The 54,064-nt window shown below is 51.7% G+C and overlaps 4 protein-coding genes across 10 annotated transcripts; 1 reads left to right on the forward strand and 3 right to left on the reverse strand.

Annotated features, from left to right (window-relative positions):
* Window positions 1–4,885: 4,885 nt before the first annotated feature.
* On the reverse strand, window positions 4,886–11,166 carry EFNB3 (ephrin B3). Its single transcript, XM_055257764.2, has 5 exons — window positions 10,542–11,166; window positions 8,015–8,307; window positions 7,736–7,828; window positions 7,523–7,627; window positions 4,886–7,095 (listed from the first exon to the last, which is right to left on the reverse strand). Exons 1-5 carry the CDS (start codon window positions 10,661–10,663, stop codon window positions 6,686–6,688), a joined length of 1,023 nt encoding a protein of 340 aa, XP_055113739.1. The 5' UTR covers window positions 10,664–11,166; the 3' UTR covers window positions 4,886–6,685.
* A 1,592-nt stretch (window positions 11,167–12,758) lies between these two features.
* On the reverse strand, window positions 12,759–28,570 carry WRAP53 (WD repeat containing antisense to TP53). 3 transcript variants are annotated; one of them, XM_055256593.2, is made up of 11 exons: window positions 28,483–28,570; window positions 27,962–28,396; window positions 27,719–27,817; window positions 27,023–27,134; window positions 15,425–15,513; window positions 14,695–14,785; window positions 14,455–14,587; window positions 13,692–13,900; window positions 13,410–13,513; window positions 13,129–13,263; window positions 12,759–13,018 (listed from the first exon to the last, which is right to left on the reverse strand). In XM_055256593.2, exons 2-11 carry the CDS (start codon window positions 28,393–28,395, stop codon window positions 12,775–12,777), a joined length of 1,650 nt encoding a protein of 549 aa, XP_055112568.1. In that variant the 5' UTR covers window position 28,396; window positions 28,483–28,570; the 3' UTR covers window positions 12,759–12,774. The 3 variants fall into 3 exon arrangements, with proteins under 3 accessions (XP_055112568.1, XP_063485596.1, XP_055112570.1); XM_063629526.1 differs by lacking the exon at window positions 15,425–15,513 and having other exon boundaries at window positions 14,695–14,817; window positions 28,483–28,561; XM_055256595.1 differs by lacking the exons at window positions 13,129–13,263; window positions 28,483–28,570.
* Window positions 28,571–29,408: 838 nt separating this feature from the next.
* TP53 (tumor protein p53) lies at window positions 29,409–49,151 on the forward strand. 5 transcript variants are annotated; one of them, XM_055256597.2, is made up of 12 exons: window positions 29,511–29,668; window positions 40,634–40,735; window positions 40,853–40,874; window positions 40,968–41,046; window positions 41,107–41,246; window positions 42,019–42,202; window positions 42,284–42,396; window positions 42,965–43,074; window positions 43,417–43,553; window positions 43,646–43,719; window positions 46,570–46,676; window positions 47,896–49,151. In XM_055256597.2, the coding sequence occupies exons 2-12, from the start codon at window positions 40,662–40,664 to the stop codon at window positions 47,975–47,977; spliced, it is 1,122 nt and encodes a 373-aa protein (XP_055112572.1). In that variant the 5' UTR covers window positions 29,511–29,668; window positions 40,634–40,661; the 3' UTR covers window positions 47,978–49,151. The 5 variants fall into 5 exon arrangements, with proteins under 5 accessions (XP_055112571.1, XP_063485597.1, XP_063485599.1 ...); XM_055256596.2 differs by having other exon boundaries at window positions 29,409–29,668; window positions 40,968–41,246; XM_063629527.1 differs by lacking the exon at window positions 46,570–46,676 and having other exon boundaries at window positions 29,500–29,668; window positions 40,968–41,246.
* A 3,645-nt stretch (window positions 49,152–52,796) lies between these two features.
* On the reverse strand, window positions 52,797–53,757 carry LOC134735169 (small ribosomal subunit protein uS5-like). Its single transcript, XM_063628353.1, has one exon. It carries the CDS (start codon window positions 53,732–53,734, stop codon window positions 52,853–52,855), a length of 882 nt encoding a protein of 293 aa, XP_063484423.1. The 5' UTR covers window positions 53,735–53,757; the 3' UTR covers window positions 52,797–52,852.
* Between the last annotated feature and the right edge of the window lie 307 nt (window positions 53,758–54,064).

The raw sequence follows: 54,064 nt of genomic DNA on the forward strand, positions 1-54,064 counted from the left end.
CATGGGTCCCTCGGGGAAAGGAACTTTGCACAGACCCCATTTCTTTTCTTAAACTCCCCTCCCCAACTGTGGCCATGCCTACGGATCCCAGCCCCCCACATTATGCTAAATAGGTAATCAAACATCTCGCTTTGCTAATTACTGCTCAATCCGATTAAACGCTGCTGAAGCTCATCAACAGAGGTGGAGGTAGGGGGAAGGGACGAAGGCGGGGCAACCACAGCTAGCTATGATGGGGGTCTTGTTCCCAGGGGCTCTTAGGGGATAGAGAAACACCCAGGGTTGCAAGACTGTGTACATCCCAAAGGAAAGGACAGAAGAGTTGTGACCTCGAGCCTCAGCCTTGCTGCACCTCCCAGCCACGGGCCTTTTCCTCCTCCCAGAACCTTCATTACCCTCCGAACCCAGGCATCCGGCCATTCCCACAGCTCCCCACACACATCCCTGTCCCAGATTTAATAAGTTCTGTTCCCTCATTGTCAATATTTGATTTCTCAGAGCCATCTCCACGGAGAGGGGGGTGGGGGGGGTTTTCCTTGCCTCCCCCCACCTTGGCCCTCTTTTGCCCACCCCCAGTCTCTTTGTGCCCCCAACCTTCTCTGAACTTGCTGACTTAATGAAATGATATTAAAGTCTTAAGCAACTCCAAAAGAATGGTTGTTATGGTGAAGGGAGTGGGCAGGACGCCTGGGTCCCGGAGGGGAGCAAAGACTGAGGAGGGGGAAAGAGAGGCAGAGGCTAAGGTCTAGAGACCCCAGTCCCTAGTGGGGAACAGCAGATTTGGGGTGAGCTGGGGGCCAGACCTCTGGATCTTGGCTGGAAGCAGGGGATGAGGACTGGGGCGTAGGAGAAGGTGGAAAGAGAGGTCCATTCCAGGGGTCAGGGTCTCGGCCTGCTGTCCGGATCATCCATCAGGGACAGAGGCCAGGGGAGACAGGGCCTCTATGCCAGCAGCCTCCCTGCCGGCTGTGCCCTGGGCTAGTCCCGTGAGAACCAGAGTAGATTCCTCTACAGCCTGACTCATACTTCTCCTCCAGCAGCCCCCCACAGGTGATTTGTAGCTGATGCCCCCACGATGGTAGGGGCCAGGATAGTCATTCCACGACGTGAAGAACTGAGAGCTTCCAGGACAGAAGAGAACAGAGGCCAAGGGAAGGGAAGCCAAGCACCCCCCTTCGCCTCCCCCCACCCCATCTCCCCTGGGGACCCTGGCCCAGCCCCAGTCCCCTTGGGGTGGTGGGAATGCAAGGACATTTGGCTGGGGCTGATTGATGAGGGAGGAGGCAGCCACCGGGCACTGAGGCTGCTGTTTGCTGAGCATACAGATTCCTCCCCACTCACCAGCTGCCGCCCCCTGAGGCAGCTCAGTCTCCCCCCGACATCACCCCACCAGCCACTGGGGTTGCGGTGCCTGAGTTTCTGATGGCAACTGGAGGAAGAGGGAGAACCAGGAAACTGAACACTTCGATTCCCTGTGGGAATTGGGGGTACCTGGGGCCTGGTCCCCTCAGAACCCCCTTCAGAACTCCACTTGCCCTGCTACCTTTCAAGTAGCTCTCTGGCTGCCCAGTTGTCATTCCCATTCATTCTGTGTCCTTTTTCCTTCCCCCACCCAACTCTGAGCCTATGCCAGCCAGCCTCCTGCCTCCAAGCCACCCTGTCACATTTCTCCCAAGTCTCAAAACTCTCCCAAGCCCCATGTCCACAGTGGCCCATATAGCCCCTTAGGAAGCGCCATTTCTCATTCTAATTAAAATTCCAGATGTGATGTCAACCATTCCCCATTAGAAGTTCCCACAGCAAGGCCAGTCACAGTGGCTCACACCTGTAATCCCAGCACTTTGGGAAGCCGAGGTGGGTGGATCACCTGAGGTCGGGAGTTCCAGACCAGCCTGGCCAATGTAGTGAAACCCCATCTCTACTAAAAATACAAAAAATTAGCCGGGCGTGGTGGCACATGCCTGTAGTCCCAGCTACTCGGGAGGCTGAGGCACCAGAATTGCTAGATCGCACCGCTGCACTCCAGCCTGGGCCACAGAGCGAGACTCTGTCTCAAAAAAAAAAAAAAAAAAAAACAGAAATTCCCACTGCCACTCCTTGCCCCATTCCCCTTTCCCTAAAAACCCCCAACACACACACACACACACACACACCTCGGGCTGAATAGTATCCCTCAGCTGCCATTATTTGGAAGGAGGGCAAAGCCTGAGCTTCACTCTACAGCTCAGCCCCAGGACAGCCTCAATCCAATGCGGTCTGGGGATGGCAGGGGGACAGCTCTAGCTTCTGTGGTCCCAGCCCTCTCAGTTCCTTTACTTCCGCTCTGCCTGCCTGCTGTGGACTCTGCCAGCAGCTGTGCCACAGCCCCCAAAAAAGCTCAGAGCATCATCCTTGCCCTCCCAGAGCTTAAAATTTAGACGAGGAAAACATAAGTCACAGACACACAAGAAACAAAAGGCAGGGAGATGGAAGACTGAGTGAGATCAACTTCCTTAATGTGGATTCCAGACCCTAAGTGACTTACTCCCCTCCAGGCCGAGGCTAGGGAAGAACAGGACACATCCGAAACATGCATGTGGTGGTGACGTCCTTCTTACTGTTCCCAAACACACCACGATCTCACCTCTGTGCCCGTGCACTCGCTGTTCCTCTGTCTAGCATGCCCTTCCCCAGCGTGCATGGCTTACTCTTGTCTCATGACTTAAGGTCCTGATCAAGGACATCTCTTTCAAAGGGACCTTCCTGACCTCCTCATCTAAAGCAGCTCCAGGCCGCGTGTGGTGGCTCATGCCTGTCATCCCAGCACTTTGGGAGGCCAAGGTGGGCGGATCACCTAAGATCGGGAGTTCGAGACCAGCCTGGCCAACATGGTGAAACCCCGACCCTACTAAAAATACAAAAATTAGCTGGGCGAGGTGGTGGGCACCTGTTAATCCCAGCTACTTGGGAGGCTGAGGCAGGAGAATCATCGCTTGAGCCCAGGAGGTGGAGGTTGCAGTGAGCCGAGATGGCACCACTGCACTCCAGCCTGGGCAACAGAGCGAGATTCCATCTCAAAAATAAATAAATAAATAAATAAAGCAGCTCCTTGTTACTCTCCACCCTCCTCATCCTGTCATTCTGTTTTGTTTATATCCCTTTTCACACCTGAAATTGTATTATTTCATTCCCTACCTAAATGTGGACTTTGTGAAAGCCAGGACCTGGCCTTACTCACCCCGTCCTCCCAGCACCTGAACCGGTGCCTGAAACAAAGTAGCATTTAACATGCTGCTGAGCCAGTGAATGAACAAACCAATGAACAAACGAATGTCTTCCTGTGCCTGTAGTCGTTTTGTTGTAGTTGTTTTGTTGTAGTTGCTACTCTAGGAATATGTGTGTGTATTTGTCCCCACAAAGCAAATAGGACGGCATGCGTTATTCTGCGTGGAAGTCACCAGCATTTTCAAATAGCTCCAGACACCCAAGTCACTACACATGTGAAAGGCTGTTGGTCTTGTGCTATTCGAGCGGGGCTGCGGGGAGTCTCTGGATGCCAGCGCTCTGAGGGGGCGTGTCCCAGGCGCTGTGCAGTCTGTGCTGTTCCTCTCCCCGGCTGTGCATCTGTCCCCAGGTGTCTTCCTGTCTCTCAGCATGTTACGATGTCTTGGCTGCTTTGGCGAGGTGCTTGTCTGTCACGGAGACTATTTATCCCCTCTCGTCTCTCCACCTGTGCCTCTAGATGTAGGTGGAGGGAGAGTCTCCCTGAGCTCCCTTGCCCCCCACACACTGCCCTGCCCCAGTCTTGGACCCCTCCCTTTCACAGTGGGCCCTGTTGCTGGGCTCTGGGTTGCCATAGTGACGGTTGCCAAGTCCCTGAGGCTGATAGCCAGCGATGGGGCTGTCGGCTCCATCCACGCGGGAGACTGAGGGGGGCTTCCCATTGTGTAGAGAAGGGGATGTTGCCATGACAACCAACCCCCACTAAGGGGCAAGGACCAGCCTTTCCACCCCCCACGAGCCTCCCCACTTCGGGCAGCTCTAGTGTGGGCTCAGAAGGCAAGAGTAAATTCCAGACAGCCCAGCACCTGGCCTCCCAGCTTTCAACTCCCCTCCTGCGGTGCCTGCACCTCTCAAGACCCAGGCATCTTGCTCAGACGGGGAGGGGGAGGAGCGGGGGTCCCACTGGACAGAAGAGAGGAAGAGGGACCCCTTGACCTCCAGGCAGATGGGAGACAGCGGGAGGGGACCTAAAGTCAGGGGAGGGGCAGGGAGGGCAGAGGTTGTGACCCCTGCTGACTCGCTCCAGTGATGCTCCTGACGGCTGCTTTTGTCGTTGGAGAATGGGGCTAAGTCTAGGGGGCTGGGCACCTGGGCTTTTTGGGGGAGAAGAGCCTTGGTTATAGGTATACAGGGAGCCAGGGCACACGCAGCTTGATGCCTGGGTCCCTCCCTGAGTCCTTCCTACTTCCTTCTGATCAGCCACATCCCTTCTCCCCACGAGTCCCCAACAGCAAAACTTCTCAAGTGCCTTGGGTAGGGATGGTAGGGAATAGACTTTAATACGTTAACATGTTTTTACTGCTTTGATCCTAATTTCGACTTGCCCTGTCTCTGGTGCTTTGGCTTAGCAAGACACTCAGACTGTCCCCATGGACGAATTGGCAACCCCACTCCTGCCTGCATTACTATCTCCCTCCCCTAGAGGTGACACCTTCCTCCACCTTCTCACCCAGCCCATTTTCACCTCCCCAAGCACTGCCAACCTCACCACTCCAAACTAGCCCTAGGGACTAGGGACCCTAGGGACCCACCCCCCTTGGTTGGTTTCATGCAATCCAACCCTCAGCTGAAAGCCATTCTAACCAAGCCTTTGTCCCAATTCAAGTCCAGTCATTCTCCAGCCTTCTTGTTAACTTTTGAAGTTTTTTATTTTTTATTTTTTATTTGGTTTTTGTTGTTCAAATTTCCCTTTTACAGTAAAACTATTGAGGTGACGGCATACCCCGCCACCATGGCAATATCAACTTCCTGTTCCACAGAAGGAGCGATTAGAAAAATCAGGAAGGAGCTGGGAACTACAGCACCAGAGAGGTGACTTGACCTCTGGTGGACAAAGCAACCGTCTTGGCTGGTGATTGAGGTGGCCAACCTGGTGCCCAACAGCAGCTTTGATCTAATAAAACTGAGCTGGGAGGAAATTGAGGCAACACCCAATTGCACACTAGAGGGCAGGAAGAGGTATCAGCTGGTCACTATGGAAACAGTGGCCTTTGCTAAGTACCACTGTCAGCTAGACCAGCCAGTAGGCCACCATTTTGGTCACTAAGAAGGGAACTGTGTTGAGTCTGAAAGGAGTCAGAAATGGAGGATGGAATGAACAAGACAGCCATCTGGGTTACTCTGGAGAACACATGGGTTCTTGGGGTAGTCCTGTTGATTAACAGAGATTATACTGGGATATGGAAAGGAAAGAACAAGACAAATTGGGCCTGCCACAGAACATGGCAGTCATCTTAGCTGTCCTAAAATCAGCACAGAGCACAAGGGAAGGGAGATCTTGGGAAGTGCCACTGAAGACTGGGAAAAGTCCTTCTCGGTCCACCTCTATCCTCTTACAGTCAGTAAGTTCCAGCTTCCTCCTGAAAGGAAGTTCTTCCTGCCCTTCTTCTCCACAGAGTAAGAACCATCCACCTCCCACCCCCTGATTCCCCCGGACTAAGCCACTTGGAGTTCCAGCCAGACCACTTCGTGTTTCAGAAGTGCTACTTCCTGTCCTGGATGAAGGCACTTCCAGTTCCTGCTGCACTGCTTCTGCTACTTCCCAGGCCATTTCTGTCCGGGCCTGGTCACCTCTTGTCTGGAGCAAGTCACTTCCGGTCCCAAGTGGCCCATTCAGCATCAGACCAAGTCCATACATGTCCCGACCGGTTCATATCTTGCTATTGGCCACTGGACAAAACAGGACACTTCTTCTCATGGTAGCTGTCATGACCCAACCACCCCAAATGGCTGGAGTAAGTATGTACAGGCCTGGGCCAGGGCAGAGAAGGGAGCCCTGCTGCCCATGGCCTGAGCTAGGGTGGAGTGTCAGAGCCTTCCCCATAAGGCCCCCATTTTTGGCAGACTGAAGGGAGTGGTTGGTATGAGAGGTCAGAAGGGGGGCTGAAAGCTAAGGGGAGAAATGCTTTGATGCCCCCACCCAGGAGATGGGAGAGCCACAGGATAAGAAGCCAAGAGGGTGAAAGGAGATGTGGGGAGGAGGATACTAGGGAAGAAGAACAGAACTAGAGATGGAAGAGAGGGAAAGAATAAGAGATAGAGAGAAGAGAAAAACAGTGAGAGGCAGAAAGAAGGCGGTGCCAACCAAAAGGTGGGCTGTTCCCGCCCCTAGTTCTGGATGGGTGAGGGGGACAAGGATGCCTGGGTCATGGTCAGAGAGGAGGCTGAGCCTGTGCCCCTCCCCAAGGAAATAGGATCCAGGGACACTGAGACAGAGCGGGGCACCCATGGCCAAATGGGAGGGCAGGAAGTGGAGCAGTGGGAATCCTAAAAGTGGAGACGAGGACAGCAGCCGGGAGGAGTGAAGGGGCTGGGGGGGCACAGGGAGCCGAGGAGATGTTAGAGGTATCCCTCAAACCAGGAATTAAACTGGAGGAGCACCCCAAGAAGGGCTGGATTCAGGATAGCCACGTGAGAGGAGCCCTCATACCTTGTAGTAGATGTTTGGAGGACTCTGGGGGGGCCCATCCTGCACGATATACACAGGATGCCCATAGTCACCACTCACCTTCTCATAGTGGGGGCAGAAGGGGGGATCTGCAGCCCCGCCGCCCCGCAGAGCTATCCCTAGCTCCCCAGGCTCAGCCTCCCGAGGTCCCATCCCACCTCCACCCCCCAGGCCCAGAGACCCTCCCCTCCCGAAGGAGCCAGGACCAGGGTGGCGACTCTCCGAAGGCTTGGCCCGCCGTCTCCGCCAACACATGGCACCCCCAGCCCCTGCCACGCCCAGCAAGAGCAGCGCCAGCCCCCCTGCTGCCCCAGCCACTGCAGGCATGCTGGGAGGGGGCAGGGGGCCTTCAGCACCCCGGGAGGTTGCATTGCTGGTGGGGTCACCTGGCAGGGAAGGGGTGAAGGAGGAAAGAGGGGGAGGGACTGAAGGAGCCACCTGGGCATCTCGACACCCAACCCTGGGGGTCCCCATGGGCTTCCCTTGTAGGGCCCAGGCCCCTTGGGGACCCCACCTCCCCTCCCCCGCCAAACTCTGCTCAGAATCCAGGTGTCCAGCCCTTCAGCTTCCTGCCACGGAGTCCTCCCCACTTCTCTGACAGCACTGATTGAAGCACTGACTTGGCTAATTAGTTCTAATTGAGTCTTTTCCTCATTTGGCTTCCATTCCCCTCCCACCCTCCCATCCTCTCCTCTCCTCTTTCCTGTGTCACCGCCCCCAAAACTGAAGAGGGAGGGAGGGTGATGGCAGGGCAGCTGGGGTCTGAGAGCAGAGGAAGCTGGGGAGGGCAGGGGCCTAGCCCCTGGTTCCTACCTGGCAGGTTCTCCTTCCCAGGCTCCAGGCTGTGGGCTGCCCCTCGGTCTCTTTCCATGGGCATTTCAGACACAGGTTTTCGGGGGGCAGCCCCTCCTCGGGGACCTGGAGATGACGAAGACCAAGAGAGGGGCTGAGACAACTGCCCCTGACCATGATCATACTGCCCCAACGTCCCTTTGCGCCCAGGAGGTGTCCCCCAGCCCCACTCACTTTGTCCCACTCGGAGAAGCACCTTCATGCCTCTGGTTAGGCACACACCTCCCTGCAGGCTCTCCAGGCCCTCCCGGGTCCCATCCGATGTGGCTGGGAGAGAAAAGCCAGAGGAAGAGGTTGGCACTCCAGAATCTGGCCCCGATTCTGGCCCCACGCCCTGGTGTGAACACTGCCTGAGGGCACTGGGATCTCCCTCTTGGCTGCAGGGGTCCCCCTCCCTCTCTGCTTAGTATCAGGAGCAGCCCCCACTCAATCGTGCCCTCTGCCCAGAAGTACCAATGATGTAGTAATCGTGGTGCGAGCGGAACTCGTGGCCCCAGAGATTAGGGCTATACTCCTGGAACTTGATGGTGAAGCGGAGATCCAGGTCTGGGCGATCACAAGTAAGAAGGAGGTTTGGGGCAGGGGGTGCCTCACAGCGCCGGCCCTGGGCACCCCCTACCAGGTACAGCTTGTAGAACTCATAATTAGGAGAGGAGTGAGGGCCAGGAGGCCGGGCCCGGGGGCAGAGCAGGTCTAGCCGGTCCCCGATCTGAGGGTACAGCACATAACCACCCTCTGCCTGGAACCTATGGGGAGGAGGGTAAGGTGGACAAGGAAGAGATGTCAGAGGCCTGGCCCCCAGAGCTTTCCTTCCCTCACCCCACAACCTTCCAGGACAGCAATTCTCTGCTCACGCCTGCCCGCCTTTGTCTGAGTGGAAAGTCTGTTCTTACAGAGCAGGCACCAAGGACTCTGTGTGTTCACACTGGAAGCAGCAGGAAGCCAGGCTCAGAGGTCTCCTGCCCCTTGGTGTGCCCAAATGCACTCTTCAGCCCGCCCTCACCACATGCACACTGCCATCTCCCGCTCCATCACCAGCCCCGTTGCCATGGCAACAGGATGCCAGTTACCAAGGAGCTGGCCTCTCTGGAACCACACAGCCCACCCCTCCCAGGTGATTTCACTATTCCATGGCAGCCAACCATGGGGGCAGAGCCTCCCCTCCTTCAGGCCACCACTGAATTTCAGGGATTTCAGGGCAAAGGGGAAGTTCAGGGAGGGGCTGTGTGGAGGGTGGTCCAGACCAGTGTCCTAAGTTAGCCAGCTAGTAGGACAGAAGGCAAATGCCTGGTTTGGCCATGACCATCAATGGGGCTGATGGGAACCAGGGTCTAGGGACCTGCCGCCTGAGTCATTCTCCCACTCGGAATCCCACACTGGGTCTTAGACTTCCGGGGCAAGTGCTCTATTGCTTTGGAAAGGAAAGGAGTTGACTTTTCTAACCACAACCAACACACTTCACCATCTCCTTGGCCAGTGCACCCAGGCATCCACTGTCCCAGCACAGCCACAACTTGCCAATCCCTGCAGCCCCTTCCTGGACATCAACAGCTGCTGAGACAGGTCTCAGGACTGGGTCCCAGGGGACTGCTACTTGATATCTTGCCAGACTCCCAAATGTCCCACTCCCACCCCACATCCGAAAGAGCCCCCAGGACACCCTAACTCCCTTTTCTCTACCCTGTGAAAACAAGCTTATGTTCTCAAGCTACACACCTGATACTCACATTGCAGCTAGGAGTTGGCGGGTGGGTGACTGAGTACAGAAAAGACATTGAGATTATACCCAAAGAGATCCAGGGAAAAGAGAGGGAGGGATGGCAGGGCAGAAAAGTGTGAGGGAGGCTGGGAAATAAAGAGAGGAACAATAATCCTAGCTCTCCTTTAATGAGCACGTAATGCATTCAAACGCCTTAACGCTAATCCTCATAATAGCTGTAAGGATTGAGGATACAAACTCAGAAAGGTTAAGTGACATGCCCAAGGCCACACAGCTGAAAGTGGCAGAGCTAGGATTAAGACCAAGGATTTGATGAGCTCCAAAGCCCACCCCCTTCCCATGGCCTCACACAGTCTCCCCAGGGAAGTAGGAATTTTTCAAAACACAGAACTCTTTTACCAGCGGGAAGTGGGATCCTCATGTAGGCAGGGGACCCAGATGACCTCCCGAAGGTTCTGTCCTACCCAGCGTGGCTTGAAGTTTCATCTGACCCCTGGCTTCTTTTCAGAGCAAAGCAGGCATGCCATGGAACAGAGGGTCTGATGGAAGAGTTTGCAGCAAAGATTGGGGGAGGGGGCAATGGAGTCCTCAGGACTCCAGATGCAAAAGGGAAGGAAGGAGGGTTCAGGGGGCTCCAAGCTTCTTCCAGCAAGATGCCCGAAAGCCAGGAAGGCAGGAATATGTTCTGGCTGGGAAATCGTTCAGCCAACAGTTCACTGACCCTCTGGCTGTGGGGAAGAGTTGAGAGATAGACTGTGAAGAGAGTCAAGGAGCCTTGGGGAAGTTGTCCCCAGAGCCCCCAAACGGAACCCCCTTGCCTCCCATCTCGACTGCCCAGTCCCTCTGGGGGAGGGAGGCACCCTGCCCTGCCTTCCCCTCAGCGACTCGCAGCACCTAATCTGCAGCTCTCTCCTGAGAGCTGACAGTAACCAGGCTCCCTCCAAGCCCAGCCCCCGACGCAGGCCTCCCACAGATCCAAATACCCACCTCACTGCCCTCCCGGCTACCCATGAACTTTCTTCTCCTTGCCCCTTTGGGGTCTCCAAACTCCTGACATCCATAGCACCACCCGCATCCAGCTCTGCGTGGGACCCGGAGTCTGGCTCCCAAGATCACCTGTCTAGTAACCCATCACACATCAGAGCACCAGGACCTTCCCTCCTGCCTCCTCCCTGCCCACAGAAGCCCGCCTCCAAGCCCCCAAAGCTTCCCTATCCACTGCCCTAGGGTCTGGGATCTCCCCAGCCGCAGGCCGCTCACCTCTTATTCGCCGAGTTCCAGTAGACAGGCTCCAGGCTGAGCCCAGACACCAGCCCCAAAACCCCCAGCAGCAGCAGGGCCCCGACTCGCACGCCCCCCGGCCCAGAATGGGGGGGCCCCATGACCCCGCCAAGGCCTGGGGGGCGGGGCACCAACTCCCCCAAAGTCGCTCACCCCCCGGGTTGGCTGCCTTGGCTGCCTGGCTCTTCAGCCCGGACCACCCCGGTAGCTGATGCCCCCAGCGCCCACGCGGACCTGCTTCCTGCTGTGCCCGCGCCCCCGCGGCAGAGCGCTCAGCCCCACCAGAGCCCTTCCAGGGGCCGTCTGCAGGCGCCCTACGCGCCCCCGGCCCACGCGCCAGCACCCCGGGATCTGTGAGCTCGCCTAAGTGGGGGACTGGGGGAGCCGGGGGCCGGGCGGGGGCGGCATGGGGCGCCGGACCAGGGAGCGAGGAAGGGGGCGCCAAGCCGGAGCCCCAGCCTCGCCGGGATTGAGGGCAGCGGGCTAAGGGAGGAAGCCAGTCCCGAGCCCAGGAGGGGGGAGTTAAAGGAGAGGCGGGGAGGGGCAGAGGATGGTGGAGGGAAAAACCGGAGCTGGAGCTCGAGGCGGAGCGGGCGGCAGCATCCCGCGGCCCACGCCCCCCACACCTCCGTCACCTCGCGCACCTCCCGCCCGCCGCCCCGCCTCAGCCCCCGGCGCGGGCTGTCACGCCCCCTTTGTCTCTCCGAGCCGCTAGCTCCGGCTGAGTTCTGCCCGGCTCCCCTCCTGCCCTCCGATCGCCCAAGCTGCTGGAATCTTCCTCTCTCGAATCCAGAAACGCTCTCGCCCTCTCCACCCCGAGGAACCCACCCCTTTCGCTCCCGCAGCCTCCTCCTCCATCCCAAAACAACACCGCTGCTCCCGGCAGGTTTGGAGAGAATAATAATAAGCTTGAAGGCTTGGCACTTTACAAAGTGCGGCGGAGCTGATCGTCACGACTACCTGTGTGAAGTGGGAGGGGCAGAGCTAACGATCCCATTGCAGAGATGAGGAAACTGAGGCTCAGGGAGGACCCGTGACTTGCCCAAGGTCACACGGGAAGTCTGGGATAAAGCTAGAAACCAAACCCAGCCTGCGCAACTCCCACTCTTGGGGTCTCTTTTGTCACCGCTCCATGGACCATGTGCTGTTGTTACCTGGGGGTTAGTGAAAAACAAGAGTTTAGGGGATACACTTGGGTCTTTCCTAGATGGCTAGGGGGAGAAGCAGGGCTGGGAGAAGGGGCGTACCTACAACCCCAAACCGGTGCTGCGCAGGAAGGGCTGTTTCCAATTATCCTGGGGGAAGGGAGGAGTTGCCTTTTCGGGTGTAAGAGCCCTGGCTTTCAGCACCTCTGGGCAGGGGTGACATTCCTCTCCCTCTCAAGCCTCCACAGGCCTTTCGTCCCTTCCCTTTGATTGTGAGGTCCAAAATCACATCCCCTGCTGGCAGTATTTCTTCAAAGTCCCCCAATTCTCAGTGTTTGGGAAGGTGTTGGGGGGAGGAGGGAGGAGGAGTCACTGCTTCAAATGACACACTCGTCCCCCCACCCCCAAAGACAGAGCAGACAAATGGAGAAACAAGCCCAGCGACAGCCGCTGAATGAATAAGACCCTCGCCGCGCCCCGCATGGAACAGCAATACCAAAGGTGACGACTGTATTTTTCAACACCTTTACTCTTTTATGTGTGTCCTTGACTCTGGCAACTGGGTTGTCTGCCTCCTGGGGAGCCCCGGGGAGGGGAGGGGGGTGCTCCTGCTCCCCTCACAGCTGAGTAATGGTCCCCATACTGCTGGAGAATGGCAAACAGTGTGGAGTGTGGGTGACAGGCGCCCTGTCACTGTCTGCACAGTCTCACACGGTCACACCCAACAGTCTGACCCAGCTCCTGCTCAGCCCCGCTCACCCTGACCCCTGCCGCCCCCACCTTGGGAGTGAGATTTCAAACAGGTTTCCCCCTTCAGTTTACCAAGTTGCCTAGCAACCAACTAGTCAATGGCATGAAGCCCCACCCCCACCCACTTGACTTCACACCAAGCTCAGCCGCCCCATTGGCTCCTGCCTGGTCCCACCTCTCAACCCCTGGTTTCAGGACCAATATGCCATATCCACTGCTGCTGGACCAGGGAGCCCGCCAGTCCCCCTGCCCGGTCCCCACCTCACTCATATGCCCCCGAAAACAGACACGAAGACTCTAGTATCATAAAAACCTTTTTATATAAGCTCACCCACACCTCCCTCCGTTCCTCCCTGCCCTTTCTCGCCCTGGTGATCATCAGGGATGCTGGAGTCTGGGCCCCCCCCACACCACCAGAGCTGAAGCCGACATTCAAGGTGGACATGGCGCGTAGAGAGCAGGGGAAGGCCCAGCTCCTCTCCTTCGTCCCCACTCTCTGTGGGCTCGGGAAACACACGCTGACCGGAGGCAGTGGCCAGGAGAGGCAGGCTAGGGTGCAGGCTGAGGGAGAGATGGGGAGGGTCTATCAGTGCCTTCAGTGAGGACACTTACTCCCTCTGGGATTCACCTCCCTCCCCAAGCCCCAACATCTCTGGAATTAAACTGAGGACCTCACGCCATTGGTGCAGTCCTTCTGGGGCAGAAAACTCAACACGGGCTCCGGCTTCCCATCATTGCCAGGACCGCCCGTGTCCCACACAGAGACGGCCCCACTCGTGCTGCCACTCACTAGGAACTGCCCGGTCCTGGAAGAGAGAGGAGAGATTTGCTGGCAGAGGCCTCACCCCTGGGGCAGGAACCCCTCACACCCAGGGGCTGGGACCCTACAGCTGGGCTCTGGCATTCCTAGGCTTATCAGGGCCCTGTGTAGGAAGGAGTCATGGCCACTCACGGGTCCAGATCGAAGTAGATGCGCTGATTGGTGGTCACCTCTCGACCCAGGGACCACAGTGGGTAACCAGGCTGCCGGAGATCCCAGCACAGGAGCTCAGCATCCTGGAGACACGGAACAGGACCTGGAGTCGCCCCCAAAGCCCTGGATGTCCCTGCCTCCCTCGGGGTCTCCAGGCACTCCTTCAGCTTGGGATTTTTTCCCCATCCCCATTCCTCTACACTGCAGACTACATCCCCACTCCTGCCCAGCTGCTTTGGGCTCTCGGGGTGTGACCCCTACCTTGCGGGCTCCTGAGAAGAAGCGGTTGCCATCAGGATGAAAGCAGAGGTGGGTGATGCCCCCTTGGTGCCCTCCCAGCAAGGCGAGAGGGGAGCCATCATCCCAGGCATACAGACCCAGGGAGCGGCCGTAGGAGCCACAGGCATAGAGGGGCTGGGCTGGGCTGAAGGCTATGCAGGAGATGATGCCGCTCTGGCCCTGCTTTTTTGCTAGAGAGGGAAGGAACAAAGTGAGGGAGGGGGCAATGGCTCCTGGCACTAACCAGGCTAAGCAGAGGTCTGTCTCCCATCCCAGCACCAACATGCTTGGACTCAACATCTCCCCCATGCTGTCTGTCACAGGCAGGACAAAGACCTCTGATGCTCCCCACATCTATCCTCCCAAAGGACCTAAATGCCCAAGCCCCACTTCATCCCTCTCAAATTCCAGTTTTTCCTCGGAGAGATGCAAGTTGAAGGCCTACAGGAAAACAGAATCAGCTTTATCAAAAATTTCCTAGAAAGATTTCAGAGACCAAAAGCTCCACAGCTGACAGGGTATGGGTTCAGGAAGGAAGCAGTCCTTTGACCAGCTGGTTGACCTTGGGAAGGTTTCCTACCTGCTCTGAGTCTGTTTGCTTCTCTGCCGACTGGGCTGCACCTGCTCCCGGGGCCGTACAGAGGACGGCATGAAACCCCACAGGTGGCCCCTGGCTCACAAAAGGCCCCTGTGCAGGTGGCAGTGCCCTTCCCTCTCCGCCTCCCTTGGAGGCACAGATGCTTACCAAATGTGGCTCGGACCTCGCAGTCTCGGCCAGGCCGGGCCGTGGAGAAAACACGCACAGTCCGGTTGAAGCCACAGAAGAGCTGGGTCCCATCCGGGGAGAAGCAGAGCGAATGGGCTGCCGTCAGCTCATCCTGGGGGAAGGAAAGGGCTGAAAACAGGTCTTGCAAAGCCTCAGCTGCCCTCAAGGAAGGAGAGCCGGGCCAGTACAAGTGCTGGGGCTGAGTGTGGTGGTCCCTACCAGGTGGTTGTAGGCGCGAAAGGAAGCCCGGAGCTCTCCAGTGAATGCGTCCCAGATATGAATCGGGTTCTCCCGGCTGCTGCTGGCCACGCTGAGAGAGACATGGACACTGAAACCCTGGTGCTGTCAAAGGAAGGGGAGGAATGGCCGGGCACGGTGGCTCACGCCTGTAATCCCAGCACTTTGAGAGGCTGAGGCAGGTGGATCACTTGAGGTCAGGAGTTCGAGACCAGCCTGGCCAACATGGTGAAACCCTGTCTCTACTAAAAATACAAAAATGAGGCTGGGTGTGGTGGCTCACACCTGTAATCCAAGCACTTCGGGAGGCCAAGGTGGGTGGATCACCTGAGGTCAGTTCGAGACCAGCCTGGCCAATGTGGTGAAACCCCATCTCTATGAAAAATACAAAATTAGCTGGGTGTGGTGGCAGGCACCTGTAATCCCAGCTACTCAGGAGGCTGAGGCAGGAGAATCACTTGAACCTGGGAGGCGGAGGTTGCAGTGAGCCGAGACTGCATCACTGCCCTCCAGCCTGGGTGACAGGGCGAGACTCAATCTATTAAAAAAAAAAAAAAAAAAAAGGAAGGGGAGGAAGCCAATTGAGCAGCCCCTCTGATAAGCATGCCGAGCCTTCCTCCTCTGAAGACCCCTGGCAGCCCCTGACTCTCCCAAGAGGCCCCGATTGAAACTGGGAGGTGGGGCGGCGAGCGGGGAGGCAAACATTACTTACTAGGAGGTGTCTGGCTGGGCTGAGGACATCAGAGAATACCAGCAGTAATCATAGATGGTATCACCTTCCACCATTCGAAGGACAGGGACCTATACAGAGATGTGGGAATGGCTGAGTCACTCGGAGGGAAAAGGAGTCTAAGGCGCGTGCCTCTAGCAGTGTTGTGGCAGATGGGGTGTATATATGGAGCAGAGACTGTGTCTCGATGTTCAAGGGTGAGCTCAGACTTTAATGTCAAATTTAGCCACCAAAAGCCATATAGATTCATACTTTTTTTATTATTATTTTATGAGACAGAGCATACACCACCATACCTGGCTAATTTATATATATATTTTTTTTTTTTTTGACAGAGTCTCACTCTGTAGCCCAGGCTGGCATGCAGCGGCGCAATCTTGGCTCACCGCAACCTCTGCCTCCCAGACTCAAGCAATTCTCTGCCTCAGCCTCCTGAGTAGCTACAATTATAGGCGCCTGCTATCACGCCCAGCTAATTTTTTTGTATTTTTAGTAGAGACGGGGTTTCACCATCTTGGCCAGACTGGTCTTGAACTCCCGACCTCGTGATCCACCCGCCTCAGTCTCCCAAGTGCTGGGATTACAGGCATGAGACACCACGCCCAGCCTGCCCGGCTAATTTAAAAAAATTTTTTTTTTGTAGAAACAGGGGTCTGTGTTGCTCAGGCTGGTCTAAAACTCCTGGCCTCAAGCAATCCAGCCACCTCAGCCTTTCAATGCACTGAGATTACAAGCATGAGCCACCATGCCCGGCCTAGACTTAACAGTAATGGTATCATATCATATACATCCCTCTGTAATAGGAAGCTTTAACCATGGAAACACATTTTGCTCTAATTCATGCATTTTCACTGCTGTATAGTACTCCACTCATGAATATATTCAAACTGATCTACCCTTCTTCTATTTAGAGTCACTGATGTTTTTCTATTTTTTGGGTAGTGTGCTTTAACATTCTGTACACATGTAGAAGGGTTTCTCTACTGTTTCTGCTGAAGAGTAAAATTACTGGTCTCTACGCTATGCACTTTGCAAACTTTGTAGATACTATAACGTCAATTTCTTTCCCAAAGCACTTATCCCAACGTCCTCTCCCACCAGCAGCGTAGAAGAGTCTCTATTCTAGCCTGGGCAATATAGCAAGATCCCAGTTCTACAAAAAATAAAAAATTAGTCAGGCATGTTGGCATACTTATAGTCCCACTATAGGTATTCGGGAGAGTGAGGCAGGAGGACTGCTTGACCCCAGGAGTTTGAGGCTGTAGTGCATCATGTTCGCACCACTGCACTCCAGCCCGGGCGACAGAGCAAGATCCTGTCTCCAAAAAAAAAAAAAAGTATCTATTGCTCTTTATCCTCTTGGTATTGCCAGACTTTTACATTTTTCTCAATTTGAAGGTGGTGAAATGGTATTTCATTACAGCATAAATTTGTATTTCCATCATTACTATAAGAGAAATTAGATATTTCCTCTATATTTACTAGCCGCTTAGGTATACCTTTTCATAAATTCTGCCCATTTTCTTTTTTTTTTTTTTGAGACAGAGTCTTTCTCTGTTCCCCAAGCTGGAGTGCAGTGGCACGATCTCGGCTCACTACAACGTCTGCCTCCTGGGTTCAAGCGACTCTCATGCCTCAGCCTTCCAAGTAGCCGGGACCACAGGCATTTGCCACCAAGCCCGGCTAATTTTTATACTTTTTAGTAGACATGGGGCTTCACCATGTTGGCCAGGCTGGTCTCAAACTCCCAGCCTCAAGTGATCTGCCTACCTCGGCCTCCCAAAGTGGGGATTACAGGTGTGACCCACCATGCCTGGCCAGTTATTGTCTTTCTTTTCTTTTTTCTCTCTTTTTTTTTTTTTTTTTGGAGGTAGAGTCTCGCTCTATCCCCCAGGCTGGAGTGCAGTGGCGCGATCTCGGCTCACTACAACCTCCACCTCCCAGGTTCAAGCAATTCTCCTGCCTCAGCCTCCTGAGTAGCTGGGATTACAGGCGCCTGCCACCACACCTGGCTAATTTTTGTATTTTTAGTAGAGACGGGATTTCGCCATGTTGGTCAGGCTGGTCTTGAACTCCTGACCTCCGGTGATCCGCCTGCCTCGGCCTCCCAAAGTGCTGGGATTACAGGCGTGAGCCACCGCACCCAGCCGTCTTTTTCTTACTGATTTGTGAGAGATAAATAGTCTGGATGTTGTCCTTCATCAATTGCCTTCTGGGCCTCAGGCTGATGTCAACCAGCCAGGACTTCAGTGTCCACCTCTATACTCTGAACCCATATATCCAACTGCCTGGTGGACAGTGCCACTTGATCATCTCACAGGTTCCTCAAAGTCAATTTGTCCATAATGGGCCCGGCATCTGCCACCATCAAACCTGCTGTTCCTCCTGGACTCCACATCCAGTGCTCAACCCTGAAATCTGAGCACCAGCCTTGCCTGCTACCACTCTTCACTTCCTTTCCACTCCTGGTCCAACCCAATACCAAATCTTGCCAGTTCCTCTTCCTAACCTTTCATTACCACGCTGCTACCCCCGACCCACCTCTCAAGGCTCATCTCTATCTGCTCATTCCCTTAAAAATCTCTGAGTCCCGGCCAGGCGCAGTGGCTCACACCAGTAGTCCCAGCACTTTGGGAGGCCAAGGCAGGTGGATCACGAAGTCAGGAGATCACGACCATCCTGGCTGAACATGGTGAAACCCCGTGTCTACTAAAAATATAAAAAATTAGCCGGGCGTGGTGGCGGGTGCCTGTAGTCCCAGCTACTCCGGAGGCTGAGGCAGGAGAATGGCGTGAACCCGGGAGGCGGAGCTTGTAGTGAGCCGAGATAGCGCCACTGCACTCCAGCCTGGGCGACAAAGTGAGACTCCATTACAAAAAAAAAATCTGAGTCCCGCCATTTTAACTCTCAGGTCCCATAAAGTGCCAACTCGCCACACTTTCAACCCACTGGCTTTCACATGTCCTAGGCTCCAAGTCTGGAATATTCTTCCTTCATCTCCCCCAACGACTCCTCCTGGCTGAATCCTAGTCATCCTTCAGGTCTCTTAGATGCTTCTTCCTCTGGTAACCCTTCTCTAACCCCTCCAGCTAAGCAAGGTGCCCCTGTTCCTCTTTCCTATATCCCCGGTGCTCCTCACTCCCCTTCCATCATACCTATCAGAGAAGGAGGGAATCACATCTGCCTCGCTCTTACCACTGCTTCCCCAACACGTGGTGCAGAATCAGCAGGGTCAATAAATACGGTTTTAATGAGCAAAAGGAGGCAGGAGACTGTTTCAGCAACATAAGGCCCAAAATAACAGGACCTTGAATTAAAGTAGAGGCAGTGGGAGGGACAGATGTGGGTGGATTAGGAAGATTAGGCAGACTTGATGGGATTTGGGAAGTAATTGGATGTGAGGGGTTAGGAAAAGGGAGATTAAAGGATGAGAGAGGCCTTGGCTTCTGGCTTGGATACCTGAGGTCACCAAAATGGCGGGAGAACTGGAGAGCACCGGAAGGCTGTACAGTGCCAACGTCGTCAGCGGGAGAAAGAATCAGCATAAGCCTCAAGGGAAAAGTTTCACAAAGACGAAAGAGCGATTGTGTGGCTACAGCATTTGGGAATGAGGACACCCCTCCTCCCCACTCTGAGAGACGCAGGGCACAGAGGATGCAAAGTGTCTCCTGGAGAGGGCAAGATGAGGAGTAAAGGCTTCCCGCAAGAGCCATGGGGCAGGGCAAGTACTCAGGAAAGACACTGGGGAGCTGGAAATGAGACTTGCAGAAAGTTCTGTGAAAAGGTAGAAAAGAAAGGAGAAAACCCGAGAAACTATATTGGGAAGATTCAGTACACGCAAATATATGGAAATACCCAAATACGCCCTTCCCCAATTTTCTGACCTATAGAAATTTTATCTATTTAAGGCCGGGCGCAGTGGCTCACGCCTGTAATCCCACACCTTGAGAGGCCGAGGCGGGCGGATCACGAGGTCAGGAGATCGAGACCATCCTGGCTAACATGGTGAAACCTCGTCTGTACTAAAAATACAAAAAATTAGCATGGCGTGGTGGCAGTGGGCGCCTGTAGTCCCAGCTACTCGGGAGGCTGAGGCAGGAGAATGGCGTGAACCCGAGAGGCGGAGCTTGCAGTGAGCCGAGATGGCGCCACTGCACTCCAGCCTGGGCGACAGAGCAAGACTCTGTCTCAAAAAAAAAACAAAAACAACAACAACAAAAAGAAATGTTATCTATTTCAAATGCTAAACTTGTAGACACTAAAAATGAAAATACCTAATGAGAGAGGTTGCGATAGAACTGGTACACTAGCGGGCCGGGCGCAGTGGCTCACGCTTGTAATCTCAGCACTTTGGGAGGCCGAGGCGGGCGGATCACGAGGTCAGGAGATCGAGACCACGGTGAAACCCCGTCTCTACTAAAAATACAAAAAAAATTAGCCGGGCGTGGTGGCAGGCGCCTGTAGTCCCAGCTACTCGGAGAGGCTGAGGCAGGAGAATGGCGTGAACCCGGGAGGCGGAGCTTGCAGTGAGCCGAGATTGCGCCACTGCACTCCAGCCTGGGCGACAGAGCGAGACTCCGTCTCAAAAAAAAAAAAAAAAAAAAAAAAGAACTGGTACACTAGCAGGGAAAAATAAAACCCAAAAAGCTTTTGGTTGTTTGTTTTGAGACAGAGTCTCACTCTGTCACCCAGGCTAGAGTACAATGGTGCGATCAAAGGTCATGGCAGCCTCAACCTCGCAGGCTTAAGCGATCCTCCCACCTCAGCCTCCCAAGTAGCTGGGACCACAGGCCCAACTTTTTTGATAGAGACAGGATCTGGCTGTGTTACCAAGGCTGGTCTCAAACTCCTGGGCTCAAGTGTTCCTCCCTCCTTGGTCTCCCAAAGTGCTGAGATTATAGGCATGAGCCACCACACCAGCCACAAAAATCTTTTGAAAACAAACTGACTGGCCAGGAGCGGTGGCTCATGCCTGTAATCCCAGCACTTTAGGAGGTGGAAGTGGGTGGATCACTTGAGGTCGGGAGTTTGAGACCAGCCTGGCCAACATGGTGAAACCCCATCTGTACTAAAAATACAAAAATTAGCCGGGTGCGGTGGTGCATGCCTGTAATCCCAGCTACTCAGGAAGCTGAGGCAGGAGAATCACTTGAACCGGGAAACAGGTTGCAGTGAGGCAAGATCACACCACTGTACTCCATCCTGGGCCACAGAGTGAGACTGTCAAAAAAAAAGAAAGAAAAGAAAAGAAAGAAAGAATAAAGAAAAGAAAGAAAGAATAAAGAAAAGAAAAGAAAGAAAGAAAGAAAGAAAGAAAGAAAGAAAAAATAAACTACCTGTATTGCAAGATATATTAAAAAAATGTTAATATTATCTGATCTAGGATATTTCTTATTCATAAAATTTCTCCTAAGGCTAGGTGTGGTGGCTCACACCTGTAATCCCAGCACTTTGGGAGGCAGAGGTGGGTGGATCACTTGAGGTCAAGAGTAGAGACCAGCCTGGCCAACATGGTGAAACCCCGTCTCTACTAAAAATACAAAAATCAGCCAGGCATGGTGGCGGGCGCCTATAATCCCAGCTACTCGGGAGGCTGAGGAAGGAGAATCACTTGAACCCAGGAGGCAGAGGTTTCAGTGAGCCAAGATCATGCCACTGCACTCCAGCCTGGATGATGGAGCAAGACTCTGTCTCAAAAAAAAAAAAAAATTCTCTTGACAAAAGAACCTCCCTCAAAATACATGAAGATAATTTGTTCACTGAAGAATAATTTATGTTATAATAATCCCGGAAACAATGCAAATGTCCAAAACAGGAGAAGAGGTAAGAAAATTACCGTAAGCACTCAATGCAATATCACATACCATTAGACATCATAACAGTGAAGACTAGACTACCACAAAAAAAATTCAGGATATGATTGTTAAAAGGAAAAAGGGAATGTATAAAACCATGCACTATATGATTACAACCGCATAAAAGCTTTCAGTACTTGGACAGAGCTTAGAAAGAAATGTAGAAAAATTCAGAAGGCTAAATTCTGCAGTGGCACGTAATGACGATTTTTTCTCTTTTTAACATTCCCATTTCTCTTAAACAAGTTTTTGCAATACTCAAAACTGCCCCCCCACCCTCCCTCACATTTCCAGAGTCTCTTCTAACTATCCCTGCCTTGAAACAACCTCTCACCTCCTGAACTCTTTTAACATGGCTGCACCAGCTGCACCACCACCCCCTGGCCCTGAGGAACCAGGGTTCAGGGCTTAGATCATCTTATAGTTTGCACAGAGAACTCAAATGTCTGCAGCCTCCAGCCTTAAAGAGCTGCATGTCAGGTGAGTGTTCAGGACCAGCCTTGGAACTGAGTACCTTTCTTCTTTTAACAAGCCAACAAGACTCAGCCCTGCCGCAGATCACTTGAGGACAGGAGTTTGACAACAGCCTGGGCAATATGGAGAAACCTGTCTCTACTAAAAATACAAAAATTAGTCAGGCATGGTGGCGCACGCCTGTAGTCCCAGCTACTTGGGAGGCTGAGGCACGAGAATCACTTGAACCTGGGAGGCAGAGGTTGCAGTGAGCTGAGATTGTGCCACTGCCCACTGCACTCCAGCCTAAGCAAGAGTGAGACCCTGTCTCCAAAAAACAAACAAACAAAAAAAGACTCACCCCTGCCCCATCCTCCTATTAACCTCAAGCACTAGAGAAGTCCTGGTCTTCTGGGTCATCTGGCATCACCACCACCTATATACTGAGATGGCTTTAATGCTCATGGCCAGCTGTCCCCAGTACACACCTCAAGGACAAGAGGTGGCTGGGTGTCATTATGCCCCCGGCTGTCAAACTCCAGCTCCTCTGCAGTTCTTGTTATCAGACTAGTTTCCCCTGTTTTATCACCCTCCCTTATCCACTAAGACTTTACCGCCTGGTTCACCATCTCACTGCCCACAAACAGTCCTGTTATCATTCTTGTTTTTTTGTGGGGTTTCTTTTTTTTTGTTTTTGAGATGGAGTTTTGCTCTGTCACCCAGGCTGGAGTGCAGTGGTGCGATCACTGCAACCTCCGCCTCCCAAGTTCAAGCAATTCTCTTGCCTCAGCCTCCCAAGTAGCTGGGACTACAGGCAATCACGGCCATGCCTGGCTAACTTTGTATTTTTTTTAGTAGAGACGGGGTTTCACCATGTTTGCCAGGCTGGTCTCGAACTCCTGACCTTAGGTGATCCACCCGCCTCGGCCTCCCAAAGTGTCGGGATTACATGCGTGAGCCACCAGGCCTGACCCTGCTGTGCTATTTCTACCATGACAATTTATTCAGCTTCATCAAAAACATATTTACAGCCCAGTTCCTTACCCACTTTAGATTCTAGTCCACCATGGCATGCACACTCTTGAAGACACTCTCAAGATACCCTTGTCTTTCTCTCCTGGTAAACCTCAACCAGACCATCCTCCTATTCTTGGTTTGCACGCAACTGATACCAGTGACTACTAGTGTTCACTGAACACTTACTATATGCTAGGTGCTGTTTTAAGTGCTTTTTTAAATTTTTATTATTTTTTTTTTGAGACTAAGTCTTGCTCTGTTGCCCAGGCTGGAGTGCAGTGGCGCGGTCAGCTCACTGCAACCTCCGCCTCCTGGATTCAATCAATTCTCCTGTCTCAAACCTCCCAAGTAGCTGGGATTACAGGCACCCACCACTAAGCCCGGCTAATTTTTGTATTTTTAGTAAAGACAGGTTTTCACTATGTTGGCCAGGTCGGTCTTAAACTCCTGACCTCAGGCGATCCACCTGCCTCGGCCTCCCAAAGTGCTGGGATTACAGGCGTGAGCCACCGTGCCCGGCCTTAAGTGCTTTAATTCATTACTGATTATTTTAATTCTCACAACTCTGTAAGGCAGGTGCTATTATAATCATCCCCATTTTACAAACAGAGAAACCATAGTCATTTAACTTGCCAGGAAAGATGCACAGTCACACTAACTGGTCTCATTTCAAATTAATGGCAACAGACCTCTAGTGGGCACCGAGCAAAGAGCAACACAACTGCCACATGCCTCGGTGGGTCTGATTTTTTGAAACTCCATCTCAAAAAAAAAGAAAGAGTGCTGATGGAGGAGGAGAAGGCCCAGCAGAGCCTCGAGTGCCTGAGTGCTCCAGCGCAGGGAGGTGGAGACAGTGACTCATGCTGCTGAGACATGGAGTGAGGTGAATTTAGAGAATGACCCAAGAGCGGCCGGGCGCGGTGGCTCACACCTGTAATCCCAGCACTTTGGGAGGCCAAGGCGGGAGGATCACGAGGTCAAGAGATCGAGACCGTGGTGAAACCCCGTCTCTACTAAAAATACAAAAAATTAGCCAGGAGTGGTGGCGGCCGCCTGTAGTCCCAGCTACTCGGGAGAGGCTGAGGCAGGAGAATGGCATGAACCCGGGAGGCGGAGCTTGCAGTAACCCGAGATCGCGCCACTGCACTCCAGCCTGGGTGACAGAGAGAGACACTCCAGCCTGGGTGACAGAGCGAGACTCCGTCCCAAAATAAAAAAAAAAAGGGAGAATAACCCAAGAGGACATTAGTGACCTTGACGAGAGCACTTTCAGGGTTTCAGGGAAGTGATGGAGGCAGAACCTGATTAGGATGGGTGGGAGAAAAGTATAGCCAATCTGTTTTTTTTCTTTTATTTTTTTTTTTGAGACAGAGTCTTGCACTGTTGCCTGGACTGTAGTGCAGTGGTGCAATCCTGGCTCACTGCAACCTCCGTCTCCTTGGTTCAAGTAATTCTCCTGCCTCAGCCTCCAGAGTAGCTGGGATTATAGGCAGCCGCCACCACTCCTGGCTAATTTTTTGTATTTTTAGTAGAGACGGGGTTTCATCATGTTGGCCAGGCTGGTCTCAAACTCCTGACCTCAGGTGATCCACCTGCCTCAGCCTCCCAAAGTGCTGGGATTACAGGCGTCAGCCACCACGCCCGGCCCCAACTAATTTTTGTATTTTTAGTAGAGACAGGGTTTTACCATGTTGGCCAGGCTGGTCTCAAACTCTTCACCTCAGGTGATCCACCCATCTCAGCTTCCCAAAGTGTTGGGATTACAGGCGTGAGCCACCATGCCTGGCCCCGGATTTCACTCTTGCCCACCCATAAACCATTCACTCTCCTGTTTTAAAACTCTCTTGGCAGGGCACGGTGGCTCACACCTGTAATCCCAGCACTTTGGGAGGCCAAGGTGGGCAGATCACAAGGTCAGGAGTTCCAGACCAGCCTGGCCAATATGGTGAAACCCCATCTCTACTAAAAAAACAAAAAAACAAATTAGCCGGGTGTGGTGGCACATGCCTGTAATCCCAGCTACTCGGAAGGTTGAGGCAGGAGAATCACTTGAACCTGGGAGACGGAGGTTGCGGTGAGCTGAGATGGTGCCACTGCACTCCAGCCTGGGCAACAGAGCAAGACTCTGTCTCAAAAAAAAAACAAAAAAAAACTCTCCCATGGCCTGGCGTGGTGGCTCACGCCTGTAATCCTAGCACTTTGGAAGGCCGAGGTGGGTGGATCACCTGAGGTCAGGAGTTTGAGACCAGCCAGGCCAACGAGGCAAAACCCGTCTCTACTAAAAATACAAAAATTAAGCCAGGCGCAGTGGCTCATGCCTGTAATCCCAGCACTTTGGGAGGCCGAGACCAGCGGATCAAATGTCAAGAGTACAAGACCATCCTGGCCAATATGGTAAAACCCCGTCTCTATTTTAAAAAATACAAACATTAGCTGGGCGTGGTGGCAGGCGCCTGTAATCCCAGCTACTTGGGAGGCTGAGGCAGGAGAATCGCTTGAATCCAGGAGGCAGAGGTTGCAGTGAGTCGAGATCACGCCACTGCACTCCAGCCTGGGCGACAGAGCGAGACTCATCTCAAAAAAAAAAAAAAAAAACCTCTCTCATGACTTCCCAAATAAACTCCAAATGCCTTACCCATAAGACCCAACACAACGTGGCTGCTCTTCTCTGTCCTCACCCCTCTGTCCCCCTCACTTGCCTCAGTCTGGCTATACCAGCATTCTGGGTTTTTTGTTTTGTGTTTGTTTTGGGATGGAGTCTCACTCTGTCGCCCAGGCTGGAGTGCAATGGCATGATCTCAGCTCACTGCAACCTCCATCTCCTGGGTTCAAATGATTCTCCTGCTTCAGCCTCTCAAGTAGCTAGGATTACAGGCACCCACCATCACACCCAGCTAATTTTTGTATTTTTGTAGAGATGAGGTTTTGCCATGTTGGCCAGGCTGGTCTCAAACTCCTGACCTCAGGTGATCTGTCCACTTCAGCCTCCCAAAGTGCTGGGATTACAGGCGTGAGCCACTGAGCCCAGTCTGTTTTGTTGTTTTTTGACATGTAGTCTCACTCTGTCGCCCAGGCTGGAGTGCAGTGGTACAATCTTGTCAGACTGCAGCCTCCACCTCCCGAGTTTAAGAGATTCTCCTGCCTCAGCCACACGAGTAGCTGGGATTCCAGGCGTGTGCCACCACATGTGGCTAATTTTTATATTTTTAGTAGAGATGGGGTTTGCCATATTGGCCAGGCTGGTCTCGAACTCCTGGCCTCAAGTGATCTGCACGCCTCGGCTTCCCGAGTAGCTGGGATTACAGGTGTGAGCCACCATGCAGGGCCTTTCTGGTCTTTTAACACACAAAGCTATTTCCCAGTTCTGGGTGTTTATAATATCATTGCCAGTTCCTGGAAAGCTCTTTCCAGAAGCCTTCACATGACTGATCCCTTATCCTCCTTCAGGTCTTAGCTCAAATGCCTCCTTTTCAGAGAGCTCCTTCCTGACCATTTTATGCAATGTGCTTTCCTCTAGTTAGTCTCTCTTCATTCTGTGTATTTCCTTCAGAGCATTTATTATCATCTTGGTCCTGATGTTTGCTGGTTTACATGTGTGTTGTCAATCTCCCACACAGAAAGCAAACCAGTCCTTCATCTGTCTTGTCCACCACTTTATCCCAGCACAGTGACTAACGTATATCAGCAGTTAATCAATAAATATCTATAGGCCAGGCATGGTGACTCACACCTGTAATCCCTGCACTTTGGGAGGCCGAGGTGGGCAGATCATCTGAGGTCAGGAATTTGATATCAGCCTGCCCAACATGGCAAAACCCCGTCTCTACTAAAACTATAAAAATTAGTCGAGTGTGATGGTATGCGCCTGTAGTACCAGCTACTTGTGGGGCTGAGGCAGGAGAATCGCTTGAACCCGGGAGGCGGAGGTTGCAGTGAGCCGAGATCACACCACGGCACTCCAGCCTGGGTGACAGAGCAAGACCTTGTCTCAAAAAAATAATAAATATAAATATATATATACTGCCACAAGAAATTCGCTACTTTTTAGCGAAAAACACGGATTCCTAATTAAAGAAAGGGGAAACGTCTCTCTAAATAACTTCATAATTCGGGGCGGAAAACGCTACATGTGGAAACTCATCTTGAAAATCAGTCTCGTTTGTGAACAGGAAACACCTGGACTACACTTTCTCCATCTCCATGAAGGACTTAAATGTGCAGCATTGATGAAGAGGCAGTTAGCCCCAGTCCTTACCATTTCTGCATATTCCACCTGCTCCCCTTCATGGTACAGCTCTGGGGGCAGGTTATAAATTCGCAAGATGTTATCAGCACTATTGGTCAAGATGCAGGAACCGTCAGGAGCCCTAGAAACAGGAGAGAGTTAGAAAGCTGGCCAGACCTGCCGGGCGCGGTGGCTCAAGCCTGTAATCCCAGCACTTTGGGAGGCCGAGGCGGGTGGATCACGAGGTCAGGAGATCGAGACCATCCTGGCTAACACGGTGAAACCCCGTCTCTAATAAAAAATACAAAAAAATTAGCCGGGCGTGCTGGCGGGTGCCTGTGGTCCCAGCTACTTGGGAGGCTGAGGCAGGAGAATGGCGTGAACCCAGGAGGTGGAGGTTGCGGTGAGCCGAGATCGCGCCACCGCACTCCAGCCTGGGGGACAGAGAAAGACTCCGTCTCAAAAAAAAAAAAAAAAAAGAAAGCTGGCCAGACCTACGCTTTTCAAGTGTAGGGCTAGGGCTGAGCCTACCTCTGGGGTAGGTAAGCCCCCCTGAATCCTTGAGGGAAGTAGAAGACACAAACTGCTAGATAAAATGGAAACTCAGTCTAAAAGGGCTACGTGCCCCTTCTCCCAGCTCTGGGGCATCTCTCTCCTAGATAACTGGACTGTTTTACAGTGAAAATCTCGGGGGTGGTCAGCTCCCTGCCCCGTTGTTATCCTTACCACTTACAGCCTTTCAAGAAGTTCTCAGGTTGGGTGCTGAACTCTGACCAGGAACCACTGAGAAATCGAGGCAGCTGGGAGAAGCTGTAGTTCCAAGCGCTGAAAGGAAGATTGGGGACAACAAACCTGGGTCGCCAAGCAAAGGGGGCAGGGGCCTGGAGAAGTGGGTCTCAGGACCAGAGGGCAGGTCGACCCCACACGTCATCTCCCCAGACTCCACACTCCACTGCCATCACCACTTACGTGTCTCCCTCATCCTCTGCAGCGGGTTCCCCAGAGGTATCTTCCATGGCTTCTCCAGACCCCAACTCTGGCCCGTTCGCTGCTTCTTCTTCAGAAAGGCTCCCGTTTGCTTCTTCTGCAGGAAGGCTCGTATTTTCGGAAAGTTCTTGCTCCTCGATTCGAGGACTCAGCTCACTAGGAGAACCAAACTCTGTTCCCAGAGGAGTGGAGAGAGAAACTGGATCCCCCTCCCCTAGCTCCTGGGACACAGCTGAGCCAGCCACAGGATCTGGGGACAACCGGGGCGGATCCTCCCTTTCGGGAGGCGGTGGCATCAGTTCAGAGTCCGCATTTTTATCCATCGGGGAAGCGTGGAGAGAAGGATGGGCTGGAGCTGGGTCCTGGTCTGAAGGACAGCAGTCCGGAGCTAACGGTTGAGTCTCCAAAGTCTTCATACTGCAGAGGAAGCACAGCGGACATTAGCCTCAGCCAGGATGGCTTCGAAGTTCTCAGGGATCCGACGCAGAGCTAAAGAAACCCACCTGTGCTTCCTTCCTCTTCTGGGAGTAGGCAGAAAACTCCCGGGAGGAGAGGCGAATAGCGGACGCCAATTCTTTTGAAAGCACTGCGTTCCCTAGCACCGCGGGTCGCTACGGACCTCTTGCTGTCGCGGGATTTGGGCCCACCTTCCGATTGGGCCGCCGCGTCCCGGATCAGATTTCGCGGGCGACCCACAGAACCCGCGGAGCCGGGACGTGAAAGGTTAGAAGGCTTCCCGTTTCCATCAAGCCCTAGGGCTCCTCGTGGCTGCTGGGAGTTGTAGTCTGAACGCTTCTATCTTGGCGAGAAGCGCCTACACTCCCCCTACCGAGTCCCGCGGTAATTCTTAAAGCACCTGCACCGCCCCCCCGCCGCCTGCAGAGGGCGCAGCAGGTCTTGCACCTCTTTTGCATCTTATTCTCCAGGCTTCAGACCTGTCTCCATTCAAAAAATATTTATTACCGAGCTCTTACTTCCTACCCAGCACTAATATACGCACTGAGGAATACAACAATGAATAAGATAGTAGAAAAATTCTATATCCTCATAAGGCTTACGTTTCCGTGTACCGAAAGCAATGAACAAATAAATCTTTTCAGTGATAAGGGTTGTGAAGGAGATTAAATAACATGGTGTGATATAAAGTATCTGGGAGAAAACGTTAGGGTGAGATATTAAGGAAAGCCTTCCTAAAAATGACATTTTAACTGATGAGAAGAAAGGATCCAGCTGAGAGCAAACGCAAAAGCTTTCTTCCTTCCACCCTTCATATTTGACACAGTGCAGGATTCCTCCAAAATGGTTTCCACCAATTCTGCCCTCACAGCTCTGGCTTGTAGAATTTTCCACCCCAAAATGTTAGTGTCTACGGCACCGGTTCGGCGAGAATCCTGACTCTCTCTGCACCCTCCTCCCCAACTCCATTTCCTTTGCTTCCTCCGGCAGGCGGATTACTTGCCCTTACTTGTCATGGCGACTGTCCAGCTTTGTGCCAGGAGCCTCGCAGGGGTTGATGGGATTGGGGTTTTCCCCTCCCATGTGCTCGGACTGGCGCGCTAAAAGTTTTGAGCTTCTCAAAAGTCTAGAGCCACCGTCCGGAGAGCAGGTAGCTGCTGGGCTCCGGGGACACTTTGCGTCCGGGCTGGGAGCGTGCTTTCCACGACGGTGACACGCTTCCCTGAGGATTGGGTAAGCTCCTGACTAAACTTGATGAGTCCTCTCTGAGTCACGGGCTCTCGGCTCCGTGTATTTTCAGCTCGGGAGAATCGCTGGGGCTGGGGGTGGGGCAGTGGGGACTTAGCGAGTTTGGGGGTGAGTGGGATGGAAGCTTGGCTAGAGAGATCAACATAGGAGTTGCATTGTTGGGAGATCTGGGTGTAGATGATGGGGATGTTAGGACCATCCGAACTCAAAGTTGAACGCCTAGGCAGAGGAGTGGAGCTCTGGGGAACCTTGAGCCGGCCTAAAGGGTACTTCTTTGCACATCCATCCGGTGCTGGGCGTAGGGAATCCCTGAAATAAAAGATGCACAAAGCATTGAGGTCTGAGACTTTTGGATCTCGAAACATTGAGAACTCATAGCTGTATATTTTAGAGCCCATGGCATCCTAGTGAAACCTCGGGCTCCATTCCGAAATGATCATTTGGGGGTGATCCGGGGAGCTCAAGCTGCTAAGGTCCCACAACTTCCGGACCTTTGTCCTTCCTGGAGCGATCTTTCCAGCCAGCCCCCGGCTCCGCTAGATGGAGAAAATCCAACTGAAGGCTGTCAGTCGTGGAAGTGAGAAGTGCTAAACCAGAGATTTGCCCGCCAGGCCGAGGAGGACCGTCTCAATCTGAGAGGCCCGGCAGCCCTGTTATTGTTTGGCTCCACATTTACATTTCTGCCTCTTGCAGCAGCATTTCCGGTTTCTTTTTGCCGGAGCAGCTCACTATTCACCCGATGAGAGGGGAGGAGAGAGAGAAAAAATGTCCTTTAGGCCGGTTCCTCTTACTTGGCAGAGGGAGGCTGCTATTCTCCGCCCGCATTTTTTTTTTCTGGATTACTTAGTTACGGCCTTTGCAAAGGCAGGGGTATTTGTTTTGATGCAAACCTCGATCCCTCCCCTTCTTTGAATGGTGTGCCCCACCCCGTGGGTCGCCTGCAACCTAGGCGGACGCTACCATGGCGTGAGACAGGGAGGGAAAGAAGTGTGCAGAAGGCAAGCCCGGGGGTATTTTCAAGAATGAGTAAATCTCATCTTCCCAGAGGAAAAAAAAAAAAGAATGGGTACGTCTGAGAATCAAATTTTGAAAGAGTGCAATGATGGGTCGTTTGATAATTTGTCGGAAAAACAATCTACCTGTTATCTGGCTTTGGGCTAGGCCATTCCAGTTCCAGACGCAGGCTGAACGTCGTGAAGCGGAAGGGGCGGGCCCGCAGGCGTCCGTGTGATCCTCCGTGCAGCCCTCCGGCGCGAGCCGGTTCTTCCCGGTAGGAGGCGGAACTCGAATTCATTTCTCCCGCTTCCCCATCTCTTAGCTCGCTGTTGTTTCATTCCGCAGTTTCTTCCCATGCACCTGCCGCGTACCGGGCACTTTGTGCCGTACTTACGTCATCTTTTTCCTAAGTCGAGGCGCATTTACACACAGCGCCAGTGCACACACCAAGTGCACAGGAAGATGAGTTTTGGCCCCTAACCTCTCCGTGATGCCTACCAAGTCACAGACCCTTTTCATCGTCCCAGAAACGTTTCGTCACGCCTCTTCCCAGTCGATTCCCGACCCCACGTTTATTTTGATCTCCATAACCATTTTGCCTGTTGGAGAACTTCATATAAAATGGAATCAGGCTGGGCGCTGTGACTCACGCCTGCACTTGGGGAGGCCGAGGCGGGCGGATTACTTGAGGATAGGAGTTCCAGACCAGCCTGGCCAACATGGTGAATCCCCGTCTCTACTAAAAAATACAAAAATTAGCTGGGCGTGGTGGGTGCCTGTAATCCCAGCTATTCGGGAGGCTGAGGCAGGAGAATCGCTTGAACCCGGGAGGCAGAGGTTGCAGTGAGCCAAGATCGTGCCACTACACTCCAGCCTGGGCGACAAGAACGAAACTCCGTCTCAAAAAAAAAGCGGGGGGAATCATACATTGTGTGCTCATTTTTGTGGGGCTTCTGTCCTTCAATGTACTGTCTGACATTCGTTCATGTTGTATATATCAGTATTTTGCTCCTTTTCATTTAGTATAGTCCATCGATTGTATATCCGTTCTTCTGATGGCCTTTTGAGTTGTTTCCCATTTGGGGTTATGAAATAAAGCTGCTATAAACATTCTTGTACAATTCTTTTTGTGATCATATGTTTTCGTGTTTCTTGGAGAAATACTTAGGAGGGGAATTGCGAGTTTGGAAGTAAAAAGTAGATGTATTTTGAACTTTATCAGAAGCTCTGAGTTTTCCATAGCGGTTGTACCATTTTACACACCAACTAGCAAGGTATGGGAGTTACTATGGTTGTACCACAGCCTTCCGGACATTAGGTATTGTCAGTCTTTCTAATGTGGTATATCCTTGTGGTTGTAATTTACAGTTCTCTGTTGACTAAGGATGTTCAGCATTTTTTCACGTGCCTATTGGCCATTCGTATTTTGTTTGTAAAGTAGCTCTTCGAGTCTTTTGCCTGTTATTTTGGTCTTTTGTTTTTATTGTTCAGTTGTGGGACTGCTTTATACATTCTGGATACAAGTCCTTTATCAGATCCATGTGTTGTGAATGTTTTCTTCTGATCTGTTGCTTGCCTATTTGTTTGCTATACAGAGTTTACAGTATCTTAAGAGGAGTGGATTTATCTTTTTTATGTTCAGTATTTGCCTTGTCCTGTTTAGGACATCTTTTTTTTTTTTTTAACCCCAGGGTCATGAAGATATTATCTTATATTTTCTTTTAGGACCTTTATGGTTGTAAGTTTTACAGTAAGGTCCTTGAGCCATTCATTAATTCTTAAAATTAATTGTTTATGGTGTTAGGTGTAGGAGTCAGTCTCTGGTACCTTTCCTGTATGGAAATCCAGTTATTCTGTCTCCACTTGTTGAAATAGGCTTCCTTTCTCTACTGAATGCTTTTAATTTTAATTATTGTACAGTTGGAGTATAGGGCTACCATTTTAGTGCTATTTTCTTTTTTTTTTTTTTTTTTTTTAATTTTTGAGACAGGGACTCACACTGTTGCCTGGGTAGAGTACAATGGCACATTCAAGGCTCACTGCAGCCTCGAACCCCTGGGTTCAAGCAGTCCTCTAGCCTCAGCCTCACGAGTAGCTGGGTTACTCTACCACATCTAGCTATTTTATTTTTTTGTATTGACAGGATCTCACTATGTTGCCCAGGCTGGTCTCAAACTGCTGGCCTCAAACTTTCATCCCATCTCGGCCTCCCAAAGTGCTGGGATTACAGGTGTGAGCCACCATGCCTGACCTCTTAGTGCTATTTTCTATTTATCTCCTCTTCTTTGCTCTCTTCAAACGTTTGAGGAAGAAACAGTACCCATCTCCCACAAACTCTTCAGCAAATAGAGGAACAGACTGGGCGCGGTGGCTCATACCTGTAATCCCAGCACTTTGGTACGCCGAGGAGGGGGATCACTTGAGGTCAGGAGTTCGAGACCAGCCTGGCCAACACGACGAAACCCCATCTCTACTAAAAATACAAAAATTAGCTGGTGTGGTGGCATATACCTGTAATCCCAGTTACTCAAGAGGCTGAGGCACAAGAATCCCTTGAACCTGGGAAGCGGAGGTTGCAGTGAGCCAAGATTGCGCCACCGCACTCCAGCCTGGGCAACAGAGTGAGACCCTGTCTCAGAAAAAAAAGAAAGAAAGAAAAAATAGAGGAACATTTCCCAACTTGTTTTTAAAGCCAGCATAATCCTGGTACCAAAACCAAACAAGGACATTGCAAGAAAAGAAAATTTAGAACAATATTCCTGTTAGCATACACATGCAAAAGCTAACAAATTTTAGCAAACCAAACCTGGTAATATAGAAAAAAGGATAAATAGGCCAGGTGCGGTGGCTCATGCCTGTAATCCCAGCACTTTGGGAGGCCGAGGCAGGCAGATCACTTGAGATCAGGAGTTTGAGACCAGCCTGACCAACATGGTGAAACCCCGTTTCTAATAAAAATACAAAAATTAGGCTGGGCGCGGTGGCTCACGCCTGTAATCCCAGCCCTTTGGGAGGCCGAGGTGGGCAGATCACGAGGTCAGGAGTTCAAGACCAGCCTGACCAATGTGGTGAAACCCCATCTCTACTAAAAATACAAAAATTAGCCGGTGTGGTGGTGCCTGCCTGTAATCCCAGCTACTCAGGAGGCTGAGGCAGAATTGCTTGAAACCGGGAGGCAGAGGTTGCAGTGAGTCAAGATCGTGCCACTGCACTCCAGCCTGGGCGACAGAGCAAGACTTCATCTCAAAAAAAAAAAAAATTAGCTGGGGATGGTGGTGGGCACCTGAAATCCCAGCTACTTGGGAGTCTGAGGCAGGAGAATCGCTTGAACCCAGGAGGCAGAAGTTGCATTGAGCTGGGATCACGCCGTTGCACTGCAGCTTGGGCAACAGAGTGAGACTCCATCTCAAAAAAAGAAAAAGAAAAAGGATAAATACATTCTAACCAAATAATGTTTATCTCATGATTGTAGCTGATTTAACATTCAAAAATTGGCCTGGTGCAGTAGCTCAGGCCTGTAATCCCAACACTTTAGGAGGCTGAGGCAGGAAGATCTCTTGAGCCCAGGATTTCGAGACCAGCCTGGGCAACATAGTCAGACTGGTCTTTACTGGGGGAAAAAAAAATCAGTCTGTATAATTCACCACATTAACAAATGGAAACATAAAAACCCTATGATCATTTCAACAGATGTAGCAAAAGTAGTTAAGGATATTCAACACATACGCATGATTACAAACAAACCAACCTCCTAGCAAACTAGGGAAAGGAAATTTGCCTAGTTTGATAACAGGGCATCCACGGTCAGAGTTCCACTAGCAGCATACATAATGGTAGAAAACTCAATGCTGCCGGGCGCGGTGGCTCACGCCTGTAATCCCAGCACTTTGGGAGGCCGAGGCAGGCGGATCATGAGGTCAGGAGATCGAGACTGTCCTGACTAACATGCTGAAACCCCGTCTCTACTAAAAATACAAAAACAAAAAATTAGCTGGGCGTGGTGGCGGGCACCTGTAGTCCCAGCTACCTGGGAGGCTGAGGCGAGAGAATGGCGTGAACCCGGGAGACGGAGCTTGCAGTGAGCCTAGATCGTGCCACTGCACTCCAGCCTGGGCGACAGAGTGAGACTCCGTCTCAAAAAAAAAAAAAAAAAGAAAAAGAAAACTCAATGCTTTTTCCTCTAAGATCAGGAACTAGAAAAGGATTTGACCCTCACAACGTTAATATCATACTGGAGGTTTTAAACAGGCAAGAAAAAAGAAATAATGAGGGCCGGGCACGGTGGCTCAGGCCTGTAATCCCAGCACTTTGGGAAGCTGAGGCGGGTGGATCACGAGGTCAGGAGATCGAGACCATCCTGGCTAACACGGTGAAACCCCGTCTCTACTAAATATACAAAAAATTAGCCGGGTGTAGTGGCGGGCGCCTGTAATCTCAGCTACTCGGGAGGCTGAGGCAGGAGAATGGCATGAACTTAGGGGGCGGAGCTTGCAGTGAGCTGAGATCGAGCCACTGCACTCCAGCCTGGGCGACAGAGCAAGACTCTGTCTCAAAAAAAAAAAAAAAAGAAAAAGAAATAATGATTAGTGGCCCGATGGCTCACGCCTACAATCCCAGCACTTTGGGAGGCCGAGGTGGGCAGATCACCTGAGGTCTGGAGTTAGAGACCAGCCTGACAAAAATGGTGAAACCTCATCTCTATTAAAATATTAAAAAATTAGCCAGGCGTTGGCCGGGTACAGTGGCTCATGCCTGTAATCCCAGCACTTTGGGAGGCCGAGGTGGGTGGATCACCTGAGGTCAGGAGTTCAAGACCAGCCTGGCCAACATGGTGAAACCCGATCTCTACTAAAAATACAAAAATTAGTTGGCATGGTGGCACGTGCCATCTCAGCTACTTGGGAGGCTGAGGCAGGAGAATCTCTTGAACCTGGGAGGCGGAGGTTGTAGTGAGCCGAGATTGTGCCATTGCACTCCAACCTGGGTGACAAAAGCAAAAACTCCGTCTCAAAAAAAAAAAAATTAGCCAGGCGTAGTGGTGCATGCTTGTAGTCCCAGCTACTCGGGAGGCAGAGGCAGGAGAATCACTTGAACCCAGGAGGCAGAGGTTGCAGTGAGCCGAGATTGTCCCATTGCACTCCAGCCTGGGCGACAAGAGCAAAACTCCATCTCAAAAACAAAAGGAAAGAAAAAAGAAATAACAATTAGAAAGGGAGAAATAAAACTTATATTCACAGCCAGTATGATTCTATACATAAATGGGGCTGGGCGTGGTGGCTCATGCCTGTAATCCTAGCACTTTAGGAGGCTGAAGCAGGTGGCTCCCCTGGGACCAGCCTGGCCAACATGGTGAAACCCCGTCTCTAATAAAAATACAAAAAATTAGCCAGGCGTGGTGACGGGCACCTCTAATCCCAGCTACTCAGGAGGCTGAGGCAGGAGAATTGCTTGGACCTGGGAGGCGGAGGTTGCAGTGAGCCGAGAACGCGCTATTGCACTCCAGCCTGGGCAACAAGAGTGAAACTCCAGCAGGGTGTGGTGGCTCATGCCTGTAATCTCAGCACTTTGGGAGGCCGAGGCAGGTGGATCACCTGAGGTCAGGAGTTCAAGACCAGCCTGACTAACATGGTGAAACCCCGTCTCTACTAAAAATACAAGAATTAGCTGGGTGTAGTGGTGGGCGCCTGTAATCCCAGCTACTTGGGAGGCTGAGACAAGAATTGCTTGAACCCGGGAGGTGGAGGTTGCAGTGAGCCGAGATCATGCCATTGTACTCCAGGCCGGGCAACAGAGCAAGATTCCGTCTCAAAAAAAAAAAAAAAGAGTGAAACTCTGTCTCAAAAAAGAAAAAAAGTCCTAATGGAAAATCCATAAAAAGCTACCAAAACTAATAAATAAATAAATATAGCAGGGTTGCAGGTTACAGGGCAATATAGTTATCCCTCTGTAGGGGCTTGGTTCTGGGACTCCTGACACACCAAACCCACAGATGTCTAAGTCCCATATATAAGATGGTATAGTATTTGCACATATCCTCCCATATAGTTTAAATTATCTCTAGATTACTTACATTACCCCCATACAATGAGAATGCTAACGTACATACAACTATGTGTGTAAGTACTTGTCGTACTATATTGTTTAGGGAATCACTGGGCATATAGGCCTTCAAGACTGATACCAGCAGCCACTGTTAAGATTCTGGTCAGGCCTGCCCCTGTTTGGGGTCTCAGTTGAGCTCATTGCCTTCCCACCCAGCCAAGGGTGCCTGTATTTCTCTTGGCTCCCTGGCCATTTGGAAGGCCTAGTTCAGCTTGGCACATTTGTATCCTGGCCCACTGATGCTGGTACCCCTGGGAAGGTCCTGCTCTGAAAAACACTGAGATTTTAGTTGCTACTGAAGATTTGAGAGATGAAAACAGGGAGACCTGTCTGTGGAGCTGTGTCCCTCCTAGTGGGATTGAGACTTTGGGCCCCCCATTCCAGGACAGCACCTCTTGGCCTGTTGACTGAATAGTTCCCTGAAGGAGATGTACTTGCATTAATGGAGTGGGGGTGGGGGCAGTACCACAGGTCCGCACTAACAATCACACAGTTCTCTCTAGAATAATAATATAGAACAAGTGAAATAGAACAATTGCAGAAACAGCTAACCTTTGTTGAGCTCTTATTGTGTGCCCAGCATTTTCCTCAACTCTTTACATTTCCCATAATACACACGGTACTAGGCCAGGCTTGGTGGCTCATGCCTGTAATCCCAGCACTTTAGGAGGCCGAGGTGGGCAGATCATCTGAGGTTGGGAGTTCGAGACCAGCCTGACCAACATGGTGAAACCCCGTCTCTACTAAAAATACAAAATTAGCCAGGCATAGTGCCTATAATCCCAGCTACTCAGGAGGCTGAGGCAGGATAATCATTTGAATCCAGGAGGCAGAGGTTGCAGTAAGCGGAGATCGTGCCACTGCACTCCAGCCTAGCCAACAAGAGCTGAGACTCCGTCTCAAAATAAAATAAAATAAAATAAAGAAAAAAACAAAAGAGCCTGCCATTAAAGGAGCTGTTTGGTAGGGGGATGTTTTGTCAGTGCAAAAAACAGAAAAGTGGGCCGGGCACAGTGGCTCATGCCTGTAATCCCAGCACTTTGGGAGGCTGAGGTGGGCGGATCACCTGAGGTTGGGAGTTCAAGACCAGCCTGACCAATATGGAGAAACCCTGTCTCTACTAAAAATACAAAATTAGCCAGACATGGTGGCATATGCCTATAATCCGAGCTACTAGGGAGACGGAGGCAGGAGAATCGCTTGAACCTGGGAGGCAGAGGTTGCGGTGAGCCGAGATCGCGCCATTGCACTCCAGCCTGGACGAGAGCGAAACTTCGTCTCAAAAAAAAAAAAAACAGAAAAGTGTAACGAACACTTACAGTATTACAGTAGGCATGTTTCTTAGCAAATCTGATATGACAAATTTGGCATAAAGAGAGCATCCTGCCTGGGCAACATAGTGAAACCCTGCCTCTACAAAAAACTCAAAAATTGGCCGGGCACAGTGGCTCACGCCTGTAATCCCAGCACTTTGGGAGTCGGAGGCGGGAGGATTACCTGAGGTCGGGAGTTCGAAACCAGCCTGGCCAACATGGCAAAACCCCGTCTCTACTAAAAATACAAAAAATTAGTCAGGTAGGCTGGGCGCGGTGGCTCACGCTTGTAATCCCAGCACTTTGGGAGGCCGAGGCGGGCGGATCACGAGGTCAGGAGATCGAGACCACGGTGAAACCCCGTCTCTACTAAAAATACAAAAAATTAGCCGGGCGTGGTGGCGGGCGCCTGTAGTCCCAGCTACTCAGAGAGGCTGAGGCAGGAGAATGGCGTGAACCCGGGAGGCGGAGCTTGCAGTGAGCCGAGATTGCGCCACTGCACTCCAGCCTGGGCGACAGCAAGACTCCGTCTCAAAAAAAAAAAAAAAATTAATCAGGCACCTAAAAATTGGTGGGCGCCTGTAATCCCAGCTACTCAGGAAGCTGAGGCAAGAGGATTGCTTGAACCCAGGAGGTGGAGGTTGCAGTGAGTTGAGATCACACCACTGCACTCTAGCCTGGGCGACAGAGCGAGACTCTGTCTCCAAAAAAAAAGAAAGAAAAAGACTAAAAAATTAGCCAGGCAGGCCTCTGTGGTCCCAGCTACTCGGGAGGCTGAGGTAGGAGGATCACTGAGCCCAGGAGTCCGTCTGTAGTGAGCCACGATTGCACCACTGCACCCTAGCCTGGGCAACAAAGCAAGACCCTGCCTCAAAAAAGAAAAGAAAAGAAAGAACATGGCGGGCCAGGCGCAGTGGCTCACACCTGTAATCCCAGCACTGGGAGGCCGAGGCAGGCGGATCACAAGGTCAGGAGTTCCACACCAGCCTGGCCAACATGGTGAAACCCTTTCTCTACTAAAAATACAAAAAATCAGCCAGGCATGGTGGCAGGCGCCTGTAATCCCAGCTACTCGGGAGGCTGAGGCAGGAGAATTGCTTGAAACCAGAAGGCAGAGGTTGCAGTGAGCCTAGATGGCACCACTGCACTCCAGCCTGGGCAAAAAGAGCCAAACTCCGTCTCAAAAAAAAAAAAAAAAAAAGAACATGGCAAAGCCTTGCCTTTGAAAGCTTGTCTGGGAGAAGGTGAGATGATAGTTGCATAACTTCGTGCAAGATGCTGGTCCACACAGGGGCTGCCCCTTGCTCTTTCTTTCTCCCTTGACCTCTCCTATAACAGGCTCGTGTGTTATTCACATTTATTGAGCCCAAGCAGGTGCAAGACATTGTGATCTAATACTTTGGTCAGCAAGACAACAAGATAGATCACTGCCCTGCCCTTAGGAAGTGTATATGCTATTAGAGGAAACAGATGAAATAAACAAGGAAAAGTATCAGACAATGTAAGTGCTATGAGAATGCAAATGAGGTGATGTGAATTAAAATAGGATGACTTGAAGTCTGCGTGGGAAGGAGCCTACCCCTGTGTTCCTGGCTGGCCAGGGAACCACCAGTTGATTAGCAGAGAAGGGCAGCCAGTGTAGCTAGAGCTTTTGGGGAAGAGGGAGTGGTTGGTAAGAGACCGAGATTAAAGAAACTGAGAAGGGCCATTCTTGAGGGGTTTGTAATGCAGGGCTGAGGAGTGTCCCAAGAGAATGGGCAGGTGAGCGATGAGACAGTTGTTCTTCCAGAAGCTTTGCAGTGAAAGGAATCAAAGAAACGGAGCCATGTATCAGGTGAGGAAGGGTGGGGGCCGAGGGGGTGTCCTTCCCCATACAGAGATTGCAGGCTGAGAACGACTCTATCCTTGTTAACAGGAGGTGGGAGCAGGGCGCGGTAGCTCACACCTGTAATCCCGGCACTTTAGGAGGCTGAGACGGGCCGATCACCTGAGGTCAGGAGTTTGAGACCAGCCTGGCCAACATGGCGAAGCCCCATCTCTACTAAAAATACAAAAATTAGCTGGATGTGGTGGCACTCGCCTGTAATCCCAGCTACTCGGGAGACTGAAGCAGGAGAATGGCTTGAACCTGGAAGGTAGAGGTTGCAGTGAGCTGAGATCATGCCACTGCACTCCAGTCTAGGTGACAGAGCGAGACTCCATCTCAAAAAAAGAAAAAAAATATATAGGAAGGGAGTTGGGAATAGGGTGCACATTTAGGAAGTCTTGGGGATTTAGTGGTGGGAAGGTTGGAAGTCCCTCTCTGATTATCTTTTCCTCAAAGAAGTGCATGGCTGGTGAGGGGTGGGGCAGGAGTGCTTGGGTTGTGGTGAAAGATTGGAAGAGAGAATGTGAAGCAGCCATTCTTTTCCTGCTCCGCGGGAAGCCCAGCTGTCTCAGACCCTGGCATGGTGTTGGGAGAGGGGGTTCCTTCTCCGCAGGCCCAGGTGACCCAGGGTTGGAAGTGTCTCATGCTGGATCACCACTTTTCCTCTTGCAGCAGCCAGACTGCCTTCTGGATCACTGCCATGGAGGAGCCGCCGTCAGATCCTAGCGTCGAGCCCCCTCTGAGTCAGGAAACATTTTCAGACCTATGGAAACTGTGAGTGGATCCATTGGAAGGGCAGGCCCACCGTCCCCACCCCACCCCCAGCCCCCTAGCTGAGGCCTGTGGGTAGCAAAAAATCCATGGGACTGACTTTCTGCTCTTGTCTTTCAGACTTCCTGAAAACAACGTTCTGGTAAGGACAAGGGTTGGGCTGGGGACCTGGCGGGCTGGGGGGCTGGGGGGCTGAGCACCTGGTCCTCTGACTGCTCTTTTCACCCATCTACAGTCCCCCTTGCCGTCCCAAGCGATGGATGATTTGATGCTGTCCCCGGAAGATATTGCACAATGGTTCACTGAAGACCCAGGTCCACATGAAGCTCCCAGAATGTCAGAGGCTGCTCCCCCCATGGCCCCCGCACCAGCAGCTCCTACACTGGCGGCGCCTGCACCAGCCCCCTCCTGGCCCCTGTCATCCTCTGTCCCTTCCCAGAAAACCTACCAGGGCAGCTACGGTTTCCGTCTGGGCTTCTTGCATTCTGGAACGGCCAAGTCTGTGACTTGCACGGTCAGTGGCCCTGAGGGGCTGGCTTCCGTGAGACTTCAAAGCCTGGCCATATCCCCCTGCATTTCTTCTGTTTGGAACTTTGGGATTCCTCTTCACCCTTTGGCTTCCTGTCAGTGTTTTTTTATAGTTTACCCACTTAATGTGTGCTCGCTGACCCCTGTCCCAAAGTTGAATATTCCCCCTTGAATTTGGGCTTTTATGCATCCCATCACACTCTCAGCATCTCTCTGAGATGCTGCATCTGGGGATGCAGAACTTTTCTTTTTCTTCACCCACGTTTATTCCTTGGCTTTTGAAAGTAACCTCCTGACCAGGCATGGTGGCTCACGCCTGCAATCCCAGTACTCTCAAAGAGGCCAAGGCGGGCAGATCACCTGAGCCCACGAGTTCAAGACCAGCCTGGGTAACATGGTGAAACTTCGTCTCTACAAGAAAATACAAAAAAATTAGCCAGGCATGGTGGTGCACACCTATAGTCCCAGCCACTCAGGAGCCTGGGGTGGGAAGATCACTTGAGCCCAGGAGATGGAGGCTGCAGTGAGCTGTGATCACACCACTGCGCTCTAGCCTGAGTGACAGAGCAAGGCCCTATCTCAAAAAAAAAAAGAAGAGAAAACCTCCTGAGGTGTAGACGCCAACTCTCTCTAGCTCGCTAGTGGGTTGCAGGAGGCGCTTACGCATATTTGTTTCTTTGCTGCCCTCTTCCGGTTGCTTTATTTGTTCACTTGTGCCCTGACTTTCATTCAACTCTGTCTCCTTCCTCTTCCTACAGTACTCCCCTGCCCTCAACAAGATGTTTTGCCAGCTGGCCAAGACCTGCCCTGTGCAGCTGTGGGTTGATTCCACACCCCCGCCGGGCACCCGTGTCCGCGCCATGGCCATCTACAAGCAGTCACAGCACATGACGGAAGTCGTGAGGCGCTGCCCCCACCATGAGCGCTGCTCAGATAGCGATGGTAAGCAGCTGGAGCTGGAGAGATGACAGGGCTGGTTGCCCAGGGTCCCCAGGCCTCTGATTCCTCACTGATTGCTCTTAGGTCTGGCCCCTCCTCAGCATCTTATCCGAGTGGAAGGCAATTTGCGTGTGGAGTATTTGGATGACAGAAACACTTTTCGACATAGTGTGGTGGTGCCCTATGAGCCGCCTGAGGTCTGGTTTGCAACTGGGGTCCCTGGGAGTGGGGGGTAAGGGCAGTTGTCAGTGGCCCTCCAGGTGAGCAGTAGGGGGGCTTTCTCCTGCTGCTTATTTGACCTCCCCATAACCCCATGAGATGTGCAAAGTAAATGGGTTTACCTATTGCACAGTTGAAAAAACTGAAGCTTACAGAGGCTAAGGGCCTCCCCTGCTTCGCTGGGCGCGGAGGCTCACGCCTGTAATCCCAGCACTTTGGGAGGCCGAGGCAGGCAGATCACGAGGTTGGGAGATCGAGACCATCCTGACTAACACGGTGAAACCCCGTCTCTACTGAAAAATACAAAAAAAAATTAGCCGGGTGTGGTGGCAGGCAACTGTAGTCCCAGCTACTCGGGAGGCTGAGGAAGGAGAATGGCGTGAACCTGGGAGATGGAGCTTGCAGTGAGCCGAGATCACGCCGCTGCACTCCAGCCTGGGTGACAGAGCGAAACTCCGTCTCAAAAAAGGAAAAAAAGCCTTCCCTGCTTGCCACGGGTCTCCCCAAGGCCCACTGGCCTCATCTTGGGCCTATGTTCTCTCCTAGGTTGGCTCTGACTGTACCACTATCCACTACAACTACATGTGTAACAGTTCCTGCATGGGCGGCATGAACCGGAGGCCCATCCTCACCATCATCACACTGGAAGACTCCAGGTCAGGAGCCACGTGCCGCCCTGCACACTGGCCTGCTGTACCCCAGCCTCTGCTTGCCTCTGACCCCTGGGCCCACCTCTTACTGATTTCTTCCATACTACTACCCATCCGCCTCTCATCACATCCCCAGTGGGGAATCTCCTTACTGCTCCCACTCGGTTTTCTTTTCTCTGGCTTTGGGACCTCTTACCTGTGGCTTCTCCTCCACCTACCTGGAGCTGGAGCTTAGGCTCCAGAAAGGGCAAGGGTGGTTGGGAGTAGATGGAGCCTGGTTTTTTAAACAGGACAGGTAGGATCTGATTTCCTTACTGCCTCCTGCTTCTCTTTTCCTATCCTGAGTAGTGGTAATCTACTGGGACGGAACAGCTTTGAGGTGCGCGTTTGTGCCTGTCCTGGGAGAGACCGGCGCACAGAGGAAGAGAATTTCCACAAGAAAGGGGAGCCTCACCACGAGCTGCCCCCTGGGAGCACTAAGCGAGGTAAGCAAGCAGGACAAGAAGCGGTGGAGGAGACCAAGGGTGCAGTTATGCCTCAGATTCACTTTTATCACCTTTCCTTGCCTCTTTCCTAGCACTGCCCAACAACACCAGCTCCTCTCCCCAGCCAAAGAAGAAACCACTGGATGGAGAATATTTCACCCTTCAGGTACTAAGTCTTGGGACCTCTTATCAAGTGGAAAGTTTCCAGTCTAACACTCAAAATGCCATTTTCTTCTTGACTGTTTTACCTGCAATTGGGGCATTTGCCATCAGGGGGCAGTGATGCCTCAAAGACAATGGCTCCTGGTTGTACCTAACTAACTTCAGAATACCAACTTATACCATAATATATATTTTAAAGGACCAGACCAGCTTTCAAAAAGAAAATTGTTAAAGAGAACATGAAAATGGTTCTATGACTTTGCCTGATACAGATGCTACTTGACTTACGATGGTGTTACTTCCTGATAAACTCGTCGTAAGTTGAAAATATTGTAAGTTGAAAATGGATTTAATACACCTAATCTAAGGAACATCATAGCTTAGCCTAGCCTTTTTTTTTTTTTTTTTTTTTTTTTGAGACGGAGTCTCACTCTGTCGCCTGGGCTGGAGTGCAGTGGTGGGATCTTGGCTCACTGCAATCTCCCCCTCCCGGGTTCAAGTGATTCTCCTGCCTCAGCCTACTGAGTAGCTGGGATTACAGCCACCCGCCCCCACGCCCAGCTAATTCTTTGTATTTTTTTTTTTTTAGTAGAGATGAGGTTTCACTATGTTGGCCAGGCTGGTCTCAAACTCCTGATCTTGTGATCCGCCCACCTTGGCCTCCCAAAGTGCTGGGATTACAGACGTGAGCCACTGCACCCGGCCTGCCTAGCCTACTTTTATTTTATTTTTAATGGAGACCGCATCTTGCTCTGTTGCCCAGGCTGGATTAACAGTCATATGATCATAGCTCATTATACCCTCGAGCTCCTGGGCTCAAGCAATCCCCCTATCTCTGCCTCCCCAGTAGCTAGGACCACAGGCATACACCACCACACCCAGCTAATTTTTAAAATTTTTTGTAGATAGAGTCTCACTGTGTTGCCCAGGCTGTTCTCTAGCCTACTTTTTTGAGACAAGGTCTTGCTCTGTCACCCAGGCTGGATAGAGTGCAGTAGTGCAGTCACAGCTCACTGCAGCCTCCACCTCCCAGGCTCCATCCATCCTCCCAGCTCGGCCTCCCAAGTCACTGGAACTACAGGCCCGCACCATCATGCCTGGCTAATTTTTATTTATTTATTTTTATTTTATTTATTTATTTATTTTTGAGACTGAGTCTCACTCTGTCACCCAGGCTGGAGTGCAGTGGCACGATCTCGGCTCACTGCAACCTCCACCTCCTGGGTTCCAGAAATTCTCCTGCCTCAGCCTCCCGAGTAGCTAGGACTACAAGCGCCTGCTACCACGCCCAGCTAATTTTTGTATTTTTAGTAGAGACAGGGTTTCACCAGGTTGGCCAGGCTGGTCTCGAACTTCTGACCATGTGATCCGCCCACCTCAGCCTCCCAAAGTGCTGGGATTACAGGCGTGAGCCACCACGCCCGGCTAATTTTTATTATTTATTTATTTGTTTATTTAAAGACAGAGTCTCACTCTGTCATTCAGGCTAGAGTGCAGTGGCGCTATCTCAGCTCACTGCAGCCTTGACCTCCCTGGGCTCCAGTGATTTCACCCTCCCAAGTAGCTAGGACTACAGGCACATGCCATGACACCCGGCTAATTTTTTATTTTCTGTGAAGTCAAGGTCTTGCTATGTTGCCCATACTGGTATCAAACCCCTGGGCTCAATCAATCCTTCCACCTCAGCCTCCCCAAGTACTGGGATTACAGGCATGAGATACCACACTCAGCCCTAGCCTACTTGAAACGTGTTCAGAGCATTTAAGTTAACCTACAGTTGGGCAAAGTCATCTAACACAAAGCCTATTTTACAGTAATAAAATGTTGTATATCTCATGTGATTTATTGAATATTGTTATTGAAAGTGGGAAACAGCATGGTTGCATGAAAGGAGGCACAGTCGGGCCAGGCACAGCCTGGGCGCAGAGCAAGACTCAAAAAAAGAAAAGGCCAGGCGCAGTGGCTCATGCCTGTAATCCCAGCACTTCAGGAGGCCGAGGCGGGCAGATCACCTGAGGTCAGGAGTTCAAGAGCCTGGCCAACATGGTGAAACCCCATCTCTACTAAAATACAAAAATTAACTGGGCATGATGGCGGGTGCCTGTAATCCCAGCTACTTGGGAGGCTGAGGCAGGAGAATCACTTGAACCGGGAGGTGGAGGTTGCAGTAAGCCGAGATGGCGCCACTGCACTCCAGCCTGGGCGATAGAGTGAGACTCCATCTCAAAAAAAAAAAGAAAAGAAATGAGGCACAGTCGCATGCACCTGTAGTCTCAGTTACTTGAGAGGCTAAGGCAGGAGGATCACTTGAGCCCAAGAGTTTGAGTCCAGCCTGAACAACATAGCAAGACATCATCTCTAAAATTTAAAAAAGGGCCGGGCACAGTGGCTTACACCTGTAATCCCAGCACTTTGGGAGGCGGAGGTGGGTGGATCACCTGACATCAGGAGTTGGAAACTAGCCTGGCTAACATGGTGAAGCCCCATCTCTACTAAAAACACAAAAATTAGCCAGGTGTGGTAGCACATGCCTGTAGGCCCAACTACTCGGGAGGCTGAGGCACAAGAATCACTTGAACCCCAGAGGTGGAGATTGCAATCAGCCAAGATTGCACCATTGCACTCCAGCCTGGGCAACAGAGCAAGACTCCATCTCAAAATAAATAAATAAATAAATAAATAAATAAATAAATAAATATTTTTAAAAGTCAGCTGTATAGGTACTTGAAGTACAGTTTCTACTAAATGTGTGTTGTTTTTGTACCATCATAAAGTCAAACAATTGTAAGCTGAACCATCTTTTAACTCAGGTACTGTGTGTATGCTTATTTCTCCCCCTCCTCTGTTGCTGCAGATCCGTGGGCGTGAGCGCTTCGAGATGTTCCGAGAGCTGAATGAGGCTTTGGAACTCAAGGATGCCCAGGCTGGGAAGGAGCCAGGGGGGAGCAGGGCTCACTCCAGGTGAGTGACCTCAGCCCCTTCCTGGCCCTACTCCCCTGCCTTCCTAGGTTGGAAAGCCATAGGATTCCATTCTCATCCTGCCTTTGTGGTCAAAGGCAGCTGACCCCATCTCATTGGGTCCCAGGCCTGCACAGACATTTTTTTAGTCTTCCTCCAGTTGTAATCCTATGCCACATTCTTACCTCAGTGTATCCACACAACATCCAAACCCAGGGAAGAGTGTGGATACTTCTTTTTTTTTTTTTTTGAGATGGAGTCTCGCTCTGTCACCCAGGCTGGAGTGCAGTGGCGCGATCTCGGCTCACTGCAAGCTCCACCTCCTGGGTTCATGCCATTCTCCTGCCTCAGCCTCTCTGAGTAGCTGGGACTACAGGCGCCCACCACCGCGCCCGGCTAATTTTTTGTATTTTTAGTAGAGACGGGGTTTCACTGTGGTCTCGATCTCCTGACCTCGTGATCCACCCGCCCTGGCCTTCCAAAGTGCTGGGATTATAGGCGTGAGCCACCGCGCCCGGCCTAGTGTGGATACTTCTTTGCCATTCTCGGCAACTCCCAGCCCAGAGCTGGAGAGTCTCAGGAGGGGCCTAATAATTGTGTAATATTGAGTAGAGCCAGAGTTTCAGGTCATATACTCAGCCCTGCCATGCATCGGCAGGTCCTAGGTGACCCCCGTCAGACTCAGTTTCCTTATATATAAAATGAGGTAAGGGGGCCAGGCGCAGTGGCTCACAAATCCCAGCACTCTGGGAGGCCAAGGCAATGGATCACCTGAGGTCAGGAGTTTGAGCCCAGCCTGACCAACATGGAGAAACCCCATCTCTACTAAAAATACAAAGTTAGTCGGGCGTGGTGGCGCATGCCTCTAATCCCAGCTACCTACCCGGGAGGCTGAGGCAGGAGAATCGCTTGAACCCCGGAGGCAGAGGTTGTGGTGAGCCGAGATCTCACCATTGCACTCCAGCCTGGGAAACGAGTGAAACTCCGTCTCAAAATAAATAAATAAATAAAGTAAAATGGGGTAATGGAAGATGACGAGACTAATACACACTAATACTCTGAGGTGCTCAGTAAACATATTTGCATGGGGTGTGGCCACCATCTTGATTTGAATTCCCGTTGTCCCAGCCTTAGGCCCTTCAAAGCATTGGTCAGGGAAACGGGGCACAGACCCTCTCACTCATGTGATGTCATCTCTCCTCCCTGCTTCTGTCTCCTACAGCCACCTGAAGTCCAAGAAGGGTCAGTCTACCTCCCGCCATAAAAAACTTATGTTCAAGACAGAAGGGCCTGACTCAGACTGACATTCTCCGCTTCTTGTTCCCCACTGACAGCCTCCCACCCCCATCTCTCCCTCCCCTGCCATTTTGGGTTTTGGATCTTTGAACCCTTGCTTGCAATAGGTGTGCGTCAGAAGCACCCAGGACTTCCGTTTGCTTTGTCCCAGGGCTCGACTGAACAGGTTGGCCTGCACTGGTGTTTTGTTGTGGGGAGGAGGATGGGGAGTAGGACATACCAGCTTAGATTTTAAGGTTTTTACTGTGAGGGATGTAAGAAGTGTTCTTGCAGGTAAGGGTTAGTTTACAATCAGCCACATTCTAGGTAGGGGCCCACTTCACCATACTAACCAGAGAAGCTGTCCCTCACTGTTGAATTTTCTCAACTTCAAGGCCCTTTTCTATGAAATGCTGGCATTTGCACCTACCTCACAGAGTGCGTTGTGAGGGTTAATGAAATAATGTACGTCTGGCCTTGAAACCACCTTTTATTACATGGGGTCTAGAACTTGACCCCCTTGAGGGTGCTTGTTTCCTCTCCCTGTTGGTCGGTGGGTTGGTAGTTTCTACAGTTGGGCAGCTGGTTAGGTAGAGGGAGTTGCCAAGTCTCTGCTGGCCTGGCCAAACCCTGTCTGACAACCTCCTGGTGAACCTTAGTACCTAAAAGGAAATCTCACCCCATCCCACACCCTGGAGGATTTCATCTCTTGTATGTGATGATCTGGATCCACCAGACTTGTTTTATGCTCAGGGTCAATTTCTTTTTTTTTTTTTTTTTTCATTTTATCTTTCTTTGAGACTGGGTCTCGCTTTGTTGCCCAGGCTGGAGTGGAGTGGCGTGATCTTGGCTCACTGCAGCCTTTGCCTCCCTGGCTCAAGCAGTCCTGCCTCAGCCTCCGGAGTAGCTGGGACCACAAGTTCATGCCACCATGGCCAGCCAGTTTTTGCATGTTTTGTAGAGATGGGCTCTCACAATGTTGCCCAGGCTGGTCTCAAACTCCTGGGCTCAGGCGATCCGCCTGCCTCAGCCTCCCAGAGTGCTGGGATTACACATGCGAGCCACCATGTCCAGCTGGAAGCGTCAACATCTTTTATGTTCTGCAAGCACATCTGCATTTTCACCCCACCCTTCCCCTCCTCCTCCCTTTTTATATCCCATTTTTATATCGATCTCTTATTTTACAATAAAACTTTGCTACCACCTGTGTGTCTGAGGGGTGAATGCCATTGCAGGCTACTGGGGTGAGCAGGTGCAGGGGTGAGTGAGGAGGTGCTGGGAAGCAGCCACCTGAGTCTGCAACGAGTGTGGGCTGGGGGGCCCAGTGCCCGGGTTCCGGGAGGGGAACAAAGGCTGGAGACTGGGTCAGTCTGCGGGCTGCATGACAACAAGGGAGGGGGGTGGCTCCATTCATAACTCAGGAACCAACTGTCCCTCCTCCCCTCCGGCCACAGCTGGCACAAGATTCTCTCCCTCCCCTGCTTCTAGGATTGGGCTGCTTCCCCCTCAGCAGCCTCTCACCAAGGATTACAGGATTTAAATGTCTGATTTAGCAAGCCTGAGCCTCCAGGGTGGCCATCTGCTCCACTAGAAAGTGGCAGGATACCTGGGTTCCCAAGGGGAACGGGGGTGAGTGCTACTGGATGGAGAGAGGCCAGTGGGAGGCCTGCTAGCCAGGGTCCCAGGAAAGTGGGGGCAGCTAAGGTAAGAGTAGGGGTGTGGGGCTAGGGCCTTCCCAGCATCCCCTCATCCTGGGCCTCATGCCAGGTGGTTGAATGAATTGAAGCTTTAAACTCTGCCAGGAAAACCTTTCAAAGGGCTTCTTGGGATAGGGAGGAGAGTCCGGTTAAGGAGCTCAGTACCGCCTCCCCATGCTCCTCAGGGCTGCTGGCTCCCAGGGAGGGGGGCTGGGAGCAGGCAGCCTCTTCCCCATCACCCACTGCTCTCTGAGCCAGTGCTTGGAGGGGCAGTCAGACATGGCTTGCCCTTCCTCCTCCCTGGTGGTGGAGACAGGTGCTAGGGTCCAGAGGGTGCTACTGTCCAGGAGGGCTTCTGGGGCCACTAGCCTCTCAGCTCATCAACCAGGCTGAAGGTGCCAGCAGGAGCCCCTTGCCTTGCCCCAAGGATCCCAGACAGCTATGAAGTCACCAGCCTTCCTGACCTCAAGACCACCTTTTTTTTTCTCTTCCTTACTAGGGAAGGCCAAACACTCTCCCCACGAGATCCAGATCCACCTCTTTCAGAGACTTTTAACTTAAACATCTGTCCCTACCCAGCAGGCAAACTAGAGCTCCTGAAGCTCGGTCCCTGTCCTTGCCTCTGTAGACAGGTCACCTTGATGAGCTTCCTTTTTTCGTTTATTTTTGTTTTTTAGGCTTTATTGGGGCATAATTGATCCCCCAAAATGGCATACATTCAAGGTATGCAATGTGATGATTTGATATGGGGGTATATTGTGAAACCATTACCACAGTCAAATTAATTAGCTTATCCATCATCACACATAGTTACCATCTGTGTGTGTGCACGTGTTCACCTATGACAAGGACACTTGGATCTACTCTGCAGATCTCAAGTAAACCGAAAACCTCTTTTTTTTTTTTTTTTTTTTTTTTTTGTATTTTTAGTAGAGACGGGGCTTCACTGTGGTCTCGATCTCCTGACCTCGTGATCCGCCCGCCTCAGCCTCCCAAAGTGCTGGGATTACAAGCGTGAGCCACCACGCCCGGCCGAAAACCTCCCTTTTTGACAACAGTCCTCCACCCTTTCAATCCGACCTTTTCCTAGATTATGTCCCTAGCTCTGTTTTTATTTATGCTGTGCTGCTTCAGATCCATTCTGACTCTGCCAAACCCTTCTTTGTGAGCTGATAGATTGCTGGATTGAGAATTACGACCAGACGTGGTGGCTCACGCCTGTAATCCCAACACTGGGGGAGGCCAAGGCCGGCAGATCACCTGAGGTCAGGAGTTGGAGACCAGCCTGACCAACATGATGAAACCCCATCTCTACTAAAATACAAAATTAGCTGGGCATGGTGGTGCACGCCTGTAATCTCATCTACTGGGGAGGCTGAAGCAGGAGAATTGCTTGAACCCGGGAGGTGGAAGTTGCAGTGAGCCGAGATCCTGCCATTGCACTCCAGCCTGGGCGACAAGGGTGAAGCTCCATCTCAAAACACAAAAAAAGAAGTACAAAGTCTGAGACTTCAGGCCAGCTCTGCTACACTATATACTCTAACCTCTCTGGCCCTATGTGGTGGCTTCTTTCCCTCTGGTCGTGTTCAAGTTCCCGTCCCATCCAGTCAAGCAGGTACTCAGTGGTACCTTACCCTGTGCCAGGAGCTGTTCTAGGCCCTGGAAACCTATGGCAGACATGGTGCCTACCCTCCCACTCAAAGAGCCCGGGCCTTATCCTAATGAGGTCTGAAATCAAATCTCCCCAATTTCCTCATGGCTTCAATCTAAACTTGTAATTCACAACCTTAAATCAGTATGTTCTATTTTTTTATTTAGAAAACATTTCCTGCCGGGCACGGTGGATCACACCTGTAATCCCAGCTACTCGGGAGGCTGAGGCAGGAGAATCGCTTGAACCCAGGAGGCAGACGGTTGCAGTGAGCCGAGATTGCACCATTGCAGTCCAGCCTGGGCAACAGAGCAAGACTGCATCTCAAAAAAGAAAAAAAAAGAAAGAAAAAAAACATTTCCCTCTCATTTTAGGAACACGAGGTCTCCAAATCTAAAATTCGTACTCTGAGGAGATTGAACAGCCTTAAATGCTTTCATCATTAAAAAGAAAAGAAAGGAACCTGGTATGCATCCTAACCTGTAATCCCAGCACACAGCACATTGGGAGGCTAAAGCAGGAGGACAGCTTGAGGCCAGGAGTTTCAGATCAGCCTGGGCAACATAGCAACACCCCATTTCTTTTTCTTTTTTTTTTTTTGAGACAGAGTCTCGCTCTGTCACTCAGGCTGGAGTACAGTGGCTCGATCTCGGCTCACTGCAAGCTCTGCCTCCCGGGTTCACCCCATTCTCCTGCCTCAGCCTCCTGAGTAGCTGGGACTACAGGCGTCCACCACCACGCCTGGCTAATTTTTTGTATTTTTAGTAGAGACGGGGTTTCACCGTGTTAGCCAGGATGGTCTCGATCTCCTGACCTCGTGATCCGTCCGCCTTGGCCTCCTAAAGTGCCAGGATTACAGGCGTGAGCCACTGTGTCCAGCCGCAACACCCCATTTCTATTTTAATAAAATAAGATATTGTGAAAAACATTTACAATTTTTAAATTTTAATTTTAAAATTAAACTTAAATTTATTCATTTGTGTGTGGGGTTTTTTTTTTTTTTTTGCTTTTTTTTTGAGATGGAGTGTCACCCTGTCACCCAGGCTGGAGTGCAGTGGTGTGATCTCTGTCCCACGTTCAAGCGATTCTCCTGCCTCAGCCTCCCAAGTAGCTGGGACTACAGGTGCACGCCACCATGCCGGGTTAATTTTTGTATTATTAGTAGAGACGGGATTTCACTATGTCACCAGGCTAGCCTCGAACTCCTGACCTCAGGTGATTCGCCCACCTTGGCCTCCCAAAGTGCTGGGATTACAAGCATGAGCCACCATGCCCAGCCCAAAGTTGGTTTTAATAGCAGAGAATCTATCAACATAAGTCAATATATTAAATTTAGAAAGAAAAATTATGTATCATATCAACAGATACTGAAAGGAATTTGATTAAATTTCAGTAGCAATTTCCTTAAAAAACAAAACAAAACACTACACTTTAACACAGTAATAGACTGATAATGGAATACCAATTCTCCTAAACAGTTAAACACTAAGATAATTTCTTTTGTTTTTTTTTTTTTTTTCACTCTTAATTCACTTTATTTTTCTTGTATAAAAACCCTATGTTGTAGCCACAGCTGGAGCCTGGGTCCGCTGCACGGAGACTCTGGTGTGGGTCTTGACGAGGTGGTCAGTGAATTCCTGATAGGGAGACTTGGTAAATACAGTCTCCTTCCAGAGGTCGGGGGTCAGGTAGCTGTAGGTCTTAGAAATGGCATCAAAGGTGGCCTTGGCGAAGTTGCCCAGGGTGGCAGTGCAGCCTCGCGCTGAGGTGTAGCAGTCATCGATACCAGCCATCATGAGCAGCTTCTTAGGCACAGGTGCGGAGACGATGCCAGTGCCCCTGGGTGCAGGGATGAGGCGCACCAGCACAGAGCCGCAGCGGCCTGTCACCTTGCAAGGGACGGTGTGGGGCTTGCCGATCTTGTTCCCCCAGTAGCCTCTGCGCACGGGGACAATGGAGAGCTTGGCCAGGATGATGGCCCCACGGATGGCGGTGGCCACCTCCTTGGAGCACTTAACACCCAGACCGACGTGGCCATTGTAGTCCCCGATAGCAACAAACGCCTTGAACCTGGTGCGCTGGCCGGCACGGGTCTGCTTCTGCACTGGCATAATCTTCAAAACCTCATCCTTGAGAGAGGCCCCCAGGAAAAAGTCAATGATCTCTGATTCCTTAATGGGCAGGGAGAAGAGATAGATCTCCTCCAGGGACTTGATCTTCATGTCCTTGACCAAGCGGCCCAACTTGGTGACGGGCATCCACTCCTTATCCTCAGCCTTGCCTCCGCGAGCTCCGCGGCCTCGGCCCCGGCCCCGTCCACGGCCGCGACCCCGGCCCCGGATGCCACTGCCGAAACCTCCGCGGAAGCCACCACGGTTCCCCAACCCAGGGCCACCAGGGCCTCCGGGCCCCCTCGCTGCACCGGCGTCATCCGCCATTTGGTGTTTTTTCGGAAAAGCAGCAGATAATTTCAATTAAGTTCAAGAACTGGGCCAGGTGCGGTGGCTCACACCTGTAATCCCAACACTTTGGGAGGCCAAGGTGGGTGGATCACCTGAGGTCAAGAGTCGAGACCAGCCTGGCTGACATAGTGAAATCCTGCCTCTACTAAAAATACAAAAAATTAGGCCGGGCGCGGTGGCTCACGCTTGTAATCCCAGCACCTTGGGAGGCCGAGGTGGGCGGATCACGAGGTCAGGAGATCGAGACCGCGGTGAAACCCTGTCTCTACTAAAAATGCAAAAAATTAGCCGGGCGTGGCGGCGGGC

The sequence above is a fragment of the Symphalangus syndactylus genome, chromosome 20 (genome assembly GCF_028878055.3).
Source record: "Symphalangus syndactylus isolate Jambi chromosome 20, NHGRI_mSymSyn1-v2.1_pri, whole genome shotgun sequence".
Taxonomy (NCBI): Eukaryota; Metazoa; Chordata; class Mammalia; order Primates; family Hylobatidae; genus Symphalangus; species Symphalangus syndactylus.

Coding starts and splice junctions, on each gene's coding strand:
- EFNB3 (XM_055257764.2), bottom strand. CDS start 10,663: ATGGGGCCCCCCCATTCTGGGCCGGGGGGCGTGCGAGTCGGGGCCCTG. Junction 8,308..10,541: donor TGGAACTCGGCGAATAAGAG/GTGAGCGGCCTG, acceptor TCCTCCCCATAG/GTTCCAGGCAGAGGGTGGTT. Junction 7,628..7,735: donor GCTTCTCCGAGTGGGACAAA/GTGAGTGGGGCT, acceptor CGTCATCTCCAG/GTCCCCGAGGAGGGGCTGCC.
- WRAP53 (XM_055256593.2), bottom strand. CDS start 28,395: ATGAAGACTTTGGAGACTCAACCGTTAGCTCCGGACTGCTGTCCTTCA. Junction 15,514..27,022: donor AGGTGGAATATGCAGAAATG/GTAAGGACTGGG, acceptor ATCTCTGTATAG/GTCCCTGTCCTTCGAATGGT. Junction 14,588..14,694: donor TTCGCGCCTACAACCACCTG/GTAGGGACCACC, acceptor TCCTTCCCCCAG/GATGAGCTGACGGCAGCCCA.
- TP53 (XM_055256596.2), top strand. CDS start 40,662: ATGGAGGAGCCGCCGTCAGATCCTAGCGTCGAGCCCCCTCTGAGTCAG. Junction 42,203..42,283: donor GCGCTGCTCAGATAGCGATG/GTAAGCAGCTGG, acceptor GATTGCTCTTAG/GTCTGGCCCCTCCTCAGCAT. Junction 43,720..46,569: donor GAGAATATTTCACCCTTCAG/GTACTAAGTCTT, acceptor CTGTTGCTGCAG/ATCCGTGGGCGTGAGCGCTT.
- LOC134735169 (XM_063628353.1), bottom strand. CDS start 53,734: ATGGCGGATGACGCCGGTGCAGCGAGGGGGCCCGGAGGCCCTGGTGGC.